The 72,089-nt window shown below is 36.3% G+C and overlaps 1 protein-coding gene across 2 annotated transcripts; it reads left to right on the forward strand.

Moving 5' to 3' along the window:
* The first annotated feature begins 4,777 nt into the window (after positions 1-4,777).
* Positions 4,778-60,262, forward strand: sema6d (semaphorin 6D). Of its 2 annotated transcripts, XM_030125724.1 has the most exons (21): positions 4,778-5,013; positions 33,723-33,885; positions 36,079-36,190; positions 37,575-37,635; positions 37,791-37,853; positions 37,978-38,079; positions 39,471-39,561; positions 39,800-39,919; positions 41,176-41,264; positions 44,645-44,862; positions 46,318-46,449; positions 47,290-47,445; positions 48,198-48,371; positions 48,726-48,866; positions 49,172-49,249; positions 50,809-50,867; positions 52,864-52,920; positions 54,784-54,966; positions 57,061-57,302; positions 58,095-59,596; positions 59,653-60,262. In XM_030125724.1, the coding sequence occupies exons 2-20, from the start codon at positions 33,771-33,773 to the stop codon at positions 59,217-59,219; spliced, it is 3,318 nt and encodes a 1,105-aa protein (XP_029981584.1). In that variant the 5' UTR covers positions 4,778-5,013; positions 33,723-33,770; the 3' UTR covers positions 59,220-59,596; positions 59,653-60,262. The 2 variants fall into 2 exon arrangements, with proteins under 2 accessions (XP_029981584.1, XP_029981589.1); XM_030125729.1 differs by lacking the exon at positions 54,784-54,966.
* Positions 60,263-72,089: the final 11,827 nt, after the last annotated feature.

Raw genomic sequence — 72,089 nt, forward strand, 5'->3', positions numbered from 1 at the left:
AAAATTGATTTAAGCAATAAAAAAACTTCTTGAATCAAGCAGAAAAATCTTGATTTAAGGAAAAAAAAAAATTTTGAATTAAGCAAAATAAACCTTGAATTACGCAGAAAAATCTTAATGTAAGCAAAAAGATCTTGAATTAAGCAAAAAATATCTTGAATTAAGCAAAAAAAAAATCTTAATTTAAGCAAAAAAATATATCTTGACTTCAGCAAAGAAATCTTGAATTAAGCAGAAAAATCTTGATTTAAGGGGGAAAAAATCTTGAATTAAACAACAAAAAAAATCTTAAATTAAGCAAAAAAAAAATCTTGAGGAAAATAACAATTCGGTCAAATGAACAGATGAGATATCAATACATTGTAGTTCTTAGGGAAAAAAAAGGAAAAGGGTGGGGCCAGAGAGGGACAAACAAGAAGAGGCGAGGCGGGATCAGACAGATCATGGGCAAAAGCAAACTAGTGTTTCCTGTGCGTGTATTCAGATGCAGATCCCAGTGTTTGAGTTGATAATGGGGGGGGTGGGGGGGGCAGTGTGTGGGTGAGGACTTCCATGTGGGACAGCTTCTCACACATCTGCTCACCTCCTCCTCTAATGGGGGGCAAACGGGCCTCCACGCAGACCTCCAAAGGACACATTTAGTCGCAAACCGGGTCCTTTCAAATGCACGTAGTCGCACTTTTGTATGCGTGGAAAAGTCACACATGCAAATGACGCGCAAACAAACCCAAGAAAAAACGCTCGTTGACGATCTTTAGAAGAGTTTAGGTCTGTAGGAGCATTTGTTTTCCCATTTTCACTGGTAGTGTTTGACTCCTCCTGTTAACATGGACCACATTCATACTTTCAACCCTTAACCCACAGGTTCCAAACCAGTCCGGCCCTGCAGGATGAAGGTGCAAAAATGAACCGGAACAGTCCAGGTTGTCCAGATCCTTTTGGTTCAGGTTCCACATACAGACCAATGTGATGTACAGTAAAAATAACAACACGATAACCCATAAATAATGACAACAACAAGTTTTCTGTGTGAAAAATTATGTGGAAAAAATTGAAGTGAAAAAAATAACATTACACTGTGAAAATATGTACATTTACAAAACTATTCTTTCACAATAAAATGCAAATAAATACATAAATAAAAACAAATAAGACTAACCCGAAATGTGCAATTTGTACAATATTCTGCCTGTTACTAAATGTTTGGTGCATTTATGGATCCACTGTGATCTGGAGTTGTGTTAATAATAACAGATGGAATATTGTAGAAATTGTTCAAATTTTAGTTTCAAACTCTGAAATTTTCCACAATATTCTGCCTGTTACCAAATGTTTATGGAACACTGTGTGTAAATGTACATGTATAAATAATAAGTCGAGGCATAATATTGTTCAAATTGCACTAATTTTTCAAATGAAATTTCTGTTTTTTTCAGGTTATTCACATCTTTTTTGTAAAATGTAAATATTTTCATAATCTAATTTTTTTTGTACTAAAACAAAAAGAAAAACTTGGATTTGTTATTATTTACAAATTATTTAGTCATTATTTTACTGGTCTGGCCCGCTGCAGATCAAATTGGGCTAAATATAAAACTGAACCAAAATGAGTTTGAGCTTTTTTCTTCTTATTGTGACCAGTGTTTTTATTTTCTTTTGTGGCTCTAAAACACCATCATAGTTTGTGACATTTTTTTCTGTAAAACGTCTTCCACATATGACATATACGGTCAGATAAGAACATAAAAACACTTGTCACTACAAAAATAAAGTCGTACAATATCAAGATAAAACTATTAAGTATTAAGAATTCAGAAAAAAAAAATCTTGAAATAAGCAAAGAAAATCTTGAATTAAGCAAAAAAAAACTTGAATTAAGCAAAAAAAAAAAAAAACAACAACCTTGAATTAAGCAAAAAATAAATAAAAAAAAAATCTTGAATTAAGCAAAAATTAAAAAAAATCTCAAATTAAGCAAAAAAATCTTGAATTAAGAAAAACAATCTTGAATTAAGCAAAAATATCTTGAATTAAGCAAAAAAAAAAAAAAACAACAACCTTGAATTAAGCAAAAAAAAAAAAAAAAAAAAAAATTAAGAAAAAAAAAAATCTTGAATTGAGAAAAGAAAAAAAACCCATCTAGAATTAAGGAAAAAAAAAAAAAAAACATCTTGAATTAAGCAAAAAAAAAAAAATCTTCAGACAGAATCACCTACAGAGGAACTTTACAGTTAGATAGAAGAAGTGATTTATAGACAATAGATCTGGAAAATCAGATTTCAATAAATCTGACCAAAATAATTTTTACTTGTTCCATTGGCAGATTTGTTTTTGCTTGAATTAAGCAAAAATATATATAAATATGTAAATAAATAAATAAATAAATAAATAAATTTTAAATTAAGCAGAAAAAATATTGAATTAAGCAAAAAAAAAAAAAATCTTGAATTAACCAAAAAAAAAATCTTAAATTAAGTAAAATATCTTGAATTAAGCAAAAAAAAAAAAAAAAAAAAAAAATCTTGAAATAAGCAAAAGAAAATGTTGAATTAAGCAAATCAGTCAATCAATCAATCTTGAGTTAGGCAAAAAAAAAAAATAATAATAATAATAATCTTGAATTAAGCAGAAAAATCTTGATTTAAGACAAAAAAAAAATCTCATTATAAGCAGAAAAATCTTGAATTAAGACAAAAAATCTTGAATTAAGCAAAAAAAATCTTGAATTAAGCAAAAAACAAATCTTGAATGAAGCAAAAAAAAAATCTTGAATTAAAAAAAAATCTTGAATTAAGCAAAAAATATCTTGAATTAAGAAAAACAATCTTGAATTAAACAAAAAAATCTTAAATTAAGCAAAAAAAAATCTTGAATTAAGAAAAAAATCATGAATTAAACAAAACATCTTGAATTAAGAAAAAAAATCTTGAATTAAGCAAAAAAATCCTGAATTAAGCAAAAAAAAACCTTGAATTAAGCAAAAAAAAATCTCGAATTAAGCAAAAAAATCTTGAATTAAGCAAAAAAAATTCTTGAACTAAGTGAAAAAAAATCTTGAATTAAGCAAAAAAAAAATTTTTTTTTTGAAGTAAGCAAAAAAAAAATAAAAAAAATATTGAACTAAGAAACAAACATCTTGAATTAAGCAAAAAAAATCTTGACCTAAGCAAAAAAAAATCTTGAATGAAGCAGAAAAACCTCTGCCAGTGGAACCAGTGTACGTGCTGGTATCAGCTGAGTGTAAACCAGGTCGTAAAACCCCTTCACAGTTTTCGTCCTGTTCGGTGTAAACCTTCTTCCACAGACTACTGTCTGAAAATAAACCTTTCCTGCCAAAACTCAGCTGAATTGATTTTTAACTCGGCACTCTTGCTGACTTTGGGGGTGGGGGATGGGGGTTTAACAGAAGGGGTGGGTGGGGGGGTGGGGGGTGCAATATGGGGTCACACAGGAGAAGCAGTGGGAGGAGATGGGGGTCGCTTTTTCTTTTCTGTTCGGGATATAAGGAAAGAAAGGAAGGAAGAAAAAGACAGAAAAAAAGCCCAAACCAACTGAGGAGAGATGGATGATGGGGGGTGGAGGGGGGAGGAGGGGGAGGGGCCTCCTGGAGCACGGCCGCAGCTCATTGGTCGGCTGCGCCTCTCACTGGATGGATTGACTTCGCACGGGTCGAATTACACCATTTGCCGTGCGTTAGTTTGTTTTTCTCTAAAAGCAAGTTCGTTCACCGCGACGCGCATCGTATTTGTTGGGATTACAGTTGGACACGAAAGGATACAAATGGAGCTGTTCAGATGAGGTGAGTTCTGCGCATTTACGCAGTGAAAATGGAAGGGGGGGGGGTATGTGTGGAAACCAAATATTCCCGGTGACCACGTCGCTATGCTGCTCTGTAAAACTAATGGTTGCACAGACACACAAATAGTTCGGGACTATTTTTACTTCAGCTCCATATCCATTCATTCCAGTTACGCACGTAACACATTATGCGTACCCCGTTCTGTCTTTTTTGCGGTGCGAATAACAAAAAAACCGGTGCAAGTAAAACAAGGAGAAAGCAAATCTGAAGTGTTGGCTCAGCCCTGCGTGCGTGTGTGTATGTGTGTGTGTGTGTGTGTGGGGGGGGGGGGGGTCACTTAGTCCGAAGAAAGGTTTATTTTAACCTCATGAGACCCATTAATGCGATTTTGTTTTTGTTTGTTTTCTTTTTTCTTTCTTTCTTTTTTTTTTTTACTAATGCGTTATTGTCCTGCATTACAGACAAAAATTTCACAGTATTACAAAAAAAAAAAAAAAATCACAGCTTTACCTTCCAAATAAACCCAAAACCATACAGTTCAGTGTAAATGACATTCCGTAAAAAATGGGAAAATAAAAAAATGTATGTGAAAGAACTGTTGTGTGGCTGTTTCCAATCCAGAGAATTGTTTAATGTAAAAAAAAAAAAAAAAAAAAAAAGCAGAACCTGGACTTTTCCTGGAGCTCAGAGGTTCTATTTGGAAAAGAACTGTTTCAAATCTGTACGTGTTTTAGTTTTTTTTACGCAGTTCGGGTCCAGTTTTCACTTCTGTGCGCAAAAGTGGTTGCGCGTCGCAGTAACATAAGCGCTTCGTTAATGTTTATGCCTTTTCCCTCTTGCTTTCCAAAGTTAATAGTAGTAGAAAGGGGCTGGTAGAAGAGGGAAAAGAGAGAGAGAGGGAGGGAGGGGGGAAGGAGGAGGAGCAGGGTGGGGGGGTGGTGGTGGTGGGGTTGTGCGGTCGTAGCTCAGCTTTTGAAGATCAGTCATTGGAGCGCAGGAGCCCGAGGACGAGGGACGAAACAGGCGAAAAGGCGAGCGGAGCTGAAATCCGTACGTAACTGGACCCAACACGAAAAGTGCGTCCGGATGGATCTTTAAAAACAACAGGAATAGCTCTTCATGATTTTTCTTTTTTTTTTCTCCTAAATGGATTACCAGAGGAATATAACATTCAGTGGGATCGCCCTGTTCATGAGTGAATTCAGATATTCAAGGTAGGTGTCCTCAGAGGGTCTGAATTATTGATAAAGTGCATTTTCCCCCTTTTTTAGGACACTGTGCTGTATTATTAAGACGGTCAGGGTTTTTTTTCTTTTTGTTCAATCCAGAGACATACACTTTAGAATCATCATGTTTCAACACAGATCTGACTCCTGACAGGAAAAATCACAGCCTCTACATGAACCTTCATCCAAACTAAACCTCTTTATTTGCTTTATTTCTAAGCGCAGTTTAGACGCGCTGCTTGTTGCAAGTTCTATCAAGTGGTTCGAAGTGTTTTTTTTTTTGTTTTTTTTTTTTATGACATTTCAACCTGAACGGACCCGTGCGTCCACGTTACGGCATGAACCGGTCCGATCGGATCCGCACGCACGGTGTCCACTATACTATCATCCATTATATTTGTTGTTTTTATGGTGTAAATATCATCGTTACTGTTACTCGTAACCCTTTTTTTGTGGAGGCAGAGCCAGCCTCGCGGAAGCCCAGCCCTGTGCCTTTCCGTGCTGTTCCGTTCCGTGCCGTACCGTGCCGTGCAGTGCAGTTCCACGCAGCCCCTCTTTCACTGTTGACACTCCACTGCTGTCTTTGTTGTCTTTTGTATGAGTGCTACATGTGGACTAAAAGGGCTCTGAAAAGATTTAGCACGGGTAAAAAAGTTGAATGCTTTTTACTCTCCAGTCCACACAATGCATGCATTAGTGCGGGGGGTGGGGGGGGGGCTGATGGTTCTGCAGGGTTCTGCACATCCAGGCATGGAAGTGAGAAGAAAAGACTGAGGAAATGAAGCAGAGGACACACTAATAGAATATGGGTTCATATGTGAGGACAGGACAGTGTTCCTGAACCTCCACAGACCCAGCAGTGCATTTGGATCCTCTAGAGTTTCAGTTTTTTTTACTTAGACTGAAAAAATGACTGCTTGAATAATTGCTTTGATTGGAAACAGAATGATGCAACAGATTTTCATATGCATTTTTTATGGAATGTAATTTCCAGTAGACAGCTGTTTTTTGTTTTGTGTTTTTTTGTTTGTTTGTTTTTTTTTATTTAACCTTTCTTAAGTCATTTATCACATATATAATAACATAACTTATCGTTGCTATAATTTGAAATCTCAATCATATATTTCTATTCTCAGTATAGTTTTATGACATTTATACATCCTTTTATCATTATAAAAATCATTTTGTCTGGAAAAATTGGTGTGAATTGCTTTTTTAAGCATTGTAATACCAGATGGTGTTGGTTATGTTATGTAGGGAATTTCAGTTTTCTAAAAAAACATGCTTTTTAAAAAAAAAAAAATCACTAATTAATCAAATGAGCTAAACCAATGGAAATTTCTGAAAGTAAGCATTTAACCCTCTGCTTTATTGGAATTTAAGATTATTTTGTCACTCATCTAAAAAAAAGGATTTATTTTTTTCCCTACATAAGCAAAAAATAAGCCTCGACATTAATTTTTTTTCTTTCACTTTCTATTGATTTCACTTGTTAAATCAATAATTATGGTATACGATTGTCTTCATATGGATCTAAACTGGTCAGTTTAGATCAGTAGATGGTTTGGTTGCTGTTTGGGTTTTTAATGCGTTAAAGTAAAAAAAAAAAAAAGCCAAAACTTTTACTTTCCTGGGTCAGGAGGATATGCACAAATCCAAGAATTGCAGAAAAAGTGCTGTTTGCTCTGAACCTCATCCTTTCTTAAGTCATTTATCACATATATAATAACATAACTTATCGTTGCTATAATCTGAAATCTCAATCATATATTTCTATTCTCAGTATAGTTTTATGAGCTTTTATACATCCTTTTATCATTATAAAAATCATTTTGTCTGGAAAAATTGGTGTGAATTGCTTTTTTAAGCATTTTAATACCAGATGGTGTTGGTTATGTTATGTAGGGAATTTCAGTTTTCTAAAAAAAACATGCTTTTTTTAAAAAAAAAAATCACTAATTAATCAAATGAGCTAAACCAATGGAAATTTCTGAAAGTAAGCATTTAACCCTCTGCTTTATTGGAATTTAAGATTATTTTGTCACTCATCTAAAAAAAAGGATTTATTTTTTTCCCCTACATAAGCAAAAAATAAGCCTCGACATTAATTTTTTTTCTTTCACTTTCTATTGATTTCACTTGTTAAATCAATAATTATGGTATACGATTGTCTTCATATAGATCTAAACTGGTCAGTTTAGATCAGTAGATGGTTTGGTTTCTGTTTGGGTTTTTAATGCGTTAAAGTAAAAAAAAAAAAAAAAAAAAAAAAAAAGCCAAAACTTTTACTTTCCTGGGTCAGGAGGATATGCACAAATCCAAGAATTGCAGAAAAAGTGCTGTTTGCTCTGAACCTCATCCTTTCTTAAGTCATTTATCACATATATAATAACATAACTTATCGTTGCTATAATCTGAAATCTCAGTCATATATTTCTATTCTCAGTATAGTTTTATGAGCTTTTATACATCCTTTTATCATTATAAAAATCATTTTGTCTGGAAAAATTGGTGTGAATTGCTTTTTTAAGCATTTTCATACCAGATGGTGTTGGTTATGTTATGTAGGGAATTTCAGTTTTCTCAAAAAACATGTCTTTTTTTTAAAATCACTAATTAATCAAATGAGCTAAACCAATGGAAATTTCTGAAAGTAAGCATTTAACCCTCTGCTTAAGCATGGTTTTATTGGAATTTAAGATTATTTTGTCACTAATCTGAAAAAAAAAAAGATTTTTTTTTGCCCTACATAACCAAAAATAGGTCTCAACATGAAATTTTTTCTTTCACTTTCTATAGATTTCACTTTTCAAATCAATAATTATAATATTCTGTTGTCTTCACCAGTAGATGATTTGGTTGCTGTTTGGGTTTTTAATGCATTAAAGTAAAAAAAAAAAAAAAAAGAAAAAAAAAAACTTTTACTTTCCTGGGTCTCAGGAGGATATGCACAAACCCAAGAATTGTAGAAACAGTGGTGTTTGCTCTGAACCTCATCCTTTCTTAAGTCATTTATCAGCATTTATTGTAATATTATCATCAGTATTTTGCATTTTTTCAGTATAAATCACATATTTTCCTACATTTAATTCACTAATGATGTAGATGTTCATTAAAGCTCAGATTAAATTCAAAGGTTATTATATTAGAAACAGAGAAAACTAAAAATAAAGTGACTTTATCGTCGATCTTTCCAGACCATTCCAAAGATTAACCCCTCTAACACAAATACATCTACTTTTTAAAATTTTTTTCTTGCCTTAGCTTAAAAAAAAAAAATAAATAAATGTAAAAAAAAGGCGGTTCCTCTGAAGCTGTGCTGCCTTTTCCTGCATTCAAACAAAGAAAAAAAAAAGAAAAAATGACTTTTCCCACAAAGATTCCAATAACTGAACATAAAAACAAGTGTCTCCATCCACTGTCGTTGCTTATTTTATTCTTTTTTACTTCGTTTTAGTCATTTTTGTATATATTTTTTCATATTATTTATTACTTTGTAAATATTTTTTTGTTTTTTGTGCATTTTATTGATTATTGAACATAACCCCACTGTGTCCATCCACTGTCATTGATCCAACTCCATGGGTTTGACTGGGGAACCAATGTTGTAGAAGATGACAGTGTTTCCATGGTAACTACGGAGCCTCTAAATGTCCAAATATGGTCATATCTAATGACTGTGAAAAGATGAAGAGCTATATTTTACACCAATTATTGGTAGGGTTAATGGATCAACAGGTATTAAACAGTTTAGATCAGCAGATGAGAGTTTCAGTTTTACTTAAAAAAACAAAACAAAAAATAGCTGTTTACTGCAAATGACATTCCATAAAAAATGTATATGAAAAAAACTGTTGCTTCATTCTGTTTCCAATCAAAGCAATTATTCAACCAGTCAGTCCCCAAATGAAGTTTTCTCTCCATTTAACCTTTCTTAAGTGATTTATCAGCATTTATTGTAATATTATCATCAGTATTCTGCATTTTTTCAGTATAAATCATGTATTTTCCTATTTTTAATTCACTGATTGAGTAGATGTTCATTAAAACTCAGAGTAAGTTCAAAGGTTTTTATATCAGAAACAGAGAAAACTGAAGAAAAAGTGACTTTATCAGCTAAATCTGTCATTAACTGAACAAAAAGGCAATTTATTGGCAATGAATATTAAATCTTGTATCAGCCAAATCTCAAACAATGAAAAATTATGTGGAAATGGTGATGAGATGTGTTCTTATCTGTAAAATCTGTCTGTAATCTGTTTTTTATCCAGTTTGATTTATTCCATAAAAACCCAGTGTTACTTTTGTGTCAGTCCTCAAATGAAATTTTCTCCATTTTTTTTTTAGCCTTTCTTAAGTGATTCATCACCATTTATTGTAGTATTAGGCTCTGTATTTTGCATTTTTATGTGAAAATCATGTATTTTTTTAAATATTTAATTCACTGACCTTTTAGATGTTTATAAAAGCTAAGATTCAAGTTGAGGGTTATTTTATCAAAACCAAAGAAAACTGAATAAACAGTCTTTTTCAGTCCAAACTATCATTAACTGAACATAACCCCAGTGTGTCCATCCACTGTCACTGATCCAACTCCATGGGTTTATTATTTTTTCTTCCATTTCATCCATTTTTGGGGTTATTTTTTCATGTTACTTATTGTTTTGTCAATTTTTCTTCATTTTGTTGCTTATTTTATAATTTTTTTTCTTCATTTTTCTTTATTATTTGGTCATTCTTCTACTCATTTTTGCACGTTTTATTGATTATTGAACGTAAACCCACTGTGTCCATCCGCTGTCATTGATCCAATTCCATGGGTTTGACTGGGGAATTGATGTTGTAGAAGATGACGGTGTTTCCACGGTAACTACAGAGCCTCTGAATGTCCAAATATGGTCATATCTGATGACCATGAAAAGATGAAGAACTGTATTTTACACCAATTATTTCAACATATTGGTAGGATTAATGGATCAGCAGGTATTAAACAGTTTAGATCAGCAGATGAGAGTTTCAGTTTTACTTAAAAAAGCAAAAAAAAAAAAACCCAGCTATTTACTGCAAATGACATTCCATAAAAAATGTATATGAAAAAACTGTTGCATCATTCTGTTTCCAGTCAAAGCGATTATTCAACCAGTCAGTCCCCAAATGAAGTTTTCTCTCCATTTAACCTTTCTTAAATGATTTATCAGTATTTATTGTAATATTATCATCAGTATTCTGCATTTTTTCAGTATAAATCATGTATTTTCCTATTTTTAATTCACTGATCGTGTACATGTTCATTAAAACTCAGAGTAATTTCAAAGGTTTTTATATCAGAAACAGAGAAAACTGAAGAAAAAGTGACTTTATCTGCAAAATCTGTCATTAACTGAACTTAAACCCGGTGTGTCCACCCACTGTCATTGATCCAACTCCATAAATTTGACTGGGGAATCGACGTTGTAGAAGATGATGGTGTTTCCACGGTAACTACGAAGCCTCTGAACGTCCAAATATGGTCATATCTGATGATCATGAAAGACAAATAACTGTATTTTACACCAATTATTGGTAGGGTTTAATGGATTAACAGGGATTAACCAGTTTTGATCAGCAGATGATTTAGGTCATCAGTGGCTCTTTGGGTCTGTAAGGGTTAAAACCACAGTAAATACATGAATATAAAACACATCTAACTGTTAATGAAAAATGGTGTCGCTACAAGAAATGCATATTAAGCTCAACCCTGGAAAACCAGACCCATCAGAAACTAGCCACAAAATTCAGATGTTTATTAGACCTTTAGACCAGTTTAGACCAGTAGATGCTTTGGTTGCTGTTTGGGTTTTTATGGGTTAAACCAGGGCTGTCAAACTCATTTTGGTTCAGTTTCATATTTAGCCCAGTTTGATCTGCAGCGGGCCAGACCAGTAAAATAATGACTTAATAACCTATAAATAATGACAAATCCAAGTTTTTCTTTTTGTTTTAATACAAAAAAAATTAGATTATGAAAATATTTACATTTTACAAAAAAGATTTGAATAACCTGAAAAAACAGAAATTTAATTTGAAAAATTAGTGCAATTTGAACAATATTATGCCTCGACTTATTATTTATACATGTACATTTACACACAGTGTTCCATAAACATTTGGTAGCTGGCAGAAAATTGTGAAAATTTTGGAGTTTGGAACTAAAATGTGAACAATTTCTACAATATTACATCTGTTATTATTATTAACACAACTCCAGATCACAGTGGATCCATAAGTGCACCAAACATTTAGTAACAGGCAGAATATTGTTCAAATTGCACATTTCGGGTTAGTCTTATGTGTTTTTATTTATGTATTTATTTGCGTTTTATTGTGAAAGAATAGTTTTGTAAATGTAAATATTTTCACAGTGTAATGTTATTTTTTTCACTTCCAATTTTTTCCACGCAATTTTTCACACAGAAAACTTGTTGTTGTCATTATTTATGGGTTATTGTGTTGTTATTTTTACTGTACATCACATTGGTCTGTATGTGGAACCTGAACCAAAAGGATTTGGACAACCTGGACTGTTCAGGTTCATTTTTTGGCACTTTCATCCTGCAGGGCCGGAATAGAACCTTTGGCGGGGGGGGCAGATTTTGGCCCCTGGGCCGCATGTTTGATACCTGTGGGTTAAATTAAAAAAAAACAAAAGACAAAACTTTTACTTTCCTGGGTCTCAGGAGGATGTGTACAAACTACAAACCCAAGAACTGTAGAAGACGTGGTGTTTGCTCTGAACCTCATCCAGTAGAATTATTTATGAAAGAAACAAAAGTGTAAAATCATGTTCACAAAACAGATGAGTGGTGTTATATTTGGGTCTATCTGCTCCGACGGTTTCATATAATAACGTACTGGAAATGTGGATTTGTCTGAAAACACAGACTGACTCAGAAGTGTCACAGAGAAGGGAGAATCCCACCGAAATACCGATCGTACAAAGCTGTGGAGGCGTCACGCTGCAGCCACGTTCACCCTGTGAATCAGCCGTGGGTTTGATGACATCACAGCTGGCTGCTGGATCGCACTGCGTCTCATTGGCCGGAGGGTCAGAACGCAGCGACCCAGAACCGCCCCCGTTAACCTCTACTACAGCCGGCACTAACCCGGAAAGAACCGCCTTTAAAGCACCAAGTGATGAGCGTTAACCCTTCACAGGCTTAAATCAGAAATCAGATGGTTGAATATGGAATGGGTGGTCCAGCCAAACTGTGACCATCTGTGCAGGACTCCAACTGAATTAAGCAAAAAAAAAAAATCTTGAAATAAGGAAAAAAAATCTTAAATTAAGAAAAAAAATCTTGAATCAAGCAAAAAAAAAATCTTGAAATAAGGAAAAAAATGTTGAATTGAACAAAAAATCTTGTATTAAGTAAAAAATAACTTGAAGTAAGCAAAAAAATGAATAAATTTTGAATTAAGCAAAAAAAAAAAAAATCTTGAATTAAGCAAAAAAATCTTGAATTAAGCAAAAAAAATCTTGAATTAAGTAAAAAAAAAAAAGATCTTGATTTAAGAAAAAAACTTTTGAATTTAGGAAAAAAAAATGAATTAAGCTAAAAAAAAAAATCTTGAATTAAGGAAAAAATCTTGAATTAAGAAAAAAAAAGTCTTGAATTAAGAAAAAAATCTTGATTTAAGCAAAAAAAAATCTTGAATTAAGCAAAAAAAAAAAAAATCTTTCGTATGGAATATGAATATGGAATGAGTAATCCAAACAAACTTTGACCATCTGTGCTGGACTCGGAGTCAATAGTTACTTTTCCATTGACCCTCAAATTGCGCATAAAAATTTACCTCATGGAAAAACAACAATTTCACCTAAAGTCTCATTTTTTGATTAAAAGTTTTTGCGCTGGCAAGAGGTGGTTTTTCGGGTGTAGCGCAAATGATATATCATGCAAAACTGCAATGGAAAGACCGTTTTTCGCAACTAGAGTCAGGTGAATTAAAAAAACGGATGTTGATGTACGTTATAACAAGAGAAGAAGAAGAAGAAACATGTCGCTGTATGTGTGGACACACCAGGAAACCCAATCATTTTTTAATTTAGTACGAGATAAAGGGGTAATATATAATAATAATGAATATATCTGTAAATCAACACCATATTTACGTTCACGTTTATGAAACGACTTCTCCTGTCATCTCGCGATAATAAATACACAAATACTCGCTTCTGTTTTTTCCGACATTTTGTAAATATGGGTAAAGTTTTACGCAGATGTCCAATAGGGGTGTAAGAAAATATTGGTTCTGCAATATATCGCAATATTTCATTTCACCATATTGTATCGATATTCAAAAGTACTGTTTCGATATTTTTAGGTATTTATTCAAATACAGATATTGTGGAGATTTTTTTTTTTTTGGATAATTTATTTCTTATTACTTAACACTCTTTTATTAAATAATGTTCGTTCCTTTGTTGGGATTGAACTAAAATACTGTTCTGATGTTAGTTCTGCACTAACAGAATGAACATTTGAACAGGATCTTAAACTGTAATGTCTGTAAAACAGGATTTCAGTTTGAACACAGGAGCATTTTCTGATATAACATTAGATCCTGTTCTGATCAAATAAAAATGTGTTTAGTATTTGTGCAGATTTCTGCTGTAATTCAATTCTTTCAGGAAATAATCATTAAAAAAAACAAAACCAATAAAAAAAATGGCCTTTTTAATAGTATCATGATATATTGTATCGTGATCCTAGTATTTTGATTTGTATCGTATCGCCAGATTCTTACCAACACACAGCCCTAATATTTACGTTCGTTGCCATGTTTATGGAATGACTTATCGTGTCATCTCATGACAATAAATAAACAAATCGTCACATTTGTGATTTAATGGAAAAACCGACATTATGTGCTTCTGTTTTTTCCACACTTAGTAAATATGGGTAAAGTTTTGCGCAGATGTCCGATGGAAAAGCCATTAGTGCGTCATGACTCCGGTTAGGGTTAGCTTTGTGGGCCTCCCCCTCGGCACTCGCCCACTAACAGCCCCTCCCCTCTCCTAAAAGGGACTGACTGGGGGTGGGTGGGGCTCTATTGTGTTGGCTCTTTTGTTGTGTGGTCACACCTGCAGCTCAGCCCCTTTGTGTTCCACTACAGCTGAATGAACTACTGCTGACAACTGCCCTTCTCCTGTTTCACTCCTACTCTCACCAAGGAAAAGGGAAGGAAAAAAAAAAAAACAGAGAAAGGCCAGGTTTAGGGTGGCACGGCCTTCCCTCCTTCGTTCTGCCAAATCACTGAAGCAACAAGTCCAGCCACGCAGTGACGGTGTTCGTAAACACTGAGTGATTAGTGTTAGTGGGTATTAGTGCAGCGAGAGCAGCAGCAGTAATCATCAGTGGGCCGCTGTGGGCTCGGTCTAATCACTGGGCTGACTCATGGGCTCGGTCTCATCACTGGAGTGACTCATGGGCTCGGTCTAATCACTGGAGTGACTCATGGGCTCGGTCTCATCACTGGATTGACTCATGGGCTCGGTCTAATCACTGGGCTGACTCATGGGCTCGGTCTAATCACTGGACTGACTCAAGGGCCCGAGTGGATGCGTCTTGATTACTTTGTCAGAGACACAGTGGAGAGTTGAGATGACCGTGTTAGAGGACGCATTGGCTTCGGGAAAGCATGCAACAACAACGGGGTATCATTACTAGGGGTGTTAGAAAATATCGGTTCTGCATTATATCGTGATATTTCATTTCACAATATTGTATCGATATTAAAAGTATTGTATCGATATTTTTAGGTATTTATTCAAATGCAGATATTGTGGAGGTTCATTTTTGTTTTTTGTTTATATTTTATTTCTTTTTTTTTTTTTTCCCTAGAATATTTTGTTGGAAATATGCAATACAAAACTTTTACAACAATTACAAAAATACAATTTGCCATTTTGCATATATACAGTCAGAGAAAGAAAGAAGAAGAAAAAAACAAAAGGAACAAAAAACAAATGCAAAAACCCCAAAACACCCTAAAACAACCCCACCCACCCACACCCCTTCTCAGCTCATCATGGCTTTTATATTTTATTTATTATTATTTAACACTCTTTTATTAAATAATGTTAGTTCCATTGTTGGGATTGAACTAAAATACTGTTCTGATGTTAGATCTGAACTAATAGAATATGAACATTTGAACAGGATCTTAAACTGTAATGTCTGTAAAACAGAGTTTCAGTTTGAACACAGGAACATTTTGTGATATAACATTAGATCCTGTTGGGATCAAATAAAAATGTGTTTAGTATTTGTGCAGATTTCTGCTGTAATTCAATTCTTCAAGGAAATAATCATGAAAAAAAAGAGACAAACAAAAAATGGCCTATTTAACAGTATCATGATATATCATGATATATTGTATCATGATCCTAGTATTGTGATGTGTATCGTATTGCCAGATTCTTGCCGATACACACTCCTAATCATGACCGGCATAAATATACACACTACTTTCCACTGGCGTGTTTTCTGTACGTATTATAAGCAGGGGTGTAAGAAAATATCGGTATCACAATATATCGTGATATTTCACTTCACGATACTGTATCGATATTAAAAAGTACTGTATCAATATTTTTAGGTATTTATTTAAATGCAGACATGGTGGAACTTCATTTTTGTTTGATATTTTTCAAGCTCTTTCATGTCTATATTCACATGGGAATTTTGTTCTGTTCTTTGTTTACTACAAAGGATTGAGATATTGCAGGTCATAAATGTAGTTTTTTGAAATTGATAATACTGTTTTGTTAAATAATGGATAATTCAATCATCCTAAAAAGCACTTTTTAGTGTCGGAAAGAGGCAAATGTTTGTTTTTTTAATTGGGAATGCACAAAAATAGTGTTCTGATGTTGGACGATTCAGGGACTGAACACTATGGATTCTTTTCGTAACAGAATACGTACTTTCAAACAGGACTTTAAACTGTAATGTCTGCAAAACATTTATTTATATTTGTGTGATTCTTTTGTACTGCTAAAGCTGCATGTTAAAACTTTATTTATCCAAATGCTGCACGATAAGTTTTTCCAGAAAATAATCTTTTAAAAAAAGAAACAAAACAAAAACAATCACCTTATTAACAATATTGTGACATATCATATTGTGATCCTTGTATTGTGATTTGTATTGCATCGCCAGATTCTTGCCAATACACAGCCCTAATTATAAGCTTTCCACGTGTTTGTTTACGCCGTTATCAGCCTTCTGTCCGACCTGAATTAATGCATCACATCCCACGCACTGAGGGTCAGGATTTTGTGAAGCGTAGATGTTGGCGTAAATTGACACGCGATCGAATGGCGTTGAATAACACGCGAAAGATCGAAAACACAGGGTTGGTACGGGGGCTTGGAATCCTTGAAAATGCTTGATTTTTTTGCTTAATGCAAGATTTTTTTAATTCAAGCAAATAAATCTGCCAATGGAACAAGTGAAAATGATCTTGGTCAGATTTCTTAAACTCAGATATTCCAGATCTGTTGTCTCTAAATCAGTTCGTATGTCTGTGTGATGAGATATTTGGACTAGAAATGAAAAAAATGCACATGGTCAGATTTAGATTTTCGCAGTGTGTATACGTATTCACACAGGTTTAGTCAGTTATTGGGGTCATAATTGTCCAGAGACCAGAGAACTGCAAGAGTCAAACGCATTCTTCAAGGTCAAATTCAAGCATTTTTAAGGATCATTTTCAACACAGCCCCTTATTCAGGGTTGGTACAGGGGCTTGAAATCCTTGAAAATGTTTGAATTTCAACGTTGTGCTTTCGAAGTCTGAAAAGTGCTGGAGTTTTAGTTTCGGTGCTTGTAATTCTAACTCTGTGATGCGATTTATTTATTCATTTTTAATATTAACTCAAGCCAAAGCTACTTACAGGGAGGTGACACATTTAGAAAACTAAAACTTTATGTCAAAACAGAACATTACAGAGTGTTCTGAGGTCGACTCCAGGTACAGTTTGAGCTTCATCTTCGTCTCTTTGGTGTCAGTGTGTCTGAAGAACACCAAGTGACTTCCCCTTTTTTTTGGATAATACTTTGTGTTCTCCTTTGATTTCTAAAGTTTTTGCTGTTATGAAGCATAATTTTAGATGTTTATAGCGTGATACAATGTAGATCCTTGTGATAAAAAGTGAAAAAATACAAAAATCCTGAGTTTATGTGTTCATGTACATATGGATTTAAGGCTGTGCTGGGAAAAAAATGGAAAATGACCCTTAAAAGTGCTTGAAAAATATATACGAACCCTGAAAATGTATAGCACGTCAAATGCTGTAAGAACTGGCATGATATACAACACGAGTTCTTGACATCAGTCTCGTAACAACCAAGGTTATTATCGTTAACGAAAACCAACGAAATGACGAAAACTATAATTGAAAAAACATTTTCGTTAACTGAAATTAATAAAAACTATTATTAAAAGAAGAAACCGATAACTAACTGAAACCATATTGTGTGTTTACAATGCTAACTAAAACGGATAAAAATTATGAGTAAAATTCCCTTCGTTTTCGTCTTTGTCAGTGTCGGATTGATGTGAAATCGATTTATTTGGCTCTAGCAATTTTAGCTAGCAGCACCATACGACACGTGACGGTCCGTCACTGGTGGTTTCCAGTCGTCTTCTGGTCCCCACTCTACCTGGAAACATGGAGACTAAAGTTGGGAGAAATAGAAAAATAAATAAATAAAACTACAATAAACTAAATTAAAACTAAGCATTTAGAAAAAAAGCGAAAACTAATAAAAACTAGTAAACCTGCTCTAAAAACGAATTAAAACTAACTGAATTAGACAAAATAAAGTCAAAACTAAATAAAACTAAACTAGAATGAAAAATCCAAAACTATTAGAACCTTAGTCTGAAGAACACCAAGTGACTTCCCCTTTTTCTGGATAAAACTTTGCATTCTCCTTTAATTTCTTAAGTTTTTTTCTATTATGAAGCATAATTTTCGATGCTTATAGCATAATACTTTATTATTGTATAATTGTATTATTGTATAATACTGTACTATTGCATTATTGTGGTTAAAAGTGAAAAAAAAACAAATAAATCCTGAGTATATGTATTCCTGTGGATGTGGATTTGACCCCAGTGATAAATAGGGCTGTGTATTGGCAAGAATCTGGCGATACAATACAAATCACAATACTAGGATCACGATACAATATATCGCAATATATCACGAAACTGTTAACAAGGCGATATTTTTTTTGTTTTGTTTTTTTGAAAGATTATTTAGTGGAAAAACTTACAGTACAGCATTTGGATAAAACAAGTTTTAACATGCGACTTTAACCAGTACAAAAAAAAAACAAAAACACACAAATAAATAAATAAATAAATAAATAAAGTTTTGCAGATATTACAGTTTCAGATCCTGCTTGTGTGTATGTTCGTATTCTATTGAGAAAAGAATCCATAGTGTTCAGTCCCGGAATCGTCCAACATCAGAGCATTATTTTTGAGCATTCCCAATAATTTAAAAAAAAAGTAACATTTGCCTCTTTGAGACGGTAAGAAGTGCTTTTAGGATATTTGAAATAACCGTTATCAATTTCAAAAAACTACATATATGACCTGCGATATCACCATACTACTGGTGTAGAATACAAACAACAGAGCAAAACACCCACGTGAATATAGAAATAAAAGAGTAAAATATCCATGTGAATATAGAAATAAGAGCATGATAAATAAAAAAGAAAAACAAAAATGAATCTCCGCCATGTCTGCACTTGAATAAATACTTAAAAATATCCATGCAGTCCTTTTTGATATTGATACAGTACCATGACGTGAAATATCGCGATATATTGTGGATATTGTATTGTGATAAAGGGCTGTGCTGGAAAAAAAAAATGGAAAATGACCCTTAAAAGTGCTTGAAAAATGTGTACGAACCCTGAAAATGTGTAGCACGCCAAATGCTGTAAGAACTGGCGTGACATGCAACACGATTTCTTGAGCTCAGTCTTGCAACAAGTGTGAGGAGGTCTGAAACCGAACTCCTGGGCTGTGGTGGGAGGGTTTAGGTCTGCGTTGGGTGCAGGATGACAGCCCGTCCAACTGCCTGGAGCAGGAGCGCCCTTTGTTCCACTGGGATTACATCTGCCCTTCACATTCATTCATGACTTATGAAACCTCACGCACCGCTGTTGTTTACGATCTTTTATTAGCCCCGGATCCTTCCTTGTGGAACTCCCATTTCAGAAATGCATTCAGCGTTTTGCAGCAGGTAAACAACATACGACGGAGAAAGTGATCATCTGTCACTTTAAGCTTTAAGAGAGTAGACTTTAACATTCTCTTGCTAGCAGATAAAGCACTGAATGGTTTTGGCCCAAAATCCATCACAGACCTTCTAGTCCAATTCACAGACAAACAATTCAGATACTTAAAAAAAAAAAAAATCCAGATACTTAATTTCAGTGCAAAAAAAATCAGATACTTAATTTAAGTGCAAAAAAAAATTCAGATACTTAATTTAAGTACAAAAAAAATCAGATACTTAATTTAAGTGCCAAAAAAAAAAATTCAGATACTTGATTTAAGTGCCAAAAAAAAACCATTCAGATACTTAATTTAAGTGCAAAAAAAAAAAATCTGATACTTAATTTAAGTTAAAAAAAAAAAAAAAATTCAGATACTTAATTAAAGTGCAAAAAAAATCCAGATACTTAATTTAAGTACAAAAAAAATCAGATACTTAATTTAAGTGCCAAAAAAAAAAAATTCTGATACTTGATTTAAGTCCCAAAAAAAAACCATTCAGATACTTAATTTAAGTGCAAAAAAAAAAAATCTGATACTTAATTTAAGTTAAAAAAAAAAAAAAATTCAGATACTTAATTAAAGTGCAAAAAAAATCCAGATACTTAATTTAAGTACAAAAAAAATCAGATACTTAATTTAAGTGCAAAAAAAAAAAAATCAGATACTTAATTTAAGTGCAAAACAAACTCAGATACTTAATTAAAGTGCAAAAAAAATCCAGATACTTAATTTAAGTGCAAAAAAACAACAACATTCAGATACTTAATTTAAGTGCAAAAAAAAATTCAGATACTTAATTTAAGTGCAAAAAAACAACAACATTCAGATACTTAATTTAAGTGCAAAAAAAAATTCAGATACTTAATTTAAGTACAAAAAAAAATCAGATACTTAATTTAAGTGCCAAAAAAAAAAATTCAGATACTTGATTTAAGTGCCAAAAAAAAAACATTCAGATACTTAATTTAAGTGCAAAAAAAAAAATCTGATACTTAATTTAAGTTAAAAAAAAAAAAAATTCAGATACTTAATTAAAGTGCAAAAAAAATCCAGATACTTAATTTCAGTGCAAAAAAAAATCAGATACTTAATTTAAGTGCAAAACAAACTCAGATACTTAATTAAAGTGCAAAAAAAATCCAGATACTTAATTTAAGTGCAAAAAGAAAACAACCTTCAGATACTTAATGTAAGTGCAAAAAAAAATTCAGATACTTAATTTAAGTACAAAAAAAATCAGATACTTAATTTAAGTGCAAAACAAACTCATACTTAATTAAAGTGCAAAAAAAATCCAGATACTTAATTTAAGTGCAAAAAAACAACAACATTCAGATACTTAATTTAAGTGCAAAAAAAATTTCAGATACTTAATTTAAGTACAAAAAAAATCAGATACTTAATTTAAGTCCAAAAAAAAAAAATCAGATACTTGATTTAAGTGCCAAAAAAAAAAATTCAGATACTTGATTTAAGTGCCCAAAAAAAAAAACATTCAGATACTTAATTTAAGTGCAAAAAAAAAAAATCTGATACTTAATTTAAGTTAAAAAAAAAAAAAAATTCAGATACTTAATTTAAGTGCAAAAAAAAATCCAGATACTTAATTTCAGTGCAAAAAAAATCAGATACTTAATTTAAGTGCAAAACAAACTCAGATACTTAATTAAAGTGCAAAAAAAAATCCAGATACTTAATTTAAGTGCAAAAAACAAACAAACATTCAGATACTTAATTTAAGTGCAAAAAAAAAAATCAGATACTTAATTTAAGTACAAAAAAAACCAGATACTTAATTTAAGTGCAAAAAAAAAAATCAGATACTTGATTTAAGTGCCAAAAAAAACAACATTCAGATACTTAATTTAAGTGCAAAAAAAAATAAAAATCTGATACTTAATTTAAGTTTAAAAAAAAATTCAGATACTTAATTTAAGTGCAAAAAAAAATCAGATACTTAATTTAAGTGCAAAAAAAAAAATCAGATACTTAATTTAAGTGCCAAAAAAAACCTCAGATACTTAATTTAAGGGCAAAAAAAAATTCAGATACTTCATTTCAGTGCAAAAAAAATTCAGATAGTTAATTTCAGTGCAAAATTTTTTTACTGAATGTGGAAAAAACAGAAGTGCATAGCGTCGTTTTTTCCATTAAATCACAAATGCGATGATTGGTGTATTTATTATTGCGAGATGACATGAGAAGTCATTCCATAAACATGAACGTAAATATGGTGTTTATTAACAGATATATTCATTATTATTTTACATTACCCCTCTGTCTCGTACTAAATTGAAAAATGATCGGGTTTTCCTGGAGGGGTGTTAGAAAATATCGGTTCAGCAATATATCGCAATATTTCATTTCACTTCACGATACTGTATATATATTTTTAGGTGTTTATTCAAATGCAGATATTGTGGAGGTTCTTTTTTTTCTTTTTTACTAAATGTGGAAAAAAGAGAAGCGCACAATGTCGGTTTTTCCATTAAATCACAAATGCGATGACTGGTGTATTTATTATCGCGAGATGACTCGAGAAGTCGTTCCATAAACAGTCTGAACCATCCAGACCGCTCAGGTGGTCTGGTGCAGGTCTGCTCTGTGTTCCAACAGTCACAACTAAACATGGAGAATCAGCGTTCAGTTTCTATGCTTTGTATATCTGGAACAAACTACCAGAAAATATCAGGTCTGCTGAGAGGCGGAGTTCTTTTAAGTCCAGGTTCCAGACTCACCTGTTCACTGCTGCCTTTGACTAAAAGGCTTTGGACTTTTTACATTTTATATTCTCCTTCCAAACTCTGGACTGTAACTCTTACTTTAACCCTTTCATGCATACTGGTCACTACAGTGGACAGCTAATCTACAGCTGTTCTCTGGTATATTCATGGGTTTTGTTGTTCTTTTCGGGGTTTTTTTTTTTTTTTTTTTTTTTTTTTACACATATCTTTATTAAAGTTTTAAGACACTACATATCTTTTCTGACATGAATTGGTAACGTTATGTACAGGGTGGGGAAGCAAAATTTACAATGAACATTTAGTTGTTTTTTCTCAGCAGGCACTACGTCAATTGTTCTGAAACCAAACATATATTGATGTCATAATCATACCTAACACTATTATCCATACCTTTTCAGAAACTTTTGCCCAAATGAGTAATCAGGAAAACAAACGTCAAAGAGTGTGTGATTTGCTGAATGCACTCGTCACACCAAAGGAGATTTCAAAAATAGTTGGAGTGTCCATAAAGACTGTTTATAATGGAAAGAAGAGAATGACTATGAGCAAAACTATTACGAGAAAGTCTGGAAGATACTATTAAAGACGAATGGGAGAAGTTGTCACCCCAATATTTGAGGAACACTTGCGCAAGTTTCAGGAAGTGTGTGAAGGCAGTTATTGAGAAAGAAGGAGGACACATAGAATAAAAACATTTTCTATTATGTCAATTTTCTTGTGGCAAAAAAATTCTCATGACTGTCAATAAACTAATTGGTCATACACTGTCTTTCAATCCCTGCCTCAAAATATTGTAAATTTTGCTTCCCCACTCTGTAGATCTCTCCTGAGCATAAACCCCCAGAATCACAAGCCCTCCCCATAGTTTTCACACAGTTTTTCAGTAAATACGTGTTTCTTTGCTTCAAAAATTAAACGCATTTTGTCCAACTGAGTGGACATTTTTGCAACTTCATGAAAAATAGGTTCATAGGAATTTTTTTTTTTTTTTCCGTTATTTTTTTTTTTTTTATGTATTTTTAAAATTTTTAAATTATTTTTATTTTATTTATTTATTTTTTACTTTTCAGAAGAAAATTTTCAATCACGTTTTTTTTTCATGCCTAAAGAGAAATAAAAACACTCAGGAAAAAAATTTTGATTAAGGTTCTCATAATTTGTGCATGAAAGGGTTAATATGTGTGTGTTGTTATATTTTTGGGTTTTATGTGTTTTCTTACTTGCTGTTCTTAATCACCTTTTACATGTTTCTTTTATAATGTTTTAAATGTGTTTCTTTGTCTCTTGTCGTTGTATTTCACTGTCCTGTGTGAAACACCTTGAATTGCCTTGTTGCTGAAATGTGCAATACAAATAAACTTGCCTTTAGCTGAAAGTAGCAGAAGTGGAGCGCAGACCCCGAAACACACTAGTTGTAGAAATAGCAGTCCGACAAACTCCCCCCCCCCCCCCCCTTCCCCGTGAATAACATCATGAGCCAGAGCCAACAATATCAGCAGAGAAAGTGTGTGGTTGTAGCGCACTGAAAAACCCTGGAATAACAGCAGAAGGCAGAGGCAGAGCTGAATGAGACAGAATTGCGTGACAAGACCAGCGTCTGGAGACACACACACACACACACACACACATAGAAAACATGCTGGGCTCAGTAAGACATTCAGAAGTAATTTTAGATCACTGACCTCTCTATGTCTCCTATTTCTGTTTTACATTAAAGTTTCCGAGGAAAGTCTTCACTTCCACACGACGCCTTTTCCACGCAAGGCATCTTCCAATCCAACTTTAGGATTTTAAAACAACTGCAGTGGACCAAAGGGTTGTACAGAAGAATAATTAAAACCAAAATAGAAGAATAAAATACAGAATAGATTGAAAGACATAGAAACTGTACAAAAAAGAAAAAAGTGCTGTACCGAAGAATAAATGAAACCCAAATAAAAGAATAAAATACAAGAATAGAGTAAAAAGCCATACAATTTAAAAACAACAAAGTAAATAAATAAAATAGATAAATAAGAACAATAAACCACTACAAAATAAAAACAATAGAATAAAGATAGTACCTTCAAACATCTTACATGGTTTCTTGGGAGATTGGAGCCAAGTTTATGTATAAAATCTTGAATTAAGCAAAAAAAAAAAAAATCTTGAACTAAGCAAAAAAAAAAAATCCTGAATAAAGTTTTAAAAAAAAATAAATCTTGAATTACGTGAAAAAAATCTTGAATTAAGCAAAAAAAAACTTCAGTTAAGCAAAAAAAATCTTGAATTAAGCAAAAATAAACCTTGAATAAAGCAAAAAAAATTAAAAAAAATCTTCAATTAAGGAAAAAAAATCTTGAATGAAGAAAAAAAGAAGAATCTTAAAGTTTAGATGGCTGACCTCTCTATGTCTCCTGTTTCTGTTTTACATTAAAGTTTCTGAGGAAAGCATTCGCTTCCACATGACACCTTTTCCACCCAAGGCATCTTGGGAGATCGGAGTTGAGCTTTTGCTTTTTGGTTGGAGTGTTTTTGTCTTTAGTGAGCGAGAGAAAGCGCTGTGTATGTGTGAGATAGACGGCAGGACAGTTCTTACCTGTGAACACAGTCTGTGGGCTGGATGATAGCAGGATGGAATTGAAATGCACAGCTTAGTGTATTTACCTTTCAGACCCCCCCGCCCTTCTGCTATTGTTGTGTATTTGGTATCTATTTCTGACACATGCTTCCCCGAGAAATTCAGCAAATGATTTGCAAGGGCTTGAACAAACTGCATTTGGTGGAATGAGCTCATCTCACTCAGGTGGTTGAAAACATCCCTGCCGTGAATTTCAGGAACACAACAGGCTGTTTGTGGGAGCGGATACCGCTTCGCATTTATATTCAACTGCTGACACTTGTTCTGTGTTCCAGTATACATTAAATGGGTTCGTTTATATTCACATTAGTGTCCACGTCTTTATAGATACATAAACAGAAAGCTACTGTTTTTCCCCCAAAACCAATGATCTGTTAATTTTTTGAGTGAAAACATTAAAACCCTAAATTTAACCGTTAAGTGGAATAATGAACATGAAGTGTCGTTTCATCCAGGCTCCGTTCACACAGCAGGTCTAATGCACTATTCACATTTTTGGGTGAAATCTGACTTTTTTTTCATATTCCACATTAATGCGACTTCTATCAGTTTTGAGTCTGAACTGAATGTGATTCTGAAGTGACCCACATGCACTAAAGAGGTCCTGAAGTGACCCCCATGCACTGAAGAGGTCTTGACGGAATACCAGACTATGCATACACACACTGTGTTTACAGAAGGAAATCTGGTTTTCCTCCGCTCTGACCAACAACTGGGATGTTTGTCGCATTTCAGTGACGTAAAGGTCAGATAAATGCGACGTGGATGTTCAGACTGAAGTCACATTGAAAAATATCAGATATGGATCAGATTTAGGACCACATATGAAAGTGGTCCGGGTCAGATTTAGGACCACATATGAAAGTGGTCCGGGTCGGATTTAGGACCACATATGAAAGTGGTCCGGGTCGGATTTAGGACCACATATGAAAGTGGTCCGGGTCGGATTTAGGACCACATTTGAAAGTGGTCCGGGTCAGATTTAGGACCACATATGAAAGTGGTCTGGGTCGGGTTTAGGACCACAGATTAGATTAGTGCTGTTCAAAGTGTCCTTAGAAGATCAGATACATGTCACCTTTACCTGAGTGTGAACGGAGCCTTAGTACCAGTTAACATTGCAGTGTCCTCCAGAACCCTGAACAGCTGTGGGTGCACATTACTGATGAATAAACCCAGTGGCTTTAGTGTCAGAGCGTCATCAGACCAGCAGTGACACACCATCACACAGTCAATATGCAGACCGCAGCAGGATGATGAACGCAGTGGAAAACCGTACTTTACTGTTACAGGATAAATATATTTGGATGCTTTTCCGTTTGCATTTGAAACATTTGTATTTGAGTCCAGACGTTTAGGAAAAGTTTGCTCCTAACAGTTCCTGTAGAATTGAACCGTCCATAGATTGCCTTTGGTGGATGGATGCTGATCCACCGCACTTCCTGTGTGGATCAATCAGAGCACTAATGGGTTGGCAGGACCGGGCTGTGCACCGCACTGCACCGCACTGGAGCAGGTGTGCTCTAGGGCTAAGTGAAAAACCAGTCAATACTGTGGGGGGGGCTGTGTGTGTGTGTGTGTGTGCGCATACACATGCATTAGTCTTTGCATTATCTCAGTGAAAGTGTGTGCATGTACCGCCGTGTGTGTGTGTGTGCGCACGTGTGTGTGTGTTTACAGCTAATCCATGGCTCTGCCTGTGTGACGTCTCCCGGTAAATTGTTTATATCCGCCCAGGCTTTGCCTACATGAATAATTTGTTTGCCTTATAAATATTTGAATGGACACCAATCATTAATATGCACCGACACAGTCTGTCTGTAAAACACTCACATACACTAAACCGCTGACACTCCCTCCATCAGTTATTACATGTGTGTTCGCTGCTGTATCATGTCGACGATCACATGTCGTATAAACCAGGTGGTTCTGAACTGGTCTGGGTTCTGGACCCACTATCACCGCTCTATGACCAGACCAGACCCAAAAAGTTAACTCTGGCAATAGGGCTGGAAGAAAATCTTGGACCTTACAGACCCTGGAGACCACATTGGACCTTACAGACCCTGGAGACCACATTGGACCTTACAGACCCTGGAGACCACATTGGACTTTACAGACCCTGGAGACCACATTGGACCTTACAGACCCTGGAGACCACATTGGACTTTACAGACCCTGGAGACCACATTGGACCTTACAGACCCTGGAGACCACATTGGACTTTACAGACCCTGGAGACCACATTGGACCTTACAGACCCTGGAGACCACATTGGACCTTACAGACCCTGGAGACCACATTGGACTTTACAGACCCTGGAGACCACATTGGACCTTACAGACCCTGGAGACCACATTGGACCTTACAGACCCTGGAGACCACATTGGACTTTACAGACCCTGGAGACCACATTGGACCTTACAGACCCTGGAGACCACATTGGACCTCAGATTGGGGACTCACTGTCCTCACTGGAACTGTTACTGTCACTGTCTTATAATGTATGCAGAAATTACCAAAAGTAGTCACTTGCTCAACAAAGGGTTAAAGCCCACTCTTCTGCAACAAAAACACTTAAAAAACATTAAAAGTACCAAACTGTGTCACAGTCTCATTACACTATAATTAAAAATGTCAAATCTGTGGAAAAAAAAAAAACTAGTCAATATATTGACCGATCACCAAACGCCCACAGATCCATACATCTATTCCAGACCAATGCATTTGTTCTACATTCAAAGACACATGGACAAAGCAAAGTCAAACAAACGTGTTCATCGATCAGCATCACACAGAATTGTGTTGTTCCAACCAAGGTTACGAAGGTAACGAAAACTAACGAAATGGTGAAAACTAGAATTGAAAAACATTTTCATTAACTGAAATAAATAAAAACTATAATTAAACAAAAAACAAAAGATAACTAACTGAAACTGTATTGTGTCTTTACAAAACTAACTAAAACGGATAAAAATTACGGATAAAATTCCCTTCGTTTTGTCAATATCGGATTGATATGAAATCGATTTATTTCACTCGAGCACTTTTATCTGCTGGCACCATACGACACTTGATGGTCCGTCACGTGTAGTTTCCAGTCGTCTTCTGGTCCCCACTCTACCTGGAAACATGGAGACTAAAGTTGGGAGAAAGCAGCAGAGTCCTGTCTGGGATTTATTTGAATACAACGGAGAAGAAGAGGAAAAAAATATGAAAAAACTAAAACTACAATGAACTGAACTAAAACTAAGCATTTAGAAAAAAACAAAAACTAATAAAAACTAGCAAACCTGCTCTAAAAATGAATTAAAACGAACTGAATTAGAGAAAAAAAGTCAAAACTAAATAAAACTAAACTACAATGAAAAATCCAAATATATATATATATATATATATATATATATATATATATATATATATATAAAAATATAACTATAAAATATATAACTATAACCTAGGTTCCAACACAATTGGTTTATTATTATTTTTTGCTCAAACAAAGGAACATGATCCACTGAAAACGGATTTGAGACTCACTTTTGGGTTGCGAACCACCAGTTGGGAATCACTAATATAAACCATTGTCCACTAGCGGTGTGTATTGGCTAAAATCTGGTGATACGATACAAATCACAATACTAGGATCACGATATGATATATCACGATATATCATGATACTATTAAAAAGGCAATTGATTGATGATTATGTCCTTGAAGAATTGAATTACAGCAGAAATCTGCACAAATACTAAACATTTTTATTTGATCCCAACAGGATCTAATGTTATATCACAAAATGTTCCTGTGTTCAAACTGAAATTCTGTTTTACAGACATTACAGTTTAAGATCCTGTTCAAATGTTCATATTCTATTAGTTCAGAACTAACATCAGAACAGTATTTTAGTTCAATCCCAACAAAAGAACGAACATTATTTAATAAAACTGTGTTAAATAGCAATAAATAAAATATAAACAAAAAAGAAAAACAAAAATGAATCTCCACAATATTTGCATTTGAATAAATACCTCAAAATATCGATACAGTACTTTTTAATATCAGTACAGTATTGTGAAATGAAATGTCGCGATATATTGCAGAACTGACATTTTCTAACACCCTTAAAGGAAACACAATCATTTTTTAAATTTAGTACAAGATAGAGGGGTAATATAAAATAGAAATAATGAATATATCTGTAAATAAACACCATATTTACGTTCATGTTTATGGAATGACTTCTCGTGTCATCTCGCGATAATAAATACACAAATCATCGCATTTGTGGTTTAGTGGAAAAACTGGCATTACGTGCTTCTGGTTTTGTCCACATTTAGTAAAAAAAAGAAAAGCAAAAATGAACCTCCACAAAATCTGCATTTGAATAAATACCTAAAAATATGGATACAGTACTTTTGAATATTGTGAAATGAAATATCCCGATATATTGCAGAACCAGTATTTTCTTCCACTCCTACATGAGCAGATTGTAGTACCAACAAAAGCAGAGTGAATCACATCTCTGCCATAAAGCGGAGCGGCCCCGAGGACATGCAGGAGTAATAACAGCCGACGTAGCGTTAATAGAAGTCAGCTAAGGTCAGAGATGGTGACGGTGATGAAGTTGCAATGTGCTGACTGCCGTCGAGCTGGGACCGACCAATCAGAGCGCAGATGTACAGAGACAGCAGGCCTGCCGCCGTCGTAACAGAGCGGACTTCCGCCGCACCGAACACACGGCCAGACGCCCCACCGGCCGCTTGGCTGACCTTCGCTCACACAGCAGATGTAGAGAGAGAGAGGGAGAGGGGACACGCCAAGAGCTGACCCCCCCACCAGCCCCGCCCCCCAGCCCCGTCATCAATAATCACAGACGGTAATGTTCAAATGGATCCAGGGGAACGGTCCGAAAAGTCGCATTCTCATTCAGAAAGCATCGGCATGTCTCCGTCTCACACTTGTTCTGTGTAATGTGGAAATGGAAAAGATAAGATTCTCTCTGAGGGGAAATTATTATTATGATTGCCCCCCCAATTTACTATAGAAACCATTTTATTTTGTAGAAGTGATTTGAAACCTACGACTGTGTAAGACGTAAGAATATAAAGACGTAAGACGTAAGAATATAAAAACACTGTCACTATGAGAATAAAATCGTAAAATATTGAATTTTACGAGTAAAGTCGAATACAAAAAGAGTTATAATTTCACGAGAATAAAGTTGTAATATTATGAGAAAAATGTTGTCATATTTTGAGAATAAAACCATAATATTATTAGAATAATGTCGCAATTTAAAAACAGGCCGGAAATATATTGTAATTTACATAATAAAGTCGTCCCCACTCGTCGCATAATGTAGAACTTAGACCATTTTTTGAGGTTCTACTTTCATTTGGGGTTTACGCACAAAGGCCAAATACTGAGACTAGTAGCCCCGCCCACCAAAGACTGAGCCTATTAGCCCCGCCCACCATCTTTGAGGACAGTTCGCACACATTTGGGTGTGTTTCGTCGTAAGAACCGAACAGATTTGGAGCAATTTACCTCTTTAGTGGAGGAGGAGCTGACTGGAAGTGGTCGACTGCAGGGTTATCGATGGTTACACCACGACTTTATTCCCGTAAATTCGATTTTTCACACCTGTTTTTAAATTACAACGTTATTACCCCACCCCCTGAAGGGGAGGCAAGGGGTAGTGTTTTGTTGGTTTGGTTTGGTTCGTTTGTTTACACTTTAGCAACAAAACTATTGGTTGAATTCAGACCTAACTGGGTTTATAGATTACCAGTGAAAAGAATAGATGTGATTACATTTTGGGGAAAGTAGGTCAAAGGTCAAAGTTATTATGATTTTTTTTTTTTTTTTTTTAATCTTCCCATTTACTTATAAGGGGGGAAATACGTGTGAGGGGCGGGGTTTGTTCTCACTACTTGTTCTCGTAAAATTATGGCTTTATTCTCGAAATATGACATTATTCTCATAATATTACGACTTCATTCTCGAAAAATTATGACTCTTGTTGTATTTGACTTTATTCTCATCAAACAGGTTTTATCTCCATATTTTATTATCGACTTTATACTCGCAGTGACAAGTGTTTTTATTTTCTCGTGTGGCCCTAAAACACCGTCGTAGAAACGAGCACCAGGATGCGTGTTGAAAAATCACTACCTTATTCAAAGTGAAACGACACGGAAAACGTGTTCAGTTCCAAACATTCTGCTCTTCAGTTGAAAGTGATTTATTTGGAGAACAGATCGATTTGTCTCACATTTACTTATAATGGGCAAAATTTCAAATGTCGATAAAAACATCAATTTTGTTTCAGTTTACTTCAAAGTTGGCACATATATAGAGGCAACTGATATGACACCAGCACATGCATAGACATAATGACATCAGCTGGACCGATGACACGTGCTGATTGGAAGATCGGTCCAAAGGCTGAATCCCGTTTGATTGACAGCTATTCTCATATCTACTCCTTCACTTGACAGAGTTCAGTTTAATACCGTCGCACATTCTGTTTGTGAAATCGAGAGACAAACCACTATGAAATTACTTGTTCATTTCTTGCTGTAAATAAAACACACTCACTCCCTGGAAAAGACGCCTACTTGGTACGATAAGGCCACTGACCATTTTCTTACAAAGGAACGGAGGGCCGAATTTATGTTTAAATACCTTGACAATTTTTTTTAATGTAAGCCGACAATGAGCTTCCCCTGTCTGAAGGACGAGCAGCCGCTACTGCTCTACATATGTGCATACTGTAATATTATGTTTTCATATTATAACATAAGTAGTGCTGTCAAACGATTACATTGTTTAAGCAGATTAATCACAGGGTTGCTGTGGATTAATTTTGATTAATCACAATTAAATATCATTCATTTTTAATCTATATTAATTGTGTTTCGTTTTGCATAAACATACAAACTCAATAAAGAAGTGAATATATCTGCATTGAACGGGTTTATGAAACACCTTCAACAGTTTCAACAGTTTCAACTCTTCCATCTTGGTTTTGTTTCTCCTCATATTTCCATCCAGAGGGACAATGTGGTGTTTTTTTATGGGTCAGTTCTGCTGGTTCTGCTGTAGATGGTTCATGGAGGTCACATTTATGATCAGATTCAACAGGATTAATCTGAGTTAATGGGTTAATTTTGACAGGTCTAATAATAAGATACTCATTATTATTATTATTATTATTATTATTATTATTATTATTATTATTATCATTATTATCATTATTACTTCTTCTTTGCTACTAGTTTCTACTTGTACTTTTCAATGTGTGATTGTAATTTTTCCCTGTTTTTTTTTTTTTTATAGTTATTGTTTTTGTTATGCCTTGTTTGTATATTCAGTGTTTGTGCTTCTTTTGGAACCTCAGTTTCCTCAGGGCTCTATCTAATCGAATCTAATCTGATTCTATCTAATCTAGTCTGGTCAGGTCGGGTTTAGTAGTCTAGTCTAGAGTAGTCTAGTCTGATCTGATCTAATTTAATCTAATCTAATCTTCTTGGGTCTTGTAGTCTAATCTAGTCTCGTCTAGTCTGATCTGATCTAATTTAATCTAATCTTCTTGGGTCTTGTAGTCTAATCTAGTCTCATCTAGTCTGATCTGATCTAATGTAATCTAATCTAATCTGATCTAATATAATATAATCTGGTCTGGTCGGGTAGGGTAGGGTCTAGTAGTCTAGTCTAGTCTGATCTGATCTAATGTAAAGTAATCTAAATCTAATCTAATCTAAATTGATCTAATCTAAATCTAATCTAATCTAGTATAGCCTGGTCTGGTCTGATCTAATATAATCTAAATCTGATTTGATCTAATCTAGTCTAGTCTGATCTAATCTGATCTAATCTAAATATGGGAGGATGAGGGCCTTTCACAGATCACTTTCTGCAGATAACTGGGTCCTTTTCTTTCTTTCTTTGTTCTGTGAATGTAAATCTGTTCACATGAGGATTCACAGCGTCGTTGGGTGGGGGTTATAAATCCTCATGTCACGTGTATATTTTATGTTTGTTTTTTGTACTTTTCTACTGTGCAATGAAACCTCAGAATAAAATATTTAAAAAAAAAACAAAGCATCACCGTTACATTTGACAGTTTTACAAACACCTAGGATTCACTGGTGATTGAATGATTCTCAACGTGAACTAACCGAAGTGTGTATTTGCGTGTGTTTTGCAGCTAGGGATGTAACGATTACCGGTATAACGATAAACCACGGTAAAATTGCAGACGGTTAGTATTACCGTTTAAATTCTAATTATCATGATAACCGCGTTTGATTACTGCCCTTTTCAAAGTTTTAAAGGTATGCTTTTATGTCAAATATTTGAGTATAGTTTTAATTTATTACAATTTTATTTGTATATACTTAATATTTGGAACTAATATTCACTTTTAAAGTCTTTGAAAAGGTTCGTAAAGCATCTGTGTGTTATTTATGCAATACATTATATACATTTTTCAAATCGGATTTTATATATTTTTTGTGTTTTCTGGCCTTTTGTGTTGCTATAGTAGGTTAAAGTGAATAAAATAGTAGACAAATGAAATAGAAAAACAGATCCAAAACATGGGTATTGTAAACATTTGTTTATATAGTATATCAAGGCAAAATCAAAAGGACTGAAAAATGGACAAAATAGGCTCAGACCACTAAGGGTTAATATTTGAATGTTTCTGCAACAGAAGGTACATTGTACCAATTATTTTATTTATTTATTTATTTATTTTTCAAAATACAACTTGGTTAAATTATTTCAGTGTGTGTATTAGTACTTTTTGAACATTTTGGGCACAGTTTCAACAATACCATGATAATAATGATAACTGTGATAATTTGGGTCACAATAACCGTGATATGAAATATTCATATCATTACATCCCTATTTGCAGGTAACACCTCAGACGTGAACTAACCGTAGTGTGTATTTGTGTGTGTATTTTACAGGTAACATCTCCACTGGTGTGAACCTGGACGTGTGCTCTGTGTGCAGCCATGGGCCACAGCGCTGTGCTTCTGCTGCTGCTGCTGCTGCTCACGGCCTCACACACACTCCTCGCCGTCAGCTTCCCGGAGGACGTCGTACCCCTGGATGTCGTTGACGCCCACTGTGAGTACACGCCGCCTGCACGACGATGATCTCAGCAAGTTGGAGAGTCGGGGGGAAAGTGGGGGATTTGTTAGATCAGGGCTGTCAAACTCCTTTCAGTTCAGTTCCACATACAGCCTAATATGATCTAAAGTGGGCCAGACCAGTAAAATAATATAAATAATTGGATAAGAACTGATAAATAATGTCAAATCCAAAGTTTTTTTCTATGTTTTTAAGTGAAAAAAACTCAAGTTCCATCATGAAAATGCTTACATCTACAAACCGTACTTGAACATAACATGAACAAATATGAAGTCTGTGGAATTGTACCAGTATTCTGCCTCTTACTAAATGTTTTGTGTATTTCTAGATCCACTGTGATCTGTAAGTTGTGATGCACATGTATAAGGCATAATATTGTTAACATTGCACTTATTTTTCTGAAGAATTTTCAGGTTATTCAAATTTTTTTGTAAAAGGCTAGTAAATGTAAACATTTTTGTGTAATTTTACTTTTTTTTTACACTACAACAAAGAGAAAAATTTGCTGTTTTCATTATTTATAGGTTATTATGATAGTATTTTAACTGGTCTGACCCACTTGAGATTAAACTGACCTAAAGTGATTTGGACATCCTTGATTGTTAATATCTTCAGTGTAATTTCTACATTTCACAGATTCATCCCAGGGGCCAAACTGGACCCTTTGGTGGGCCAGATTTGGCCCCCGGGCTGCATGTTTGACACCTGTGCATTAGAATTACTGCAGTCAACTCTCCTTGCATTTGTAAAAGACACTATGAACTCATTCCAGCAGCTCCAGTGTCGTTAGACGCACCACGCACAGAATAAAGACAAATACAGGCCGTCTTAGTTTTTTTGACCGTGTCAGCGTTAGTCTGCTATAACCATGGTAATAAAATCAATCTGCTGCATGGTCAGCTGTAGCATTAAGTGGATTTCATTTTCATTTCTGTGATACACTGAAGAAGCACGAAGATGTGCTGACATCGGCAGACATTATCAAACAATAAACAGCGCAGTGACACAAAGATGGAATTAGAGGGAATCAGTGAATTAGGCAGTGAGCCAAAAAACATGGTGCAGGTCTCGCTCAAAGTTGTGCTAATTATCTGTATATTGTTCTCTTACCTTGTCACGGCCTAATTTTGGTTAAATCCATCTATTTTTTTGCAAAACTGAAGTTAATCCTCCATTAACCCTAGTTCACAGGTGTCAAACATGTGGCCCGGGGGCCAAATCCGGCCCACCAAAGGGTCCAATGTGGCCCGTGGGATGAATTTGTGAAATGCAAAAATTACACTGAAGATATTAACGATCCTTTTCGTTCAGGTTCCACATTCAGACCAATTCAATCTCAGGTAGGTCATAATAACGTATAATTACTCAGAACTCCAAGTTTTTCTCTTTGTAAATGTAAATGTTTCCATGTATTTACACTAAAACAAAGTATTTGTCATATATGTGGGGGTGCGGTCCATAAGTAACGCTGGTGTGAAACAAAAGTGAAACTTTACATACTTTAAGTGTCCAACTCTGGGTTCTATTCTTGTATTATACAGTGTGTGTGTGTGTGTGTGTGTGTGTGTGTGTGAGAGAGAGAGAGACACACACACACACACACACACAGAGCTAGTGTAAGTGTTTTAGAACTACCGTAGCTCATAGGCAGTAAACAGCGTTTGTCTTCTCTCCGTCTCTTTCCTCGTTGTCTTTCACCTGAACCCGTAGTGGTCCCAGACTGGACTGGACTGATGGTGGAGGGTCTTCAGTCTCTTCCCTCCAGGTTCACATCGTATTTGTTTATTTTTTTTCCTTATATCAGCTGCTATTGCATATTTCAGGTCAATGTGCGCTCCTTCAATATGTCCGTGTGAAACTTGCGTGGATTTAAAGTTCCACATCGAATGACGTCTTTCGTTCCTTTTACTTTTCCTCAACATACCGTGTCGTTTGGGTACAGCTGTGTACCAAACCGAACAGGTGTGTACCGAAAGGGTTCGGTTCGGTATGTGGACCGTTACAGGCCTAATAATTAGGTTTCATGTGTCCAGAGGTGAACGTCTGCATCTGTATATGTTTGTTCATAACACCACAGTTCCAGTCTTATCTCCTGTCCCTTCTAATCGCTTCTGTCCTGGACCTCAGATGAGCTGTAATCTAAAGTGAAAGTGTCGTTTGTGTTTACAGTTACACGGCGGTACCCTGTGTTCAGAGGCCGGCCCTCTGGAAACGAGTCACAGCATCGCCTCGACTTTCAGCTGATGACCAAGATTCAAGACACACTGTTCATCGCTGGCAGGTATATCCAACACACACACACACACACATCCCCCCACACCAATCTACTCAGTCAGCCTTTGGCAGGTAAACACTGGCGTAAGATGGAAAAAAAAAAAGCTCTTAGTGTTATTGGATCGGTGGCCTCCAGGCCTCCATTTGATGGATATGGCTCGTATCGATCGAGGAACTGCATCTATCATCCCACGCTGATGCTCTGTTAAGGATTTCTTGGCATCTTTACATGTGTTTTGGTGTTTATACGGGCGCTAGGATTAATCCGACCGGCTCAACTAATATTGTAGGAGGAAATCAAAGTTCCGTACAGTGTAAAACTCCAGGTCCCAGAGCAGTCGTATCTAGGGCTGTGTATCAGCAAGAAGGTGGTGATACGATACAAATCACAATACTAGGATCATGATACAATATATTGAAATATATCACGATACTTGTTTAGTTGCTATTTACATTTATGATCTTTTTCATTGTAATATGATGTTGTTGTTGTTTGCCAATACTCTGTCGTTGTTGTTGTTTTTTGTTTGTTTATTTGTTTGATTTTCCCTTTGTTTAAGTGTTGTTGTTGTTGTTTTTCTGTCCACATTGTCTTGTTAACTATCACTAATAAAAAAAAAATAGAAATATATCATGATACTGTTAACAAGTAGGGCTGTTAGAAAATATCAGTTCTGCAATATATCACGATATTTCATTTCACAATACTGTATCGATATTAAAAAGTACTGTATCGATATTTTTAGGTATTTATTCAGATGCAGATATTGTGGTAGATGTTAGTTCCTTTGGAAACTAGGAGAATTAGAAAAATGTTGTGATACAGCATTAGATCCTGTTCTGATCAAATAAAAATGTGTTTAGTATTTGTGCAGATTTCTGGTGTAATTCAATACTTCAAGGAAACAATTAGTAAAAATAAAAAGAAACAAATAAAAAATTGCTTTTTTAACAGTATCATGATATATCGTGATATATTGTATCGTGATCCTAATATTGTGATTTGTATCATCTCGCCAGATTCTCACCAATACACAGCCCTATTAACAAGGCAATATTTTTTGTTTTGTTTCTTTTTTTTTTTTTTTACATATTATTTCCTGGAAAAAACTTATGGTGCAGCATTTGGATGAATAAAGTTTTAACATGCGACTTTACCAGTACAAAAAAAACACACAAATAAATAAATAAATATTGTTTTACAGACATTACAGTTTAAGATCCTGTTTAAATGTTTGTGTTCTATTGTGAAAAGAATCCATAGTGTTCAGTTCCTGAATCATCCAACATCAGGGTTAAACCTGAGCCATTCTTCAGATTGGTTTGTGTGTATGTGGTGTGTATTTGTGTTGTGCTGTGTGTCTGAGCTGTGTTTGTTTCCTCTTTTGCAGAGATCAGGTGTATCTTGTGAGTCTCAGAGAATCCTACAGGAATGAGATCATCCCTTACCGGGTAAGTTTCTCATCTCTAACTGCTCTATTCAATCCACGACGTAGAAAACCCAGAGCCATCCATCATGAACTGGACAGGTCATAAAATGAAAGAGTGTGCGTGTGCGTGGTCCGGTGTGTAATGTTGTGCGTTTTTGTGTTTGTGTTTTTCTGCAGAAGTTAACCTGGAGGTCAGGCCAGGCTGACAGAGAGGCGTGTGCCGTCAAGGGAAAACACAGAGTACGTATTTGACACTTTGACCTTTGTGTTCGATCGCTTTCGCGTCGACCCTAAACTGAAGCAGGACCTGTTTCAGAACCTGTTTTCAGAACCCCCCACCCCATGAGTTGTGTCTGTTTTTCAGGATGAGTGCCACAACTTCATTAAAGTGCTGGTGCCCAGAAACGATGACCTGGTGTTCATCTGTGGCACCAACGGCTTTAACCCCACGTGCAGATACTACAGGGTCAGTATCCACCTGCACGACTGGTGCATTTACAGATGAACACGTGCACACACATGATAAATACACCTGTGACCTAGGATGTGGCTTTAGAAAGGCTGGTACTGGTTAATACACACATACACTGTAAAAAGACCTGTATCGAAGCCAAAGGAAACCAGTTTAATATTATTTTAATGGATAAGAAGAATTATACAAATGAAAAAAAGGACAAAAAGGCTGAATATTGGAGGCAGAAGAAGAAACAGTGCATTAAAACATCACTTCTGTCATTTGGCACAGTTACTTCTGATACCCTTTATTTGAATTCCATTTGAAATAAACCCTTCTACTGTTAGAGCTGTGTATTGGCAAGAATCTGGAGATACAATACAAATCACAATGCTAGGATCACGATACGATATATCACGATATATCATGATACTGTTAAAAGGCAATTTTTTTTGTTTCTTTTTTTTTATGATTATTTCCTTGAAGAATTGAATTACAGCAGAAATCTGCACAAATACTAAACACATTTTTATTTGATCCCAACAGGATCTAATGTTATATCAGAAAATATTCCTGTGTTCAAACTGAAATTCTGTTTTACAGACATTACAGTTTAAGATCCTGTTCAAATGTTCATATTCTATTAGTTCAGAACTAACATCAGAACAGTATTTTAGTTCAATCCCAACAAAGGAACTAACATTATTTAATAAAAGAGTGTTAAAGAATAATAAATAAAATATAAACCAAAAAAACCCAAAAATGAACCTCCACAATATCTGCATTTGAATAAATACCTAAAAATATTGATACAGTACTTTTTAATATCGATACAGTATCATGAAATTAAATATCACGGTATATTGCAGAACTGATATTTTCTTTCACCCCTAATGCCAACTAGGGATGTAACGATTACCGGTATAACGATAAATCGTGGTAAAATAGCAGATGGTTAGTATTACCATTTAAATTCTAATTATCAAGATAACCGTGTTTGATTACCACACTTTTCTGGAGAAAACACCGATGTAAAGATCTGCTTTTATGTCAAATATATGAGTATAGTTTTTTTATTTATAACAATTTTAATTTTATAAACTTCATATTTGGAACCAATATTCACTTTAAAGTCTTTGAAAAGGTTCGTTAAGCATCTGTGTCTTATTTATGCAATAAATTATGTACATTTTTCAAATCGGATTTTACATTTTTGTGTGTGTTTTCTGTCCTTTTTTGTTGATATAGTAGGAAATATCGCGATATGTTGCAGAACTGATATTTTCTTACACCCCTATCCACGGTCGTCTTGGGTTTAGTCACCTGTTTTTTTGTTTTTTTTTCTGTGTCCTTTGACAAACCTCCTTTTTTAATGTGTGGGTGATGGTTTGTGCTCCCTTCAGCTGGATAACCTAGAGTTCGACGGGGAGGAGATCAACGGCCTGGCACGCTGCCCGTTCGACTCCAAGCAAACTAACGTGGCCCTTTTTGCAGGTGAGGGTCGAAGCCACACCAACCCACACATGTACTCAGTCTAGTTGAAGAACGAATGGCTTCCTGCTCCTTCTCTCATTATCAGCCCTGTGTCTTTGCCACAGTTAAAGTCTGCCTGCAGCGATAACAACTCAGCCAATTAAGCCTTATAACACAAGAGAAACAACAAAGCGCTGCACAGTAGCCTTCATACCCTGGGTTTCTGGGACTGAGCTCTTCTTTTCTGTCTGTTTTTTAGAAGGGAAGCTGTATTCTGCCACCGTCGCCGACTTCCAGGCCAGTGACTCTGTCATCTATCGAAGTATGGGTGACGGATCCGCCCTAAGAACCATCAAATATGACTCCAAATGGCTGAAAGGTGAGCATATGCCCCTGGATCATTTTTGGCTTTTTTCCCCCAGCGGGCAAGGTTATTATTATGAATGAAAACTTAATGAAATGACGAAAACTAGAACTGAAAAAAAAAAAATAAAATTTTTAACTGACAAATAAAAACTATAATTAAAAGAAAAAAACCACAATTAACTGAAACTGTATTGTGTGCTTACAAAACTAAAACGGATAAAAATTACGGATAAAATTCCCTTCGGTTTCATCTTTGTCGATGTCAGATTGATGTGAAATGGATTTATTTCACTTGAGCAATTTTAGCTAGCGGCACCAAGGTTATAATAGTTTTGGATTTTTCAGACTGTCATCATGTGGATTTACCTACTGATATATTTACTGTCAACTTCCGCATCTGTTTTTTGTAAAACGGCGGGTCACAGAGAAGACTGTCTGACCAGTCAGTGGTCTGCAGTGTTTACACGTCACCTTTTAGTATCTGGTCCCCAGTCCTGGAACCTCGGCAGAGGTGATACCAAAAAACTAGGATTCCAGGTCCTTTTTCGTAATGGAAACGCAAAAAGGCCGAGTCAAGTCGAGCCGGTACCATGTAGCGGCAACGCGGCATAAGTAAATAAATCTAAAAAATGATTTTTCAAGATAAATATTCCAAATTCAAGTCAGATATTCTTTTTTTTTTGCAGCGTACCTTTGTGCCGGCTAATCAGTTAAATTCCAGCTAAAATGTGTTTTGTACGACACATACGTGTGTCTTCTGTGAGTGTCGGAGCTTTTTTCAGAGCTGTTTTTCAGAGCTGTTTTTCTGAACTGTTTTCGGAGCTGTTGTTCGGAGCCGTTTTCAAAGCTGTTTTTCAGTGCTGTTTTTCAGAGCTGTTTTTCGGAGCCGTTTTCGAAGCTGTTTTTCAGTGCTGTTTTTCGGAGCTGTTTTTCGGAGCCGTTTTCGGAGCTGTTTTTCGGAGCCGTTTTCGGAGCTGTTTTTCGGAGCCGTTTTCGAAGCTGTTTTTCGGAGCCGTTTTCGAAGCTGTTTTTCGGAGCTGTTTTCCGGAGCGTTCCAGCGCTTTCGGCTCTTGCCAAAGCTCCGTGGGGATACGGCCTGTTCTCTCCCAGGCAATCTAGGTCACCCCCAGTCATATCCAGCCTTGTACAAATCCCTGAAATATTCAACATGCACAGTGGTGGTGACGGTGCAGAAATACACTTCATCTCTTTGCCTCTGTCTCCCTCTCTCTCTCTCTCTCTCTCTCTCTCTCTCTTTCTCTTTCTCAGAACCTCATTTCCTGCACGCAGCAGAGTATGGGAATTATGTGTACTTTTTCTACCGGGAGATTGCAGTGGAGCACAGCAATCTGGGCAAGGTAAGACAGTGCACCTGCCTGGATAATGCGTGACATATTCCACACGGATACAGTAAGCGGGACTTTAGCCCTTGTAAAAAAAAAAAAAAAAGAAAAGAAAAGCTTTACACCTCACCCAGTTCATGCATTTTTTGCCACAAATGGTCCCAGTGGTAATGGGGCCTATTCAGGTGATGACAGTAACAGCGCATTAGAAGACATGAAAAACCAGCGTTCCCTGGAAATGTTCTACTGATGTAAAACCATTACACAGTCAGAGGATTTGTGTCCCAGAGGTTCAGAGGCTCACACACATGCACAGGGCATTAGGAGGGGCTGTGCTCCATGCCAACTGGGGACGGAACCATTACTGCTAGAACCATAAACCGCGGTGCAATTGCCAACGGTTAGTATTACTGTTTAAATTCGAATTATCGTGATAACTGTGTTTGATTACCACACTTTTCCAGAGAAAACACCTATGTAAAGATTAGGACTGTGTATTGGCAAGAATCTGGCGATCACAATACTAGGATCATGATACGATATATCACGATACATCACAATACTGTTAAAAAGGCACCTTTTTTTGTTTGTTTATGTTTTTTTAACCTTTGTATGGTGTTTGGGTCTGTGGAGCCCATTTTCGTTTTCTATTAGAAGAAAAATGATGAGTAATTTTTTTTCCCCCTTATATCTTGATTATATTACATTTTACCAAAAAAAAAAAATAAAAATGAGTAGCACTTTAAATTAATGAATATGATATAGCAAAGGCAAAAGGTAAATATTAAACATATGTGCTTTTTATGTTGCTTGTAATTGGGATGAAGTAAACATCTGTTGAGTATTTTAACATAAAATTGTTTGATTATGTTGAATTAAAAAGCCATAAATGCAGAAGGGTTCACCACACCCACGAACACTGACTGAAGAACAAAAATATGAACACCACACAAGTGTTAAATGATTATTTCCTTGAAGAATTGAATTACACCAGAATTCTGCACAAATACTAAACACATTTTTATTTGATCCCAACAGGATCTAATGTTATATCACAAAATGTTCCTGTGTTCAAACTGAAATTCTGTTTTACAGACATTACAGTTTAAGATCCTGTTCAAATGTTCATATTCTATTAGTTCAGAACGAACATCAGAACAGTATTTTAGTTCAATCCCAACAAAGGAACTAATATTATTTAATAAAAGAGTGTTAAATAATAATTAATATAATATAAACAAAAAAGAAAAAAATAAATAAATAAAATGAACCTCCACAATATCTGCATTTGAATAAATACCTAAAAATATTGATACAGTACTTTTTTAATATCGATACAGTATTATGAAATGAAATATTGCGATATATTGCAGAATTGATATTTTTTTTCACCCCTAATGCGAACTAGGGATGTAACGATTACTGGTATAACGATAAACTGCGGTAAAATTGCAGACGGTTAGTATTACTGTTTAAATTCTAATTATCATGATAACCGTGTTTGATTACTACACTTTTCTGGAGAAAACACCTATGTAAAGATCTGCTTTTATGTCAAATATTTGAGTATAGTTTTAATTTATTACAATTTTAATTATATATACCTAATATTTGGGACCAATATTCACTTTAAAGTCTCTGAAAAGGTTTGTTAAGCATCTGTGTGTTATTTATGCAATAAATTATGTACATTTTCAAATCAGATTTTATTTTTTATTTTTTTTTGTGTTTCCTGGCCTTTTGTTTTTATAGCAGGTTAAAGTGAAAAAAAGTAATAGACAGATGAAGTTGTGCTGAAAAAACAGATCCCAAACATGGGTATAGTAAACATTTGTTTATATAGTATATAACGGCCAAATCAAAAGAACTGAAAAACGGCCAAAATAGGCTCAGACCACTAAGGGTTAATATTTGAATGTTTCTGCAACAGAAGGTACATTGTACCAATTATTTTATTTGGGGTTTTTTGTCATTTTTTGTGTTTTTTTATTTTTGTTTTTTTATACAACTTGGTTAAATTATTTCAGTGTGTGTATTAGTACTTTTGAACATTTTGAGCACAATTTCAACAATACCGCGATAATAATGAGAACCGTGATAATTTTGGTCACAATAACAGTGATATGAAATGTTCATATCGTTACATCCCTGATGCCAACTTCATATTTGACCGTGTTCGATGCTGGGCTGTTGTGGCTGAGCACCCCCCCCCATCAGCCACCAGCATATAAATATTTAACTGGTGCTAATGCTGGGGGGACACCTGGCCTCTGATGGAGGTTTGCACTGGTTAATTATTAACTGGAAGCCAACTGCTTCACAGTCTTCATTTATACTCTAAGCCAGGGGTGTCAAACATGTGGCCCGGGGGCCAAAATCGGTCTGTCAAAGGTTCCAATCCGGCCCACTTGATGAATTTGCAAAGTGCAGACCAGTGTGATCTAAAGTAAAATAATGTCATAATAAACTATAAGTAACTCAAAATTTTCCTCTTGGTTTAACGTGTAAAAAAAATACTATTGCATTTTGCCTCTAATTAGGGCTGTGTATTGGCAAAAATCTGGTGATACGATACAAATCACAATACCAGGATCACAATACGATATATCACGATACTGTTAAAAAGGCAATTTTTAAAAAATTGATTATTTCCTTGAAGAAATGAATTACACCAGAAATCTGCACAAATACTAAACACATTTTTATTTTTTCCCAACAGGATCTAATGTTATATCACAAAATGTTCCTGTGTTCAAACTGAAATTCTATTTTACAGACATTACAGTTTCAGATCCTGTTCAAATGTTCATATTCTATTAGTTCAGAACTAACATCAGAACAGTATTTTAGTTCAATCCCAACAAAGGAACTAACATTATTTAATAAAAGAGAGTTAAATAATAAGAAATAAAATATAAACAATAAAGAAAAACTAAAATGTATCTCCACAATATCTGCATTTGAATAAATACTTAAAAATATCGATACAGTACTTTTTAATATTGGTACAGTATTGTGAAATTAAATATAGCGATATATTGCAGAATCAATCTTTTCTTACACCCCTACCTCTAAATAATGACAACTCCAAATTTTTCTCAAAAAAGTAACATTAAATTATGAAAATGTAAAAGGTTTCATAAACAACTCATTTGTATGTTCTCTGACATTAACATTATACATGATGCTTATGCTCTTTTCTGTCATAAAACCATTGGCTTTGTGTTCCTCATGTATGTGTTGGCCTACGCTTCAGTACAATAACTCAAATATGGCCGAATAAGTCAGCAAAGTTGAAAGAAGATGAGAGTCCATGTTTGTGATGTTTGTTAAATGATCTGTGCCGTTGTTACAGGATGGGATTCACGCCGTTTCCTCCTTCTGTCTTCTCACAGGTCGTTTATTCTCGCGTCGCTCGCATCTGTAAGAACGACGTCGGCGGCTCACAGCGTGTGTTGGAGAAACACTGGACGTCGTTTGTGAAAGCGAGGCTGAACTGTTCTGTGCCCGGGGAGTCCTTCTTCTACTTCGACGTTCTTCAGTCGATCACTGACATCATCGACATCAACGGGGTCCCGTCGGTGGTGGGCGTGTTCACCACGCAGATGAACAGGTGAGTTCAGGTGACTTTATACACTGGGAAAAATGTGAATCTGACCAAGTGGATTTGTCTCATTTCTAGTCCAAATATGTCATCACACTGAAAATCAGACAGAATCACCTAAAGAGGAACTTTTCACAGAGACAGAAGAACTGATTTATAGACAGTAGATCTGGAAACTCTGATTTACACGAATCTGAACAAGATCCTTTTTACTTGTTCTATTAGCAGATTTTTTTAGCTTAATTCAAGATTTTTTTTGATTTATCCAAGATTTTTTTGCTTCATTCAAGATTTTTTTTTGCTTAATTCAAGAATTTTTCTTGCTAAATTCCAGATTTTTTTTTTTTGCTTAATTCCATTTTTTTTTTTTTTTGTTCCAGATATTTTTTGCTTAATTCCAGATCTTTTTTTTTTTTTGCTTAATTCCAGATATTTTTTGGTTTAATTCAAGAATTTTTTTTTTTTTTTTTTTGCTTAATTCAAGATTGTTTTTTTCTTGATTCAAGACTTTTTTGCTTAATTCAAGAACTTTTTTTTTTTACTTAATTCAAGATTTTTTTTTGCGTAATTGAAGATTTTTTTTTTTTGCTTAACCTCCTCAGACCCAGGTATGGGTTTTCTGTCCACATTTGTGGACAAGAGTTTCACAACTTTATACAACATAAAGAAAATTATCCACCACAAAGGACATTTCATAAAAATTTTTAAAAACTGCATCTGAAAAAACTGTTGCATCATGATGTTTCCAATATAGGCACTTATTTAATAAAAAACAAAAAAAGCTGGTACTTTGTTGACATTTCCTGGGTTTTAGGGGGTTAATACAAGATTTTTTTGCATAATTCAGGACTTTTTTTGCTTAATTCAAGTTGTTGCTGGGTTGTTGTTTTTTTTGCTTAATTCAAGATTTTTTTTTTTTTGCTTAAGTCAAGATTTTTTGCTTAACTCAAGATTTTATTTATTTTTTTTTTTCTTAATTCAAGAATTTTTTTTTTTTTTTTGCTTAATTCAAGGTATTTTTTGGCTTAATCCAAGATTTTTTTTTTACTAAATTCAAGAATTTTTTTTTGCTTAATTCGAGATTTCAAGTATTAACTAAGGGTTAATACTTGAATGTTTCTGCCAAGAGAAGGTACATTGTGCCACTTATTGTATTTGTTTTTTTTTTTTGTGTGTGTGTGTGTGTGTGTTGTTGTTTTTTTTTTTTCAAAATACAATTTGGTTAAATTATTTCAGTGTGTGTATTAGTACTTTTTGAACATTTTGAGCTCAATTTCAGGAATACCATCATAATAATGATAACCATCATAATTTTGGTCACAATAACCGTGATATGAAATGTTCATATCGTTCCATTTCTATTATGCCTATAAGGAGCATGAACACATGAAGGTCTACCACTAGTAGATAAACTGATGAACACAACTAGAAGTAAAAGGTCATTGTTTTCCTTTTTTTCCACAGTATTCCGGGGTCGGCAGTGTGTGCCTTCTCAATGGCCGATATAGAAAAAGTGTTCTGGGGTCGGTTCAAAGAGCAGAAGACTCCGGATTCTGTGTGGACTCCGTTTTCAGAGGAGAAGCTGCCAAAACCTCGGTAAGGTTTCCACTGGTTTCAGTCCTGAAGCTTCATCCCTGTGACATTTAGGCCAGCGGACGAAGTAACTAAAAAGAAGAAAAAATAATAATAAAATAAGCAACAAAATGAAGAAAAAATTGACAAAACAAGAAGTAACACGAACAAAATAACCCAAAAAAATGGATGAAATGGAAGAAAAAATAATAAACCCATGGAGTTGGATCAATGACAGTGGATGGAAGCACTGGGTTTATGTTCAATAATCAATAAAATGTACAAAAATGAATAGAAAAATTATCAAATGATAAATAAAAAAAACAAAAAAGTAACTAAAATGAAGAAAAAATAATAAAATAAGCAACAAAATAAAGAAAAAAATCGACAAAACAGCGTGAATGTGCAAAATGTAGGGGTAGGGCTAAGGGGGAGGGGCCAAGAAGTGGACTGGAATTGGGCCTTCATCTGGTGAAAGTAAATTTTTTTTTTTTTTTGTAGTCGGAAGGACCGTGATATTAGCTGTGACCCAACACACACACATTGACCATCTGCTGACGATTCAATAATTCATTTTGGTCTAATTACACCCGTTGCACGTTGAACCTGTTTACAATCAGCACATGTATTTGTAGCCCCGCCCTGCGTCCAAACGACAAAGTCCACCTCATTAACGCTGGTAAATCATTGATGGAGGATAACGATGCATATTTTATGTTTCAAGCCCAGGCCTTTTTGTGATCGGAACAAACACCTGCTCACCCCCCCACCCCCCCCTCTCTTGCTGCACTTTCCATCTTTTTGTTGTTGGTCCCTGGTGTGTGATGGTATGGGCTGACCTTTGACCTTTGACTTCTTTCTTAGACCGGGGAGCTGTGCGGGTCACGGTTCAGCTGCGTCTTTTAAGAGCTCCGTCGAGTTCCCCGACGACACCCTTCAGTTCATCAAGTCCCACCCCCTCATGGACACCGCCGTGCCCTCCATCGGGGACGAGCCCTGGTTCACCAAGACCCGTGTCAGGTAAGTGGATGTTAGCGTACTGGTCCTAATGCGGTACCTGTTCAGATTTTATTTCACAGTTATTTTAACCCAAACAGTCACTGGTGACCAAAACCATCTAATTCCCGTTGATCCACTAATCCTATCAATCCATGTCAATAATTGGTGTAAAATACAGTTCTTCGTCTTTTCATGGTCATCAGATATGACCATATTTGGACATTCAGAGGTTCCGTAGTTACCGTGGAAACACCGTCATCTTCTACAACACTGATTCGCCAGTAAAAGCCATAGAGTTGGATCAATGACAGTGGATGGACACACTGGGTTTATGATCAATTATAAATAAAATGTACAAAAATGAATAGAAAAATGACCAAATAACAAATAAAAAGGAAAAAAAATAACCAAAAAAGTAACTAAAATGAAGAAAAAATTGCCAAAACAAGTAACACAAACAAACTAACCCCCAAAATCGATGAAATGGAAGGAAAAATAATAAACCCATGGAGTTGGATCAATGACAGTGGATGGACACACTGGGTTTATGTTCAATAATCAATAAAATAAACAAAAACAAATAAAATATTTACCAAAAAAAAAAAAATAGTGTGAAAAAATATACACAAAAATTGCTAAGATAAAGTTAAAAAGAATAAAATAAGCAAGAAAATGAACAACGACAGTGGATGAAGACACTCGTTATTGGAATCTTTGCAGAAAAAGTCACTTTTTCTTTAGTTTTCTGTTTGTGATCTGTGTTGCGTTCACAGGTACAGACTGACGGCGCTGGCTGTGGACAACGAGGCCGGACCCCATAAAAACTACACGGTGGTGTTCATCGGAGCCGAGTCGGGCGTCGTCCTCAAGGTTTTGGCGAAGACCTTGTCTGTGTCCCTGAACGACAGCCTGCTCCTGGAGGAGATCGACGTCTTCAACAGGGCCAAGTAAGAGCACCGGCACCGTTGGCTTTGTCTGCGTCGGCCTGCCTTCCCTCTTTCTCTTCCCCTTCTGTCTTCCTTCCTGTTGTGGAGTCAGCGTTCAGCTTCCTGTCACAGATGGTCCTGTCTGTCTGCTCACTGTGCCGCCTGTTCGCTGTTCGCTTTGTGCTTATTTATACATTTAGGCAGCGCATACGCATGCACGCTGCCATGTGTCAGAGGTTAAAACCCTGTTAAATACAGAGAAGAGCCCATATGCGGTTCATGTTACCACACAAGTGATTAAATCTACTGAGACTGAAAGTGTTGACAGACTTATCTGATGAACCTCTGATCAGGTTTCTTCCCTCCTCTCCCCAGGTGCCTGTCCGGCCGTGAGGACGATAAGCGTGTTCGCTCTTTACGTGTGGACAAAGACACACACAGCCTTTATGTGGCCTTTTCAAGCTGCGTCATCCGGATTCCCCTGAGTCGCTGCGAAAGGCATTCATCCTGTCACAAGTAAGAGAACACACAAACGCACCCAAACATCCACATCTACAAGTACGAGAACTCACAAACACAACCCAAACATCCACATCTACAAGTACGAGAACGCACAAACACAACCCAAACCTCCACGTCTGCAGTCGTGAGCCTGCCACTTTATTGTTCTGTTTTCAGTATTAGTCATAAAATGAATGATAGCAGTGTCACCTTGTGCTTTGTGGTTAATGTTCAGCCAGTCACAATATTTTTTACAGTGTGTTTTTCAGAAATGATTAAAGCAGTTGTTGTTGTTCTGCTGTGTGTTTGTGTGGTATCAGGTCCTGCATCGCCTCGAGGGATCCGTACTGTGGCTGGAAGTCACATGGAGTGTGTGAGAGGATACAGCCTGGTGTTGTGTGAGTTCAAACCCTGCATGCAAATGTTAGAGCGCAGCAGTGGCGGCTGCGCGTCTTTCAGACAGGGGAAGCTCATTGTTGGCTTACATCAAAAAAAACTGTCAACTTATTTGAACATAAATTCGGCCCTCTGTTCCTTTATAAGAAAACGGTCAGTGACCTTATCGTACCAAGTAGGCGTCTTTTCCGGGGACTGGACCAGTGTCCTCTCAGTGTCCAGCAGAGCTCGGCTGCTCAGACGGCCTTGGCTCAGTGTGTTGCAGGTGTAGGACTGGAGCCTTGTGAAACTAGAGAAGCTCCTTTCTACACCTGCCCATGGAGATGCAATTGTTGCCACTAGTGACAACAATTAACAATATTAATCTCAAACAAGAAATGATTAAATTATGTAACTGAAACAAGAAAACATTGAAATTATGTTAAATTGAAACAAGGAAGTACAATGAGTGTGTTTTATTTAGAGCAAGAAATGAACAAGTTATTTCGTAGTGGTTTCTCTCTCGATTTCACATCAGAATGTGCGCCGGTATTAAACTGAACTGTGTCACTGAAGGAGTAGATCTGAAAATAGCTGTCAATCAAACGGGATTTAGCCTTTCGACCGATCCTCCAATCAGCATGTGGAAGCTCAGCGTCCGGCCCGGCCGAGCTCCGCCCACAGCTCCATTCACCCCCAGAGACGCCGAGCGTCCGGGGGCGGGACAACATGGTGGCATTTATCCAATTACCGTCCAGTTTTGAGGCAATGAAAAAAACTGTTCCACTCAGTCCCATTGAAGTGCATGGACGCTGAGCGTCTACGGACAAATGCACTGAGCAGAGATCGAATGAGAAAACAGAGACAGGAATGGAGGAGAAGTGAACAACATCGAGTCTGATAACGTGCGATAAAGCTGATTCTGAATGAACTCATCTGTGAGATGAACGTGTTCTAACACATTTGTAGTCAATGAAATGTCATTACAACCGTACAGATTTGAGCATTTAATTTGAGTAATTTTCGGGGAAGCTGAGCTTCCCTTGCAGTCTGGGAGAAATCACCTCTGTAGCACAGGTGTCAAACATGCGGCCCTGGACCAAATCCAGTCTGTAGGATGAATTTGTGAAATGCAAAAATTACACTGAAGATATTAGCAATCAGTGGTGTCAAAATCATTTTGCACAAAAATAATGTTATGTTGTTAGTTCTGAACTAATAGAATATGAACATTTGAACAGGATCTTAAACTGTAATGTCTGTAAAACAGAATTTCAGTTTGAACACAGTTATATTTTGTGATATAACATTAGATCCTGTTGTGATCAAATAAAAATGTGTTTAGTATTTGTGCAGATTTCTGGTGTAATTCAGTTCTTCAAGGAAATAATCATTTAAAAAAAAGAAACAAACAAAAAATTGCCTTTTTAACAATATCATGATATATCCCGATATATCGTATCATGATGCTAGTATTGTGATTTGTATCGTATCACCAGATTCTTGCCAATACACAGCCCTAAACATCAGTACTGTTTCCACTCCTCGTCGTTTAAACTCTCCTTCCATTTCTTTCGTTCAGGACCGGCTACGAACAGGACGTTGAATTTGGAAACACTGCTCACCTGGGAGACTGTCAAGGTACGAGTGTCATCTCCATGTCATAGATCCGACAAAACATGTTGTACTTTCACACACAAACACTTTCGCACACACACACACCTACACACACACACACACACACACACACACACCTACACACACACACCAGTGAATCCCATGTCCACACACACCATGAGCGTGCACTCTCACTCAGTTTCCACTCCAGTAACTGGCCCATACATAAGTCTGTGTGCAGTATTAACACACATTTACATACAGTACATGGCCCACCTGGAACTAATGCCACCACTATGGACATGTACAATGACCGGTCATGTTCAGACGGTGCAAACGCTAGAGGACTGACCATTAAGGAAATACGCCTTTTACTGATTTCGCTTTGAGACGTGCGTCCCTTCGTTGGTACCGGCTGAACATGACCCAAGCTGAACCTCAGTACCGATCAGAACCAGAGGGGCCTCAGTGAAGATAAAAGGTCACTGCCAACGAGTGCCGTATATCAGGGGTGTCAAACTCATGTTAGTTCAGTTCCACATTCAGCTAAATTTGATCTGCAGTGGGCCGAACCAGTAAAATAATATATAAATAATATCAACTTCAAACTTTTCTCCATGTTTTAGAGCAAAAAAAGTCAAATTACATTATGAAGATGTTTGCATCTACAAACTATCCTCTCAAACAATGTGAATAACATGAACAAATTGAAAAAAATTGTAATTTTAACAATATTCTGCTTCAGTTTATCATTTACACATGTACATTACCACTTACAGATCACAGAGGATCTACAAATACACAAAACATTTAGTAACAGGAGGAATAATATTATTAAAACTGCACTTACTTCTCTTAAGATATTCTATGGAAGTAAATCTGTGTCATCAGATTTTGAAGTGTAAAAGCCATTGAATTCTAACACTGATTTTTTTTTTTTGCATGGATATTAAGTATCTGAATTTATTGCATCCGCATTTTTTGCACCTGAATGTTTGCACCTGAATTTATTGCATCTTAATTTTTTTAGATTCTAAATTTAGGAACATAGTTGAATTCAGAGACAAATTCAGATACTTAATTTCAGTGCAAAAAAAATTCAGATGCTAAATCTCAGTGCAAAAAAAAGTTCAGATATTTAATTTCAGTGCAAAGAAAAAGTTCAGTTATTTAATTTCAGTGCAAAAAAAAATTTCAGATGCTAAATCTCAGTGCAAAAAAAAGTTCAGATACTTACTTTCAGTGCAAAAAAAAAAAAAAAATCCAGATATTTAATTTCAGTGCAAAAAAAAAGTTCAGTTACTTCATTTCAGTGCAAAAAAAAATTCCAGATACTTAATTTCAGTGCAAAAAAAAAAAAAAGTTCAAATACTTAATTTCAGTGCAAAAAAATTCAGATACTTAATTTTCGTGCAAAAAAAAATTCCAGATACTTAATTTCAGTGCAAAAAAAATTCACATATTTTGTTTTAGTGCAAAAAATCCAGATATTTGATTTCAGTGCAAAAAGAAATAATTCAGTGCTACAAATTCAGTGTCTTATAATTCAAAATCTGATGACACAGATTTACTTCCATACGTTTCAGTTTGTTCATATTTGTTCGGGTTATTCAGATATTTTTTGCAGTATTATACTTTGTTTTAGTGCATATACATGAAAACATTTACATTTACAAAGAGAAAAATTTGGAGTTGTGAGTATTTATACATTATTATGACCGACCTGTGATTGAATTGGTCTGAATGTGGAACCTGAACTAAAAATGATCAATGTTAATATCTTAGTGTAAGTTTTGCATAAATTTCACAAATTCATCCCCAGGGCCGGATTGGAGCCTTTGGGGGGCCGGATTTGGCCCCCGGACCGCATGTTTGACACCTCTGCTTTACATCATTACTGTTGAAGGACGTAAACTGCACTCTTAGTTAGTGTCTTGTAGGACTTTTTTTTTTTTTTTTTATTAGCTTCTACTTCTGGATTCCCTTTATGCTGATTTCTTGTCCTTTTGAATTCTTTTAGCGTTTTTGGGCACTACATCAGCGCCAGATTACAAATCATTTGGTGACCCTACCTCTGGTTAGTTTGATCTTTTACTCAAATGGTTTTCTTTTCCTTGAGTTCAGCATCTCCGACCCCTTGTCTTTTTCCACCGCCACCACTCGTTCACCTCCTGAATGTTGATGTCACCCGCTTCATTTTCCATTATCACAGAAAACACATTCACCAGATGACATCAGTGCTCGATCTCAGCACAGATTCACTTACCCCCCCCCCCCCCTTTCACTCATCACTTAATGTTCCTTTCCCTCCTCCCTCATGCATGACCACCCACAGCTACTTCACTGTTGTGTACCGACTCCTCCTATATTCTCCTGAAATCAAACTATGAATGTGCAGTAGTCTGTGACTGCGAAAGGACCAAAAATAATAATAATGATGAGGTGTTCTTTCTTGTGTTCTTGAATAGGGGTGTGTAGAAGCTGATAACGTAATAACAGCCCATGACGTAATAACGGCAGATAACATAATAATAATAATAATAATAATAATAATAATAATAATAATAATAATAACTTTATTTGTATAGCACCTTTAAAACAAAGTTTACAAAGTGCTTTGACAGAGGGCACAACAGCAGGATACACGAAGAAAATAAAAACACTAAAACAGAAGCAACACAATTAGAGAGATGTATGAACAAGTTAATTATCAAACAAGATTAAATTTAAAATTAAAACTAAAAATTAAGGTTAAAAAGGCAGTACACATCACATAAAAGCAGTTCTATAAAAATGTGTTTTAAGAAGTGATTTAAAAGATGTTACTGATTCCGCAAGCCTTATCTCCTCGGGCAGGCCGTTCCAAAGTTGAGGGGCCCTGATGGAAAATGCCCGGTCACCTTTTGATTTAAGCCTCGACTTCGGAACAGCTAGGAGCCCTCTGCCCGAGGATCTAAGGCTGCGTGCTGGCTCGTAGTCAACTAGCATTTCTTGTATATAACTTGGGGCCAGGCCCATAACGTAATAACGTAATAACGGCAGATAATGTCATAACTTATTGGCTGGTTATTATATCATTGTCCTGGTAAAAAAAAAAAGTTCTTTGCAAATGTAATAACTGAGCCAATAAGATAATAAGTTATAACTTTATTGGCCAAAAGTTATTACGTTATCGGTGCAGGACTTTTATTACACTGTTGGCCAGATATTACGTAATTGGCCTATTACATGGCAAATTTATTACATTATCGGCCACTATTACGTTATCGGTTGTTATTACATTATTGGCTTCTACAGAGTGTTAGAAAATATCGGTTCTGCAATATATCGCGATATTTCATTTCACAATACTGTATCGATGTTTTTAGGTATTTATTCAAATGCAGATATAGTAAAGGTTCATTTTAGTTTTTTGTTTTTCTTTATTTGTATCTTATTTGTTATTATTATTTAACACTTATTAAATAATGTTAGTTTTTTTGTTGGGATCGCACAATAATAGTGTTCTGATGTTAGTTCTGAACTAATAGAATATGAACATTTGAACAGGATCTTAAACTGTAATGTCTGTAAAACAGAATTTCAGTTTGAACACAGGAACATTTTGTGATATAGCATTAGATCCTGTTCTGATCAAATAAAAACATGTTTAGTATTTGTGTATATTTCTGGTGTAATTCAATTCTTCCAGGAAATAATCATTTTTAAAAAAAGAAACAAAAAAATTGCCTTTTTAACAGTATCATGATATATCGTGATATATTGTATCGTGATCCTAGTATTGTGATTTATATCGTATCGCCAGATTCTTGCCGATACACAACCCTATTCTTGAACACTAACTATAAAAATGACCCGTTGCCGTTGCCTACTAACTGGGATAATAACATGCTTTACCCACATCTGCAGCGGTTTGTTAACCATTTGTTTGTCACCACAGACATGGAGTTTGCATCAGTGCCAGTCACTGTCCAGCCCAGTGGGCCCATACACCCCCCAGTACTCATACCCACTCAGGGCCCCAGCTCTGGCCCGGGTCCAGAGCTCTACGACCCAGGCTTTGTGCTGCAGGATGACCCCTCCACCTCCAATTCTTTAGACTCTATCCCAGGGGGCCGAGAGGGTAAGGCCCGCGGGGGGGCAGCCAGCATGCTCGCATCCAGTCCGTTCTGAAGGCTGCCGACAGCTCCGACTAGGATCTGTAGATCTGGGCTCACGTATGCAAACATGTGCACACTACGGCAGCTATGTTCATCTGATAGCACGGCAGATTGTTCTTTAGTTTCTCTGTCTCTTAATAGTCACTGTCATTCATGATTATGGCCACGTTTCCGCTACGTGGTATCGGCTCGACTCAACTCGGCCCTCTTGTGTTTCCACTACATAAAAGGACCTGGAATCCGGTACAAGGTTATTATCGTTGACAAAAACTAATGAAATGACGAAAACTAGAATTGAAAAAAACATTTTTGTTAACTGAAATAAATAAAAACTATAATTAAAAGAAAAAACAATAATTAACTGAAACTGTGTTGTGTGTTTACAAAACTAACTAAAACGGATAAAAATAATGGATAAAATTCCCTTTGTTTTCATCTTTGTCAATGTCGGATTGATATGAAACTGATTTATTTCGCTCGAGCAATTTTAGCTAGCGGCACCATATGACACTTGACAGTCCGTCACTTGTGGTTTCCAGTCGTCTTCTGGTCCCCACTCTACCTGGAAACATGGAGACTAAAGTTGGGAGAAAGCAGCAGAGTCCTGTCTGGGATTTATTTGAATACAACGGAGAAGAAGAGAAAAGATACGACAAAACTAAAATTAATACTAAAACTAAACTAAAACTAAGCATTTAGAAAAAAAATTAAAACTAATAAAAACTAGCAAATCTACTCTAAAAACTAATCAAAACTAAATGAATTAGAGAAAAAAAGTCAAAACTAAATAAAACTAAACTATAATGAAAAATCCAGAACTACTACAACCTGGAATCCTGTACCCGGTACTAGTTTTTTGGTATCACCTCCACCGAGGTTCCAGGACTGGGGACCAGAAACTAAAACGTGACGTGTAAACACTGCAGACCACTGATTGGTCAGAGTTGTCTCTGTGACCCGCCATTTTACAAACAACAGATGTTGACAGTAAATATGTTGGTAGGTTAATCCACATGATGACAGTCTGTAAAACTAGACTTTGTCCAGGAGGTTCAGATGTAAAAAATTCAGCATGAGCTTGACAAGAAAACATGAAATGAGTGAGTTTATCAGTGAGCAGACTACACGGAAGTAACGCGCCGCATCGCCATGACGACCAGGTACTGTAAAGTCAGTAGTATCCTGTAATGGAAACGCTCTCCAGGAATAGGACCTGGTACCGAGTCGAGTCGAGCGGGTTCCACGCAGTGGAAACGCGACATATGTTACTACTCATGTTTGCATAGTAGAGTCAAGTCATTTTACAGTTGTTTTCTTTCTGGCTGAATTGTCTTAGTTCTTTCTTTCTTTCTTTCTTTCTAGATGACACTATTCTTGCACTTCACTCTGAATTCCTTTGTTTTGGTTTCGGCTCTGTCGCTGCCAGTGTAGACCTGTTAACTCTAGCTCTAGAACTCTGGCTGGTAGATGATTGGCTGGGCCTTGCCTCGGTCCATCTCACGGTGGATGACTAACTCTTTCAATGTCTGTGGTTACTAACAAACTTGTGGAAACGCTGCAGCTGAGAGGCAAGCACTGCCTCTTTCTCTTTTTCCCTCCAAACATCTTCTTGCTGGTTGATCTTTTGGGCAAAAAGATTGATTTGGCGCTCTGTCCTAGATCCGACTGCCCTCCTAACCTCTTCGGTATGGGTTAAATGCATGACAAAAGTCTTGTGGATCGTGGATGAAGGCAACACTTTTAGGTCTTCCTCCGTTAACTAACATGGCACTGCTTCTTGTAGATGGTGAATTTGGATGTGGGTACCTAACAGCCTCTGACAATGCTCACCATATTTGTTTTTCATCTGGGTTTAGACGAATTCAAGATTTCAATATTTATGACCTTGTAGTTGTGGTTGACTGGGTTTCTTGTATGAGGGGGGTTGTTCAAGCTGAAATTCATGCATGGCTGTGTTCACACAAACATGCACATTTCTGCTGATGAAGTGGGGAGGGCTCTTCACCGCTGACTGTTTTCACCAGTGGGGGGTTAACAGATGCCTTAATGTGTTGTAGGTGTGTGGGATATCCAAGCAGGTGATACCAACCAGATGGTGCACATGAACATCCTCATCACCTGCGTGTTTGCTGCTTTTCTCCTCGGTGCTCTGCTGGCCGGTCTTATTGTCTTCTGCTACCGAGATTCATTTCTCCGTAAGCCCAGACACGTCCATAAGGACGCGGAGTCGGCGCCATCCTGCTCTGACTCCACGGGAAGCTTTGTCAAACTCAACGGAGTCTTTGACAGTCCTGTTAAGGTATCAGAACAGTTAGCATGTTACAGCCAACACCACATTTCCTTCCAAAATACCAACAACCTTTACTCCTAAAAGTCTAGCCTCAGGGACTAAAACGTTCTGTCAGACCACTGTTGTTTGTGATCTAAAGACGCATGGAAACTAGGCAAATCAGTCCATTGATGTGAAATACCAACATTCTTGCTAGTTCTTCCAAGTTATTTTTGTGTGACTAATCCTTGTGAATTTTGTTGTTAGCATAAATATTTAGTAAGGCTCAGACCTTTTTGTCAAGTCTTCTGTCACATACTTTTAGAGCTGAAACGATTAATCAACTCAAAGTGATCCAAAAAAAAAATCATTCAACCACAATTCTCCTGAATCAAAGCTTTTTCAAACTCAACAGAGTCTTTGACAGTCCTGTTAAGGTATCAGAACAGTTAGCATGTTACAGCCAACACCATATTTCCTTCCAAAATACCAATAACCTTTACTCCTACAAGTCTAGCCTCAGGGACTAAAACGTTCCATCAGACCACTGTTGTTTGTGATCTAAAGACGCGTGGAAACTAGCCAAGTCAGTCCACTGATGTGAAATACCAACATTCTTGCCAGTTCTTTCAAGTTATTTTTGTGTGACTAATCCTTGTGGATTTTGTCGTTAGCATAAATATTTAGTATGGCTCAGACCTTTTTGTCAAGTCATCTGTCACATGCTTTCTATTTTAATATGTTGAAATCCATGCCCTTGGGGGTGCAGAGCATCCATGGGATTTAAATGTTTTTCTTTTGCTCTTACGTTTCTTCTCTTAGGAATACCAGGCCAACATGGACTCTCCCAAGCTCTACACCAACCTGCTGAGCAAAGACATGAACGCCCCCAGCAGCGACACCAAGACAATGATCCTACGCGATGGTTGTCAGCCTCCTGAACTTGCTGCACTCCCTACACCTGAGTCCACCCCAGTGCTTCAGCAGAAAGGCCTGCAGCCCATCAAAAACCAGTGGGAAAGGGCCCATGGGAAGGCTGGGGGGCCCCGCAAGGAGTCCAACTCATTAGCCAAGAGTCCTCAGTTCCTGCCTTCCTCTCCTGCTCATCCTCACTCCAACTCCCACCACCCTCAGCTCGCCCTAGGACACTCCCACATCCCCAGTGCGGTGGTTCTGCCCAATGCTACACACGAGCAACCGAACCTTGACAACGGAGATGATACACTGCCACATTCATCTGAACAGAGGCTTAAGAATCCAGATTCTAAAGGAAGCAGAAAAGACCAGAAGAGGTCCGTCGATGCAAGAAATACACTCAATGACCTTTTAAAACACCTCAATGACTCTGTGGCCAACCCCAAGGCCATTCTCCAAGAGGGATCAGGGCCCCGCCCACGGCAACACCTCACACTGGAGCCCATGGAGGAACTGACTGAAATACCCCCAAAGGTGCCCAGCCGGGAGGCCTCCCTTTACTCCCCCTCCTCCTCCCTGCCAAGGCACAGCCCTACTAAGAGGGTGGATGTGCCGATGGCGACCACGCCCACCACACCCACGGGCAGCTTGAGCATGGGGGGCACTCTGGAGAGACAAAGAGGGGGGTACCAACTCCACCGGAGTGCCTCTCACAGGCATTCCTTATCCACTTCACCAAATGGAGTAACCATGGGGGTGTCTATATCTCGACAACACAGTATGAACAGAGGGGGTTACATGCCCCCGACACCCCCCTCCAGACTTGACTCGCACAGCGGAGTAATGGGGGCGGGGGTACACTCACCCCACCTGCCCTCTGCATCCCAACAGAGTAGCTACAGCGGACATGGCTCACTCCCCCGCACAGGACTGAAAAGGACCCCATCCCTTAAGCCAGATGTGCCCCCTAAACCCAACGGGTTCTCACCACAGACTTCACAGATGCGAGTGGTCAACAAGTACAGTTACTGAACCGCCGACGCCTCTGAGCGAGCTCTCGGGTTTTGACTGTAGCTGAGGGCTCAGGGAGGGGGGGGCTACGGATGGAGGTACGGCCCACGGTGTGTTTTTGTATGGATTTGAGGTTTGTCCCCTCTTAAATGATATGCACATTCAGTCATAATAAAAAAGGGAAAATCACACACGTGGCCAAAGATACTCCTCGGAGCTTTTTTTTTTTGCTCCCCATATTTCCACCCCCCACCCCCCCATCACGGTAGCCACAGAATACAGAGCGTGGATGCGAAAGTATCTGCGTTTGGATCCTGGCTTGAGTGTTTCCCATTCCAATATGAGGTACAAGGTGAAGTGCACAGACAGAAGCAGCGACAGTTTGTGTGTGTGTGTGTGTGTGTGTGTGTGTGTGTGTGTGTGTGTGTGTGTGTGTGTGTGTGTGTGCATGCAGTACCGGGTCAAAGCAGTGGAATACTTGAAGAATGGGGTCTCATTTGTCACTGCCCTTGAGCACTGTCTTCCCACTAATGTGAACTGAACTGAGAAGAGAGGTAGTGCCACGCCTTGGTTGGCGAGACAGCTGGGAGGCAGAAGAAGAAGAAGAAATTCAGAAATCATTAAAATCGTGCGAGTGTTGCTGAAGATACAGTTTGTTATCAAAAAGGTGAAGCGGTGACAGAAAGTGCAGTAAAATGTGAGTTTGTGTTTGTGTGAATGTGTGTGTAGACAGGTTTGTGTAAAGACATAATATTGGGCCTTTTGCTTCAGAGTGGTGCCACATGCCAGAGGACGCACCTTAACACCTGTCATTTATCGGAGTCACCCTCCGCCATTTCAACAATATTATCTCTTTTTTTTTTTTTTTTGAGAGGGGGTCATATTTTGAACCTTTGAACCGAGCCTCAACCATATTTCATGTCATTATGTAGTGTTTAGGTGCTTTGGTTAGGCTGAGGTTATCACCCTGGAAACGTTTTGGGAGAGGAATTCACTGGGAAAATGTACTTACATTTATCTTCCCTTTGCTGCTATTGGTTTTTAGACATAGATATTGGTCATGTGGTATATTGCTGCGTTCCAGTCCACCCGAAACTCATGTTTTTCCAACCTTCTACCAGTGAAAATGCACTGGAATCTCAGTCAAACCTGTGACTTCCCACCCATGAACTCTTACTAGATCGATGTTCTCCCAGTTCCGAGTTCTGACGTCACGTAGCAATGGCGCCCCCCCCATGGATGTGGTGTTTATACAGATTGTTGATTATCTCCGCCAGGAGGTATTGTGATCACTTTGCTTTGTGTGTTTGTTTGTTTGTTTGTTAGCAACTTTACGGGAAAACTATTCCAACCATCTTCACCAAATTGTTCCCACAGATAGGCCTAGGCCCTGGGACCAACCCATTACATTTTGGGCCAAGTAGGCCAAAGTTCAAGGTCACAGCAAGGCCAGAAAATCTCAAATTTTCCTATCTCTCATCATTGAGCAATTTTCGAAAATTCATAAAAAATTTAAAACGGCTCTGATTAGCCTCTAATTTGATACACCTGTAGCTTAGAACAATATCTTGGATCTGGCACAAAATTGTCCACATCCACTGTGGAATGTGGACTCTGTGGACATTTCAATTTAACATTGAAAATCCCATTTACCACATTTTTCATTACAACTCAACAAATATTGATTGGAATTGAATATAATATGACATACACATGACTGGTACCAAGCTTCAACTTTTTCTGCTGTATGGAACAACCTTTAAACTGTTAAATTTAAAAAGAAATAGTCGATCCACACACGCACACCGTTCACGGTGCTTGGCGGAGGTTTGCGTTCTCCGAACACTTGTTAAAACAAGGTATTGCTCTGACATTATTTATCTGCAAATGTTCTGCATAATCAGCAGCTACTCTAATGTTAGCTAGTTTTCAATCCAATGAGTGGAAGAATAAATGAATACCAAATACGAATCCAAATATACAAATAACAGAACATTAAAGGTAGAACAGCTTCTCTTGCCTTATGCGCTGTTTTTCCTCCTCTGTTTCCCTCAAATAAGCAAAGAACAAACACCTTTGGCGATAGAAGTGATTGTAAATAAACATAACGTACGGTCTGCCATGCTGGTTTGTTTACATCTAGCTCCCACAATTCCTTGCGCTCAGACAGTTTGGCGTGACTTGCCTGGAATGTTACAAAGTTGTAAGTCGTGGTTTGAAGTCGTGACTTACGGGCTCAAAAACCGGCCTGGAACGCAGCATTAGTCTACAGATGCATTTGTTTTTATTCTACCAGACTAAGATGGCTCCTGACGTGGGCGTTGCACATCTGCTCGTGTGTGTGAGTGAGTTGTTAAATTGCCGACAGAGGCCAAGAAATACAGTTTAGCAGTTGATCAAACCAAACGCACTGTTGTGACTGAACACGGTGGAAACTTTCACGTCTCCAGGACTAAAGGCCTCTACTGTTCCTGTGTTGGAATGAAACCGGTGGCTCAAGAAAAACGTCTGTCTTTATGTAGCAGTGGTGTTTAGAAGAAAACACACGTCTCATCTCATACCGTACATGAATTATGAACAGAAGTGATTCACCTTTGTACTGTTTTACTGTTTTATTTAAGAAATTCACCACAGACTAAAGCAGGGGTGTCAAACTCAGTTTAGTTCAGTTCCACATTCAGCCTAATATGATCTAAAGTGGGCCGGAACCAGTAAAATAACATAAATAATAGAGTAAGAACTTATAAATAACGACAACTCCAAAGTTTTCTCTCTGTTTTTAAGTGAAAAAAAGTAAAATCACATAATGAAAATGTTTACATCTATGAACTGTACTTGAACATAACATGAACTAATATGAACAACCTGAAAATTTGTAAGGAAAGTAAGTGAAATTTTAATATTTTATGCTTTAGTTTATTTATTTACACATGTGCATCACGACGTACACATCACAGTGGATCTACAAATACGCAAAAGTTTTAGTAACAGGCAGAATATTGGTACAATTACACTGACTTCTCTTAAGACATTTCAGGTTATTCACATTTTTTGTAAAAGTCTAGTTTGTAAATGTAAAGATTTCTGTGTAATTTTACTTTTCTTACACTTAAACAAAGACAGTGACCCACTTTATATTAAACTGACCTAAAATGATTTTAACATCCTTGATTGTTAATATCTTCAGTGTAAAAAAAAAAGTGTAATTTTTAACAATATTCTGTTTCAGTTTATCATTTAAACATGTACATTATAACTTACAGATCACAGTAGATCTACAAACACACAAAATATTTAGTAACAGGTGGAATATTGTTAAAATTGTACTTACTTCTCTTAAGACATTTCAGGTTGTTCATATTTGTTCAGGTTATTCAGATATTTTTTTGCAAAATTCTACTTTGTTTTAGTGTAAATACATCAAAACATTTACATTTACAAAGAGAAAAAATTGGAGTTGTGAGTATTTATATGTCATATGTGACTAGGGCTGTGTATTGGCAAGAATCTGGCGACACGATATAAATCACAATATGATATATCACGATATATCATGATACTGTTAGAAAGGCCATTTTTTGATTGGTTTTGTTTCTTTTTTAAATTATTATTTCCTTGAAGAATGGCATTATTCCAAAAATCTGCACAAATACTAAACACATTTATATTTGATCACAACAGGATCTAATGTTCTATTGCAAAATTTTCCCGATTTAAAACTGAAATTCTGTTTTACAGACATTACAGTTTAAGATCCTGTTCAAATGTTCATATTCTATTTGTTCAGAACTAACATCAGAACAGTATTTTAGTTCAAATTTTAGTTGAAATAATAATAATAAATAAAATATAAACAAAAAAGAGAAACAAAAAACAACTAAAATGAACCTCCACAATATCTGCATTTGAGTAAATACCTAAAAATATCGATACAGTGCTTTTTTTAATATCGATACAGTATTGTGAAATGAAATATCGCAATATATTACAGAACCGATACTGTGTTACAGCACTAATTATGACCTACCTGAGATTGAACTGGTCTGAATGTGGAACCTGAACTAAAATGATCAATGTTAATATCTTAGTGTAATTTTTACATTTCACGGGCCTGATTGGACCCTTTGGCGGGCCGGATTTGGCCCCCAGGCCGCATGTTTGACACCTGTGAACTAAAGCGACACCAATGGTCTAAGCCAATGTTCATGAACTCAACATTTCAGGCCACGTCTCTTCTTTTTAAACACACGTGTCCTTTAATAAAAAAAAAAAAGAACAACACTTTTCCTGATTTCCTACCTTTTCTACATTAATCCTATTAAAACATATTGAACTGACTCTAGAACAAACTGCTCTATCTATCATCAGCTCACGTTCCCTGTGCAGCTTCTGTTCGTGGCCAGTGTATAATCAACTCTACATTTACCGATATGTGTCCAAATGAGTCATGCTGGGAATGACAAGATCCTGTATATACTGAAATACTATAAATAAGGAGTATGAATATTTTTAGGCAAGTCAACCTGAATCTGTGCATTGTGTGCCTTATTCACTAAACTACCGTATGTAGAATATTGGCAATGTCAATTGGTCTTCTGTACCTTCTTGTCATTTACTATAGAAATCATTTTATTTTATAGAAGTGATTTGAAATCTACAACGGCGTATTAGGGCCATGTAAGAAAATAAAAACACTGTCACTATGAGAATAAAGTTGTAAAATATTGAATTTTACAAGTCGAATACAAAAAGAGTAATCATTTTACAAGAATAAAGTAATATGCGAATAATGTCATCGTTAGGAATGTAACGATATGAAAATTTCATATCACGCTTATTGTGACCAAAATTATCACGGTTATCATTATTATCGCAGTATTATTGAAATTGTGCTCAAAATGTTCAAAAAGTACTAATACAATACACTGAAATAATTTAACCAAGTTGTATTTAAAAAAAACAAAATAATTGGCACAATGTACCTTCTGTTGCAGAAACATTCAAATATGAACCGTTAGTGGTCTGAGCCTATTTAGGCCGTTTTTTAGTATTTCTGATTTTGCCTTTATATACTATATAAACAAATGTTTACTATACCCATGTTTGGAATCTTTTTTTTCAGCACAACTTCATCTATTTCATCTGTCTATTATTTTTTCACTTTAACCTACTATAAAAACATAAAAGGCCAGAAAACACAAAAAAATATATAAAATCCGATTTGAAAAAGGTATATACTTTTTTGCATAAATAACACAAAGATGGTTAACGAACCTTTTCAAAGACTTAAAAAGTGAATATTGGTTCCAAATATTAGGTATAGAAAATTAAAATTGTAATAAATTAAAACTATACTCAAATATTTGACATAAAAGCAGATCTTTACGTAGGGTTTTTTCCCCTAAAAGTGCGGTAATCAAACATGGTTATCATGATAATTAGAATTTAAACAGTAATACTAACTGTCTGCAATTTTACCGCGATTTATCATTATACCGGTGATTTTTAAAAAGGCGGGAAAAATATCCTAATTTACAAGAATAAATTCGTACCCACTTGTCGCATAATGGAAAACTTGGAACATTCTGAGGTTCTACTTTCATTTGGGGTTTATGCACAAAGGCCAAAGACTGAGCCTATTAGCCCCGCCCACCATCTTTGAAGAAAGTTCGCACACGTTTGGGTGTGTTTTGTTGTACGAACCGAACAGATTTGGAACAAATTACCTCTCTAGTGGAGGAGGAACTGACTGGAAGTGGTCGACTGCAGTGCTATCGATGGTTACATTATGACTTTATTCTTATAAATTAGATTTTTCCCGCCTGTTTTTAAATTACGACGTTATTACTCTGCACCCTGAAAAGGAGGCAGTGGGTATTGTTTTTGGTTCGGTTTGTTTTGTTTGTATTTTAACACTTTAGCTGCAAAACTATCGGTTGAATTCATATCGAATTGGGTTTATAGATTACCAGTTACCCAGAATAGATGTGATTACATTTTGGGAAAAGTAGATCAAAGTTCAAAATTTTTATGATTTAAAAAAATTCTTCCAATTTACTTACAATGGGCGAAATACATGTGAGGGGCGGGGCTTGTTGTGCCTGTCACCACTTCTTCTCGTAAAATTATGGCTTTATTCTGAAAATATGGCGTTATTCTCATAATATTACGACTTCATTCTCGTAAAATTATGACTCTTGTTGTATTCGACTTTATTCTCTTCAAACAGGTTTTATCTCTATATTTTATTATCGACTTTATACTCGCAGTGACAAGTGTTTTTATTTTCTCGTGTGGCCCTAAAACGGCGTCATAGAAACGAGCAGCAGGATGCGTGTTGAAAAATCACTACTTTATTCAAAGCGAAACGATACGGAAAACGTGTTCAATTCCAAACATTCCGCTCTTCGGTCGAAAGTGATTTATTTGGAGAACAGATCGATTTGTCTCCTTTTTTTACTGCCGGTTATTGAATAGAACGGTGTCGGTCGAACCACGCAGCGGTGCCGTGCAGTTGAATGTATTCTGTCGAATGCAGGATGTAAGGGTGGTTAGACCTTCCACTGTGGAGATCACAGACGCAGACGCTCCTGCTCACAGACAATGGATTCAAGACAGTGGTGACGCCACAGCGCTTCACGTCAGCGTTGGAGAAGACGATAACGGAATAACAACCCATAATGGAATAATAACTGCCGATAACGTAATAAAAGTCCTGAATGGCTGAAAACATAATAAAAGTCCTGAAGCAATAATGTAATAATTGACAATAACGTAATAGCAGCTGATAATGTAATAAAATTCCTGAACCAATAACGTAATAACGACCAATAACATAATAAAAGTCCTGAACAGATAACGTAATAATCGGCCAATAACGTAATAACAGCCGACAATGTAGTAAAAGTCCTGAATCGATAATGTAATAATGGCCGATAACATAATAAAAGTCCTGAACCAATAACGTAATAACGGCCGATAACATAATAAAAGTCCTGAACAGATAATGTAATAATCGGCCGATAACGTAATAACAGCCGATGACTTAAATAAGTCCTGAACCAATAACATAATAACGGCCAATAACATAATAAAAGTCCTGAACAGATAACATAATAACAGCCGATGACGTAATAAAAGTCCTGAACCGATAATGTAATAACGGCCGATAACATAATAAAAGTCCTGAACTGAGAACATAATAATCGGCCGATAACGTAGTAATGGCCAATAACATAATAAAAGTCCTGAACAGATAACGTAATAACAGCCGATGACGTAATAAAAGTCCTGAACTGATAATGTAATAACTTTTGGCCAGTAACGTTATAACTTATTATGTTATTGGCACAGTTATTACATTTGCAAAGAATTTTTTTTAACCAGGCCAATAATATAATAACCAGCCAATAAGTTATAACATTATTGGCCAAAAATTATTACGTTTTTGGTTCAGGACTAATATTACGTTATTGGCCAGATATTATGTCATTGGCCTATTACATTTTAAAAATGGCAAATTTATTACGTTATCGGCTGTTAATACGTTATCGGCTGTTAATACGTTATCAGCTTCTACAAGCGTCGGGGATCACACAGCATTTGGAGTTTTTCAGCCAGACTGCAGCGACAGGAATGCTTTTGATCGTCCAAATAAATCAGAAGGACAGGGAAGGACTGGTCATCATTTCCAGTCGATGACATCTGCGATCGATCGTACCCGAGCGTCCGTTTGCCTGTTCAGCCCAAAGCCACATTTTGTTTACAGGTGATGATTGTATGTAAAGATTTTCTACCGGTCATCCAACCAGTGTTTGGGCTGTTTTTGTGTACTCCACACACACACACACACACACACACACACACACACTACACAACTGCCTTGTACATTGCAATATGAACTGGGTTTTTCTGTTGCAATCGGAATCGAAGCCTTTATATTTCAGTCTGAGCTCTGTGTGTGTGTTTTGCAGATGAACCAGATTTGGTCATTGTACTTTTTTTTTTTTCATTTAAATACTGTGCGATGTGGTGACGCCAGGCCGGCTTGTGTATATATATATACGATCTTCAGAGTATTTGAGCGTGTAGATAACGTTGTAAAGCTGTACTGTGAATGTGTAAATAATGATGGTCTTTGTTTCATGCGATTTTTTTGTTGATTTTTTTTAACACAGCATGTATAGTTGAAATAAAATATTACTGCACAGAAAACTTCGGGTTTTGTTTGTCTTTTCTTCGACTTGAAAATCACTTTCCTCTTGTGAATTTAGCTTCAGATTTATTCAGTACGTGGAGCGTGACTGGGGTTGAACTGAGGTTATTATCGAAAACTAATGAAATGACGAAAACTAGAATTGAAAAAAATATTTTCGTTAACTGAAATAAACAAAAAACTATAATTAAAGAAAAAAATTATAACTAACAAACTGTATTGTGTGCTTATAAAACTAACTAAAATGGATAAAAATTATGGATAAAATTCCCTTTGTTTTTGTCTTCGTCAGTGTCGGATTGATACGAAATTGATCTATTTCACTCTAGCAATTTTAGCTAGCGGCACCATACGACACTTCTCTTCACTCGTCGTCTTCTGGTCCGAACTCTACCTGGAAACATGGAAACTAAAGCAGCAGAGTCCTGTTTGGGATTTATGTGAATGTGACGGAGAAGAAGAGAAAAGATTTGACAAAACTAAAATTAATACTAAAACTAAACTAAAACTAAGCATTTAGAAAAAAAAAAAAAAAACTAACCAAAACTAGCAAACCTGCTCTAAAAACAAATTAAAAATGACTGAATTAGAGAAAAAAAAAGTCAAAACTAAATAAAACTAAATTTGAATGAAAAATCCAAAACTAATATAACCTTGAAGAAAACAAGGAATAAAAGAAAAAAAAAAAAAAGAAAATAACAAAAACTAATAAAAACTAGCAAACGTGCTCTAAAAACGAATCAAAACGAACTGAATAAGAGAAATAAAAAAAGTCAAAACTAAATAAAACTAAACTATAATGAAAAATCCAAAACTATTATAACCTAGACCTGAACCCAGAGAAAAAAAAAAAGAGAAAAAAAAAAAAAGAAAAGAACTAAAACTAATAAAAACTAGCAAACCTGCTCTTAAAACTAAAACTAACTGAATTAAAGAAAAAAAAAAAAGTCAAAACTAAATAAAACTAAACTATAATGAAAAATCCAAAACTATTAGAACCTTGGACTGGGGTTGAACTAGGACCAGACTGGTCTAAACCCATAAAGACCCAGTGGTACTTTTGTGGCAGTTCCCAAATGAATTTTTCTCTTTCGATTTGACTGTTCTTAAATCATTTATCAGTGTTTATTATATATTATGTGTTTTGTTTTCAGTAAAAATCACGTATTTCCCAATGTTTAATTCACTGATTGTGTAAATGTTCTAAAAGCTCAGAGTAAATTCAAAGGTTCCACTGGTCTACAAGTCAAATACTTTCAGAACAAAAGTAGTAACATTTGACCACATGTGAGTCAGACTAATCCAGTCCTAAATGCTGGTTGGCTGAAGTTTCCAAAATACAGATTTCGGTCAAAATGTGAAATTGGAGAATTAACCTGAGAATGGGTTTAACTATAAAGGAATATGAGTGTCAGATCTGCTTCAAACACGGTCTGCACCAGAATGTCCTTAAGGGTTAAAGGTGGACGTTTGGGTCTTTAAGGGTTAAAGGTGGATGTTTGGGTCTTAAAGGGTTAAAGGTGGATGTTTGGGTCTTTAAGGGTTAAAGGTGGATGTTTGGGTGTTTCAGGGTTAAAGGTGGACGTTTGGGTCTTTAAGGGTTAAAGGTGGACGTTTGGGTGTTTCAGGGTTAAAGGTGGACGTTTGGGTCTTTAAGGGTTAAAGGTGGACGTTTGGGTCTTTAAGGGTTAAAGGTGGACGTTTGGGTCTTAAAGGGTTAAAGGTGGACGTTTGGGTCTTAAAGGGTTAAAGGTGGACGTTTGGGTCTTTAAGGGTTAAAGGTGGATGTTTGGGTCTTAAAGGGTTAAAGGTGGACGTTTGGGTCTGTAAGGGTTAAAGGTGGATGTTTGGGTGTTTCAGGGTTAAAGGTGGACGTTTGGGTCTTTAGGGGTTAAAGGTGGACGTTTGGGTCTTTAAGGGCTAAAGGTGGACATTTGGGTCTTTTAAGGGTTAAAGGTTTGGGTTGTTAAGGGTTAAAGGTGGATGTTTGAGTCTTTTAAGGGGACATTTGGGTCTTTTATGGGTTAAAGGTGGACGTTTGGGTCTTTTAGGGGGACATTTGGGTCTTTTATGGGTTAAAGGTGGACGTTTGGGTCTTAAAGGGTTAAAGGTGGACATTTGGGTTTTTAAGCAGACGTTTGGGTCTTTAAGGGCTAAAGATGGATGTTTGAGTCTTTTAAGGGGACATTTGGGTTTTTTAAGAGGACGTTTGGGTCTTTTATGGTTAAAGGTGGACATTTGGGTCTTTTAAGGGGACGTTTGGGTTTTTTAAGAGGACGTTTGGGTCTTTTATGGTTTAAAGGTGGACATTTGGGTCTTTTAAGGGGACGTTTGGGTTTTTTAAGAGGACGTTTGGGTCTTTTATGGTTTAAAGGTGGACATTTGGGTCTTTTAAGGGGACGTTTGGGTTTTTTAAGAGGATGTTTGGGTCTTTTAAGAGGACGTTTGGGTCTTTTATAGGTTAAAGGTGGACGTTTGGGTCTTTTAAGTGGACGTTTGGGCCTTTAAGGGTTCAGTGAGCCCTGTGCGCTGCTATCGCAGACATTCGGAGTGTCTGGTGTGATTGAGAGCTTTGGACTATTTTTAGCGCTGGTTGTTTTGAAGTTAAGGGGCCGGTGCAGAGTTAACCACACCAAACAGCATGTGGGAAACGTTCCAGAGTAGCATGTTCTCGTAGACAGCGAACATCTGGACTAACTGCCGCTCAGGGCATTAGATGTGAGCCACCAAAGAGCTCTGGAGGAGGGAACGAACTCCAGCACATGCATAGATTCAGTCCACACATTCATGCGGCATAAACATTTAAAGGACATCACGCACACAGGCTGGGATCAGATTAGCTGCTGACGACGAACACTGACAGTCCTCCAGAGGGATAATTATTACTCTGAGTTTTCAGTCTGTACATGTGAGTGATTACATTACAGCTGAGTAATAACTAACTCATGTAGCTGTCACCAAAGTTATTATCTTTAATGAAAACTAACGAAATGACGAAAACTAGAATTGTAAAAACATTTGTGTTAACTGAAATAAATAAAAAGTATAATTAAAAGAAAAAAAACGATAACTAACTGAAACTGTATTGTGTGTTTATAAAACTAATTAAAACGGATAAAAAATATGGATAAAATTCCCTTCGTTTTCGTCTTTGTCAATGTCGGATTGATACGAAATTGATCGAGCAATTTTAGCTAGCGGCACCATATGACACTTGACGGTCCGTCACTTGTGGTTTCCAGTCGTCTTCTGGTCCCCACTCTACCTGGAAACATGGAGACTAAAGTTGGGAGAAAGCAGCAGAGTCCTGTCTGGGATTTATTTGAATACGACGGAGAAGAAGAGAAAAGATATAAAGAAACTAAAATTAATACTAAAACTAAATTAAAGCTAAGCATTTAGAAAAAAAATGAAAACTAATAAAAACTAGCAAACCTGCTCTAAAAACGAATTAAAACGAACTGAATTAGAGAAAAAAAAAAGTCAAAACTAAATAAAACTAAACTATAATGAAAATTCCAAAACTATTAGAACCTTGCTCTGTTCCATGGGAAACTGCATGATGGGAAATTGCAGAAATGCGATCTACAACTAGGGCTGTAAGAAAACATTGGTTCTGCAATATATCGCAATATTTCATTTCACAATACTGTATGGATATTTTTAGGTATTTATTCAACTGCAGATATTGTGGAGGTTCTTTTTTTGTTGTTTTTCTTTGTTGTTTATATTTTATTTATAATTATTTAACACTCTTGTATGAAATAATGTTAGTTCCTTTGTTGGTTTTGAACTAAAGTAACCTCGGTCGTGATGGTCGATGTCCTGATTCAACCAGCTGGGGACACTTGTTGCCGTTGCCCCCCCACCCCCCCCACCCCATTAACTTCACTCAGCCTTTGTCCTGGATTCTATGAAACCAAGGCACCGATTCCCCCAAACGGACAAAAAAAAGCAAACACAGCCGCACTTCAACATTTCAAATGAATAATAAGACTGACAGGAAAAGGGGTTGTTCATTTCACTGGTGTGCAGCAGGGCACTCGCAGCGTACCTCCTGCTTTTTCGGAGGCGATGCGGCCTTTTTGGATGTTCGGCCGACAGGCTTTTGTGGCTCATCGCTGCCGTCAGAATGTTGACACAAGTGCTCCTTCATTTGCTTTCAGCAGGACCTCCTGAAAACTCACACCTCCTAGCAACCAAGACTGAAACACACACACACACACACACACACACACATACACACACACATACAAGGGAGACATTCTCCCCTCTGGGTCTGCAAATGGGAGTTGGGGTGTGATCTGGTTGGGAATGTCTTCCAACAAAGTGGTGCCTCTTGCTATTCTAATGTACATCCCACGCTCTCAATTTATCAGATGGTCTCCTTTGAATCAGTCGACGCAAATCAAACAGAGCCAATGATTCTGTCGCCGTTTCATTCATTTGTCCGTTGGCTTGGCCACGCTTCGTCTCATTACTAGGGCTGTGTACTGGCAAGAATCTGGGGATACGATACAAATCACAATACTAGGATTAAGATACAATATATCATGATACTGTTAAAAAGGTAATTTTTTGTTAATAATAATAATAATAATAATAATGGATTGGATTTATATAGTGCTTTTCTAGACACCCAAAGCGCTTTACATTATTAACCCATTATTCATTCG

Source organism: Sphaeramia orbicularis, chromosome 3, assembly GCF_902148855.1.
Source record: "Sphaeramia orbicularis chromosome 3, fSphaOr1.1, whole genome shotgun sequence".
Classification (NCBI taxonomy): Eukaryota; Metazoa; Chordata; class Actinopteri; order Kurtiformes; family Apogonidae; genus Sphaeramia; species Sphaeramia orbicularis.

Excerpts from the sequence above, each read along its gene's own strand:
- sema6d (XM_030125724.1), top strand. The coding sequence starts at position 33,771 with ATGGGCCACAGCGCTGTGCTTCTGCTGCTGCTGCTGCTGCTCACGGCC. Across the intron at positions 48,372-48,725 it reads GACGTCTTCAACAGGGCCAA|GTGCCTGTCCGGCCGTGAGG; the intron begins GTAAGAGCACCG and ends TCCTCTCCCCAG. Across the intron at positions 54,967-57,060 it reads TATCCCAGGGGGCCGAGAGG|GTGTGTGGGATATCCAAGCA; the intron begins GTAAGGCCCGCG and ends AATGTGTTGTAG.